Genomic DNA, 53,524 nt, shown 5'->3' with positions numbered 1-53,524 from the left:
GATTATATCACATAAATAGACGAATTAGGTCATTTATTTTGAATGAAAAAGAATTGTATCCTATCCTTAGTTTGATCTGCGATGTTTAATTGTATTTTCAAGTGTTAACTATTTTGGTTTGTTGTTGTTGTTTTTTTGTTTTTTGGTTTGTTTTTTTTTTATTATTATTATTGATAATAAATAATAACAATTTTATAATAAATCATACATATAGCATATTTGAAATATATGTGTCAATGTAGAAACCCTTAACATGTGTATATGGTACACATGTGTAAATTTTATCATGTAGTAGTAATGTTTAATTGTTAAAATTGTATATGCCCTCTGAGGGCCCTTGATTGATGAATAAATAAATATATTCACTGTTGACATATTAAAAATTTTGTTGGAAAACCTACAATTTCATTGTGCACTTTGTACATCTGTACTGGTGGGATGCATGCACGCTGCATGTATCTGCACCTACTAAAAACCAAATTTGGCCAACACACCTCATCATCACTTTCGTTCGCATTGTCAAGTTTATTGCTTTAATATGCATTCAAACTCACCCCTACGCAGAGTGCATTATCATTTTTTATAAACCACAGCGACAGAGAGAACTATCTTTCATTCGATCATTTTCTATATGTATTACTGTTAAAAAGTACGCCGCAATTATACCACCGTCTTCTATGGTCTGAGACAGATATTTCTTACATTTTTTCTTCAAATGCTCTAAGTGTACGGTGGTGAGTCCGGGTGTCGCTTTTTAAAAAGCCCCGGCGGGTTCTGGTTAGGGTGGAGCGGAGGGGAGGGAAACGTTTGACATTTGGGTGAAATGGCGTCACTTTTCAAATGGAATAAAATTATGAAAATGTTTTACTCGCCACATCCCCGTCACAATTTAGTGTAATGTGTTTAATGCTGTGCTGTAATTTTTACTATTAAACTTTTAAGACATTATCTATTATATTATCGTTGATTTTTTAAATTCCTTTTTGTAATATGATTGAAGTTCCCTGTGTATTTTTGTACAGGTTGTTTAAAAGACATCTATTTATTATACCAATCCAAAGAGATTTACGACTATTAACAAGTCATATCCCCCCAACTTCCGAGAGGGCACATTGTTCTCCATTTACCTGTACTTCCGACTGAAAACTGATGGTAGCTCTGTCGTGAACACTGTACTATCAAGTTAAAGAACAACACGCAAGGTTAGGTGTAGGGAATGAAACCTAATAGAAATGAACTAGAGTCAACAACGAACGCATTGACAGAGTCGGGTACATGTACAGTGTATGTTTGTCGTAAAATTACATGAAGCGCGTGTTCATCATTTTTTTTTTAAAGAATTTAAATTCTATCTGCAATGACAACGTTTCCATCGTTTCATCACAAAACACTTCAGTTTGTGACACTGCAAAAAGACCAGCCGTGGGTATCCGACGATAAAAATTAAGATGCTTTATATTAATTACAAAATTAATATTTCACTGGTTTGTTTGTATGTACATAAAAAGACTCGAGTCTTTGTTTACATAACACAGATTTAAGGCTAAAATATTGCTTTTATTCTTGCATTCAGAAGGTCAAAATTTTGATTGTCAACATTAAATGAGTTATATTTTTAATGTATAAACATCAGAAATGCAAAATATTTTTTTTTCAAAAATCGTAAACCAGTTCCTTTAAAAGGGGTGAATCCATTAATTTTGGTTTCAAAGGGGGTCCCACCCTCAAAATACGCTATTTTACCTTTATAGCAAATCCAGACACATCATCGCTTATATTTGGAGTGCAGAACAATTTGATCTATTCACGACATTCAGGTGGTTGCAGTGAGGATTTTTTCATCATCGTGCCAATGACTGCCGTGGCGCGTTCTTAAAAATAATGGCCAGCAATTGTCAACTTATTGGACACCTACAGGTAAACCCAATAACTTATTAGACATCTACAGGTAGGCTGGAAATAAGAGAAAAACATATAATAAAGAGATACAAATTTAATTTTAAATTCCCTGTACAAAGAATCAACACAGATATCGGAAAAATCACTGAAACACTTAAAAATGATATTTCCCTTTAGTAAAATTCTCTGCTTCAACTCGTAAGATTCACAATTTTTTAAATCCATTGGCCATTACTATATCGCATCAAAACTTAAATTTGAAAGACATATTTCCATACTGTATTTGAATTTCACTGGATTCAGAGGCACATACTGAAACTTCTTCACAACGCTTTTTTATGTTTTCTTTATTAGCATATCCTAATTCTGAATTATTATTTTCGCTTTCATGAATAATTTCATTTCACGAGATAGGTGTATTGGGTTCTTTTGGCTGGTGTTAATTATTTCCTCATCCTAATATTCGAAAACACAATGTTTTTCAGATTAAAATTTGGCTTCACAACTTTTTCACCCTCCATATCCAGAATATTTGCAATACTTTCACTAAAATCCTTAGATTTTGACTATGCAATGAAAATGCTCTCCCCATCAGAGGAAGACATGTTGATATGGCTCAGTACTATAGAAAGAGTGAATATAAAACCTGCAGTAGAAGACTACTTACCTGACACTGTCCAATAAGTGAACAAAAGAAACAGAATTTTACGCAAGACTGGCTATATTGTCAGATTATTCGAAATAGCTCTATTCATAATTATCATTCTCAATGGGTTTACCTGAGACTGTCCATTCTTAGAACAAAAGATGTAATGTTTTAAGTAGGATATAAGCCTCAAACTATCCATTCTGTGAGAGAAAGAATGGGCAGTTTTTGGCTTATATCCTTTACATAATTGAAGATATTTTCAATTATTTGAGTTTATGTTAATTTGGCGCTCCATAAATATTTATATAAAGGGTTTGGGGAAAAAAATCAATTTCTCCCAACAAAGTAATTCAAGAAAATAAAAAAAATCAATTTCTCCCAACAAAGTAATTCAAGAAATCAAAGATTTTGCCATTAATTTCTCCGGGGGTGGAAGAAATTATTGCTTCTTTTATCGATTAGTACATTTTTCTAAACAAGAGACCACGATTTACCTTAAATTTGAAAATTTATGGGGGGGGGGGGGGCTTATATCCGCCACTGAATGGAGCCGCTAATATCATTTCTTCAATAAAAGAAAGCAAAAGTGAGCAAGCTCACATACCCCACACTCCAACATTGCTTGGCAATTCCTCACATAATGAATGGTAATGTTATGTATAACTGCAAGAACAGGACAGACGGGCTCAAAATCCTGAGTTCGAAATTATTGAATCAGAATTTCCTGGGAATATGCACATCTACACAATGTGTCCTTATTAACTACAAAGTTTCACGGAATTCTGTTGAGCGGTCCCAGAGGAGATGCACTGACAAAAACAGGACAGACGGGCTAGAAATTCTAAGTTCCAAAGGGGCATAACTCCAAGAAAAATTATTGAATCAAAATTTTCTGGGAATAAGCACATTTACACAATGTGTCCTCAGGCGCGTAGCTACGTTTACGTCAAAACGCCCGGGCGTACACATAAAAAAAACCCAACTATTAAATGCTACAAATATAGGTGAAAAATAAGTGTCTGCAGTATCTGCGGTACATTAGTCTCCCTATTGGTACTAAATCCCTGGAGCTTCCGCCCCCTGGACCCCCTACCAGGACCCTGCCCTGGACCCGCTGGGGGAATTGAGCGGCCCCCAGACCCCTCGCCGTACAATAGGCGTACACATTAATGAACTCAGGCTACGCCACTGGTCCGTATTAACTACAAGGTTTAACGAAACTCTGTTGAGCGGTCTCAGAGGAGTTGTGCTGGCAAGAAAGGGACTGACAGACTGAAGGACGGGTCAAAAACATTATACCCTCCGCAACAATCAATTAATATTACACGAAGAACTGTGTCTACTGATACTATGAACGCGACGTAATATCGTGTAGCAACATCTACATTGTTTTATTTCAGTAAGTTGTGGGACACTGGACCTTGATGATATGAGACAAAGAAGACCAAGATACTGTTATTTCTTTTTTAATATATTCAGAGCATATATAAATAAATTAGTTATTAGACAAATTCCTGCATCAGAGAGACGGAATATCTAGAACTATCCAACTCAAATAATTCAATATAACAACATCTTTCTCTAACTTCATAAATGTTGTAAATCAGTAATATATCATTTCAGTCCTTACTTTCAAACAACCTAACATGGACTGAAAACTATCACATCTGGAGAAAAAAATCTCCATATTTTATATTTCAGTTTATATTTCAGTAACTGAGAGCCTGTGCAAAACTAAGTTGCTAAAAGCGAAATGCTCTCAGTCCGAATACAGGTATACTGTGCTCTATATCAGTCCTATAATTATTTCAAAATTTGTTTCTGAAAGGAATCTCTTCAATTCCAAAATTTACGAGTTCATAAATATTACAGGCACTGTCACTTGACTTACTATAAACCTTGGAACATAATATTCATGTTGAACAAAACTGCGGTCTCTAACTTTATGTAAGGTGTCTGCATCTAATTCAGTGTAATTTCAGTTTTAACATTAAACATGCAGTGTTTTTAAAAAAAAAAAACAGCCATGCATACGTGTAACAAAATCATCTCCATAAACACAGGTCCTGTGATTAGTTTCCATGCTTTTCTCGTAACATCATTAACAAAAATATTTTTTTAGTAAAAACAAAAACACATAAAACTTACAAAAAAACATTTGAAAACTTCAATGCATACTTCTCTACACATTTAAGTAAGAGCGGCACCATCTTATTTCATATCTTAATATCTCATACATCGTATTTGGCACAAAAAAATATCAAGAATTCAGAAATGCTGAAAATTCTAAAGAGGTACATTATACTTGTTAAAGGTCGCTGGCAAGAGTAATCTAAACCATTCTTAAACACGGGACTCAATATTAAGGTAACATTTGAAAGATGGCAGATTTACTTTTCAATATGGACATAAATAGTGGACTTTTTTAAGGGGGACACACTACTGTATAAAAGTAAGAAATGACATCTTCTTTGATTATCTTTGAAGTTTAACATGGTAACTAGAAAATGTTGGTGGCTGGAGAAAGCACTATTCCAGATCCGTGGCTGGAATAAGCACTATTCCAAATCCGTGGCTGGAGAAAGCACTAATTCCAGATCCGTGGCTGGAGAAAGCACTATTCCAGATCCGTATTCCAGATCCGTGGCTGGAGAAAGCACTATTCCAGATCCGTAGGAGAAAATGTCTCTAATTCACGCTGTCTCTGCATCAAATTCTGTCAAAAAAGCAAAGATCATACATTGTTTGAAATCCTTAATCAAATTGCTATATTCGTTATGTAAAATCATTTAATCTTAAAAGATCTAATTTCAGTGATTTTAGTAGCATGGACAAACCCATAAAGTGGATCATCATCACCATAAAATCAAAACACCACATACTGTACAATCATTTAAATTTGTGGGGGCCAAATTTCGTGGATTGCTGAATTTTTACGGGTTCATGGGGACATCATTTCGTGGATTTATATATTTGTAAGAAAGATAACTCTGGAATGTAATTATGATTCTTTATTCATGGATGTATTTGTGGGTGAGGGGTACCCACGAATTCCACGAAAATTGAGCCACCACGTATTCTATTGATTCCACAGTAAATGTTTTTATTTTTAAACTATGAAAACAACTGATATCACGAAACTTCTATAAAAATTCCCAATGTACATACATGTACATGAATCTATAACAACATGGCATGGCTAATAAAACAGCCTGAACTAAAATCCTCAGAAATTAAAGAATATTTCTGGACTCCATGGATGTGCATGTGCTTGGGAAATTACCTGTCTCATGGTAGACAACTGGTGTAGAATGGCATCCTGCCTTTGTGTTGGATGATCAGTGACTAGAGAAGGGTTCAGAATTGGGTCCTAAAAAAAAGAATACCAAAGACGTTATTGCTAAGCATTTAAGAATGTCATTCATGCTTTAGTCAGGCTGTCAAATCAATTACTAGAACACTGGCAATTTATTTTCTCACATTACATCCCCAATGATAGAGGGTTCTTTGACGCCACGAGAAATTAGTCAATCTTACTTTAAGGAGGTACTCTACATCATCATAATGGCTGACTTCCTTTTAAAACATGGAGGAAAATATAGATATCAACAATATTGGTCTATTCATTTCAAAAATCATCGCCTAGCTGAGTAGCTCAGTAAGTTATCACGTCGACTACTGATCGTGAGTTCGAGTCCAGCAGGGGTTTTAAATTTTTTTCAGATTGCTTTCTACTAAAACTGCATTTTTTGACTAAATGAAGTAAATTTGAAAGTTTTCAATTTCATATCCTCAATGTATATCTTCCACTTTTCATCCATATCGAATTTCTCTGATGTAGCATACATGTACCTCCTTAATGGTCAGATTGTCATCAATTACGACAAGCAAGCCTCAACCCTTGCCAAAATAACTAACCTCTTGGATAACATTTCTTTAATCCCACATGAATACCCACGATGGATTCTTACACTATCATGAGATAATCATTGTATATAATAGCGACAACTCTTTCATATATATATATTTACCTTCAATTAATACATGAATATTGAGGATAAAATACACTTTACACATCACCAAGACGGACTAAAGTTACTGATCATCTTTCCATCTAATACAAGGTCTTACAGGGCTTACTTTATTTCTCTGTCTTACAGGGATCATGTACAGGGCTTACTTTATTTCTCTGTCTTACAGGGATCATGTACAGGGCTTACTTTATTTCTCTGTCTTACAGGGGTCATGTACAGGGCTTACTTTATTTCTCTGTCTTACAGGGATCATTGATGTACAGGGCTTACTTTATTTCTCTGTCTTACATGGATCATGCATGTACAGGGCTTACTTTATTTCTCTGTCTTACAGGGATCATTGATGTACAGGACTTACTTTATTTCTCTGTCTTACAGGGATCATTGATGTACAGGACTTACTTTATTTCTGTCTTACAGGGATCATTAATGTACAGGGCTTACTTTATTTCTCTTTCTAACATGGATCATTGATGTACAGGGCTTACTTTACTTCTCTGTCTTACATGGATCATTGATGTACAGGGCTTACTTTATTTCTGTCTAACATGGATCATTGATGTAAAGGGCTTACTTTATTTCTCTGTTCGTTGGGCATCCTCATCCTGTCCTGGTAGTTATCTACCCTGTTGCCATAGTTACCCGGTTTCATGCCTTTGATATAAGCTTTCCTGGCATTGGCCACTTGTGTTGCCTCCCGTGACAGAGGCATGGGTGAGGAAGCCTTGGCGGGGTCGAGAATATCTACCGTCCTAAGAAAAGGCACAAAGTCTCCATTTCCCACCGGAATCTCTAGTGGGTCCCCATCATTATATTTATCAGTATTCACAACCCTGGTTCCAAACCTTGCAGAATCATAGTCTGTCGGTAGATAGTTTGAATTCCTGTCCAAGTTTCGATGGCGTAGTGCAGGAATAGGCGGTGATCGTACTCCAGACGGTGCCGGAGACACAGAATGATGGCTGACGGGCGACTTCCTGTTCAGTGGAGAATCTGCCCGATCTAGAGTCCTTGTAGCTGTTCGAGAATCGTTCCTATCAGGGGAGTGTGATCTAGCCCTCCTTACACTATATGCACTGTATTCCTTGACAGTATTCCTAGGGGTGCGGCCCCCGTCTGATATGGGGGAGTGGTCTCGTGAATGCCCTGGGGTCCTGTTCTGTCTCTCCGTGGGGATAATGTCACGGTTCTTTTCCACCATCTCCAGAAGCTGCTGTTCTCTGTGTTGTCTCCTGACTCGACTCTCCTCCTTCTTCTTCTCATACAATGGATCCTTCTCCGACTGTTTTACTGGCCTTTTCAGATTCTTATTTTGGTAATTCCACATTTTCTTCCCTTTTTTCTCCGGTTTTTTTTTCTTTGGATTTTCCACCTGTTCACGGTTTCTCTGGAGCTCTTCCTTGGAGGCACTCTTGACGCGGACTCGCTTCCCGTTGACAAACTTGTACATAATGCCCACATCTGTTGCTTCTCTCTTTGTCTCCCTGGGCAAATGCAGTTCTTCTACAAGAAAAACAAATATCTTACGGTCAATGAGCTTCAAATCAGTTGTTATTTACTTTGTCTAGATATTTCAATTTCATCAAGACACGACTCATTTTCAATTGCACATCAGCTTCATCATTCAGATTACATAGTTCTTGCACAGAAGTTTCATTATCAATATTTTTTAATTCAACAATCAAATATGCTGCTTATAACAATTAGCATTAATTAAAATTAATACCTCCTCTTTTTTTTTAAATTACACTTTCCAGCTTAATGGTTGTATAACAACACAAAGAAACTGCACAAAACTACTGTACCTCCATAGAGATTAGTTAATTCACTGAGATACATGATCTACACAAACTTTACTAAAGTCAATAAATTAGATAAAATAATTTCATATGGGTTTAGAGATTTTATTTGAATAATAACTAGATCTACTTTGTTTCTTCTTAGCAAGGTTTTTAATATACTTGTCTTAAATCTAAATATAGGTACATGTACGTGCATGACTTACTGTCTCTTTAAATCAAACATATTTAATTACTTTTGCAAAAGTTACAATATTTTCAGACGTCATTGAATTCTTGTAATAATTCTGAAAGAAGAACGTGCCCACTTAATACTGACAATTTTCATTGTACAGATGCACACACATATAACTCATACCACAACTTTTCTGATTTATTATAGGGATAATTTTTGGTGATGTTAATGTTGTAATTCATTTTGTCAATTTCAAACTTTGCCATCACGTGCTTTTTTTTTTTTTAGTTTGATAACAGGGGAGGTCACATGGTCTTCATAGAGTATGGCTGGTACCTTACATGATTTTATTCTAGGAATCCCAAGCTTGTAACTTAATTCCAAGCCCCAAAATTTTGTCGGTATTTCGGTACTTAAAAAACGTTTCACAATACGTTATGTTTTGTCAGCAAACCGCTATACACCGGAATATTGATATCATTGTACAGTCCTACCATACAGGGCTTTATATATCAGCCGCTTGTGCTGTCTTTACTCTCTGGATCTCCTTCGTTTGTTCTTTATTGTAACATAATAAATGACAATATTCACTCAATATTTGTATTGTGTTTTGTTGGATTTGCAGCTATAGATACTTAGCCAGATCACCGATATTACATAAACTGCACGCCCCAGTCCCTGAATGACACCCTTCCTTCGGGTGTGTATGCACATGCTGACTATAACACAGCTACAACACAACACTCCCCACCTATACAGTGGTTGTGAATGATGTGTAGGAAGACAAGACAGAATAAATTGTGTGTTAAAGCTCTAATACACACACAAACACACATTAAGCATCCACTGACAAGATGTTTACAATCTTTTAACGCTACACGATGCGTCACACATTTCCTATATGCATGTTGTTTACCTCGCATTTATTTTTAATGTTATACATTACACTTACCGATTATAAAATATTGAATTTACAATGAAAATAATTCAAAAAGAAAGGAAAGAAGACCAAAAGAAACAAAACTCCAAAACAGAAATTTAAAAGTTTTGGGATGGAAATGGGGGCAAAAATTGCTCCCCATATAAAGGAAAGAAACAACATGCAGTGAATTATCTATACACACCATCTCTATCAGTGTCCAACTGATCACCAACTTTCATACCAGTTTGAGTGCCAAACTCGGAGGTATGGCCCTGTTGTCTGTATTTATTGGGGGTCAGGACTCGATTTTCTGTGTACTGAGGTTCATGGTATGAGTCTTTCTGCGTGTACTGTGCTGTGGGTGGTACTATCCCGCGGGGAGATAAGTCTAAATCCAAACCAGGAACCTGGGAGGGAATAATGTGGTTTGCCTCTTTTCTTGGAGTTACCTTTGCTGTAAAGAAATTTAATATTTCAATTATTCATCTGTTAAATGAAAGACTTTTAGAATAATATATATGTAGCTTAAACAGTTCTTCATTTCATGACAATCATTAGTAGGCTTATAAATGTGATATCTGGATTTTTTTTTAAATAGTAAGCAATGCTGCAAAATGTTTTGTGAAAGTGCAATGCCTGTGTATAAATTCAATCCAAAATTGCAACAAGCAAGCAGTCATATATGATCACCTACTATAAATAGCTATTTCTTCTTCAAGAATTTTATTTTCATGTACGTTCATGAGGGCGTCTTGTCACAATGAATGTTCTTGTGAATAATTTCATACACAGGCAGCGATGAACAAAAGGACTACACATTCACATTTAGCATGAGGACTCGCTGTTAAATCAAATCAGTTAAGGTCAAAGAAATAAAGTCTCGCCAAATATTGGTGATTAATATAGCACGTACATGTAGATTTTTTGTTTACCCGTAATTTATGATGCAGGATATCTAGAAAGTCATACTGTGTTCAAAGCCATTTGTTACATAATGCCAATAAAGGACTTTAAAAGTTAACTGTGTACATGAAGTGTTGAAATTTTGATAACATGCCAACAGACATGGGGTGCTCCCAGTTCAGGCAGTGAATGGCAAACCATGCAATACATATATATACCTAAAGACTGTGTATTCCTCAAGGTGTCATAACCCTGGCGATTCGTAGGAACTTCTATAACAAAGCACGTCAATACATAATACTTAACCACACACAAATCAATTACATCACATACCACACAAAAATCAATTACATCACATACCAAACGGTGTATATTTCCAAATGCATGGTCCTTAATGGGACTTTATTTCCATGCAAAATATTGCATTTAAAAAGACTGATTCCTGTTTTCTGATACTTGTAATTGGATAAAATATATTAAGCTACTGTGACAATATTTCATAAATTTTGTGAAATTTAGAATGCAATAAAAATACAGACTTAAGTATTTCAAGAAATATATAGGTATAGAGATAAAAAGGATACTGCACCCCTTTTAAAGACCCCTTGTGCTGATATACTGCACATGTATTTAATTCAATTTAATCTAGATTGTCTTACATATATATGACTTTAAATGTTGTTTGCAAAGTAAAATGTTCCACGTTTGTTAACACTGAAACTCCATAACATATATATCCAAGTCATATATTGTGATGTTTGAAAGGGCATAATGAGTCATATATTGTGATGTTTGAAAGGGCATAATGAGTCATATATTGTGATGTTTGAAAGGGCATAATGAGTCATATATAGTAATGTTTGAAAGGGCATAATGAGTCATATATTGTGATGTTTGAAAGGGCGTAATGAGTCATATATTGTGATGTTTGAAAGGGAGTAATGAGTCATATATTGTGATGTTTGAAAGGGCATAATGAGTCATATATTGTGATGTTTGAAAGAGCATAATGAGTCATATATTGTGATGTTTGAAAGGGCATAATGAGTCATATATTGTAATGTTTGAAAGGGCATAATGAGTCATATATTGTGATGTTTGAAAGGGCATAATGAGTCATATATTGTGATGTTTGAAAGGGCATAATGAGTCATATATTGTGATGTTTGAAAGGGCATAATGAGACATATATTGTAATGTTTGAAAGGGCATAATGAGTCATATGTTGTGATGTTTGAAAGGGCATAATGAGTCATATATTGTGATGTTTGAAAGGGCATAATGAGTCATATATTGTGATGTTTGAAAGGGCATAATGAGTCATAATTATATTGTAATGTTTGAAAGGGCATAATGAGTCATATATTGTGATGTTTGAAAGGGCATAATGAGTCATATATTGTGATGTTTGAAAGGGCATAATGGGGTCAACACTAGTAAACTGCTGACCTCACACACAATGAAGAAGCGGAGCAATTTTTATGTTTATCAATATTATGAATGCATGGATGATCGATATTGCTCCCTTCACACAACTTTTATTGGAGCATATTTACATTTCCAATATTTTTGCCTTTGGTATCTTTACAAATTGTAATGACTGTCATTTCGCAGTTGTAAAGAATATGTCGTACATAGGAATCTTGATAAATATAGTATATCTATTTTAAGAGCTGGGAATTCCAACAAATGAAAGTAGAATGTAAACATAGAAAATAAATTTATATTTTGAAAATACATGAAGATATGAACCCTTGATGTCAGCATATTTTTCATGAAGTGTGCCATCATCAAGCATTGAGTGTCCTATTTCTTATACATAACAAAACACTGCTTCCATCTTCGTAGATATCAATTTTCAAATAGCATACATATTACTAAATTTTACAATTAAGATATTAGCAAATTATTTAAGGTAAAACTGAATCTTAATTTGAACCTTTAATTTTACACAATTTACGGGGGAACAAAATTGGGCTTGACGTGAAATATTCCTTTTTAATGGTATCAATCACAAGCTTTCCCTGTCACTAACTGACTAGTTTGTACAAGGAAAGAAATAAGTTTTTTAATGAACTGCCACAAATCACACCAGTATACCTTTCACAGAGCACGTTAGCACTTCATGATGTGAAGCAGTGCAGCCCTCATGTATTTTTAAAAATTAAAGTTTATTCATCATATTCTGCTTTCCTTTCCAATGGAATTCTCAGTCGTTGAAGTAGACCTATCTGTATCTATACATACACTGTCTACAACTGCACCGTATTCATGAGGAAATGAATTTATACAGATATCAAAGGCAAAACCATAGAAAATATAAATATCTAGTTATGAACTTCAAACTCACATTTATCAGGAATTATATCAACTAATGAAAAACACATGCACTTTACATGCAAAGAGGAAACCTTAACCCTGATAATAGAGGACTTTGAAGCTAGCTAACCGCTGTTAACCCATTATACATGCACTACAACACTGTAAACCAATTTTTATTCATGGATACTTTATTTCATGATTCACCTGTGGTAAATTGAGTAATTTTTGAGAGGCTATGATAAGAGATTTCAGGACCTGTTCGCAACAAGAAATATTCATGACGGTTAAGTTCTCGCGAATATCTCCAAATTTTCTCGCACATGAACAGAAGTTGGTTTACCGTAATCCCCCTGTGAGGACATAGTTTTACATTTCTTACTCTGAACAAATCCTTATCTTCTTACACATAAGAAAAATCTTTCTTCAATGAGACTTAGATAAAATTACTTTGTATTTTGATCATTATATGTGTGTAGTACATATCTTAATGTATTTTCCTACAACTAGTATTGACTATGTTATAAGTACTAATTGATGCGCTGTATACTAGCATCATTAGTACCTATGTTTGCATGCACTAGTATGATGACTCATCTATCCACTAAATGATAGATGTACAATGTACAACTTGCCCAATACTGGCAAAAAAGTGAATATTAAATAGATAATCATTGTACCCCAAAAATCTATATTTTCTACAAATGTGCAAAAAAAAGTCAGTATATGTACTTTGATAAAATATCATGCAGATACACAGACCAGATACCTCTCTCTGTATTCTCTTCACCGAGGACAGCTAGAACGAACACCAGGCAATACCAACTTTAATTTCAATAAATACTTAAATAGAAAAATTCTCTAATGAAAATGTATCCCCGTTAAGTAAGAGATTGCAATGTCGATGTAAAAAAGACATAGCGTAGTGCAAACAATGCTAAAGTTGCCGAGTCTGTAATTTGAGAAGTACTCGAACATAATGGATGAATCTGATTGGTCAGATTTGTTCTATTACCTGCCAGGTGAGCCTTGAGTTGAGTGGTGTCATGGCCGCCCTGTTCAAGATGCTGCATCCTCCTGGAATATTTCTCTCGTAGTGCCGTCTCATGAGCCTCGTCCATGGCGGCTTTCAAACGTTCCACGTCCTCCTGCCGCTTCATCTGTTACAGAATGACACTAGTATGAGTATTTTCAATTTTGTTATCAATAACAATGTCCGGTTACTTGTACCTACCTGCAATAAGCAAGACATGGTTTGTGCTAGTGCTCACCAATGCTATGAAAATTTCGCCTCCTAACCTATCCTGAACAAAACTTTAAACTATGTGTGAATTAAAAACTGTGCTAAACTAAGAAAAGTTTCATAACTGTCAAGATAGCTCAGGCCCATTTGAAATGAGGTGAAATCATTTTTCAATAAAGCAAAAATTATATCAGGCAAAAGTTTCCAGAAAGATTCTTCCTTTTATTAATGTTCAGTAGATGGCCAACCAGAAGTATACACCATTATAGAGGAACCCAGGAATTTGAAACGCATACACTGACGAGGTACACTTGTAAATTTTATTTTTCATCTATCTTTTGGATAATCACTCTTTTATGATTTATGTATATGAATTTTGTATTCTTTGTATGCCCTCTGGGCCCAAAATTGGAAGTAAATTACTTACTTACTTACTTCCTTACGCATGTCATGATTATAGATATAATGGCTAGTACCACACATCATGTCATTTCCAGACACCGAGAAAACGCCATGAAAATATTGTCTGAAAGCCTGACACAAATACAAAGCTAATGACACACACATCAGAACTGTTCAAATTTAGACTTTTGAGAAAATTACAACAAAAATAAGCAACAGAGGAAAGGAGAACCAGTTTATCCTCATACTGCTTATGGAGTGGGGTTGCTGTAAAATTTTCAACTTTTATAAACTGTTCATAGGGGTTATTCTCAAAACACAAAATCACCTCCCCCCAAACATGCTAATCATTCTCAAAACATAAAATTTCACCCCATGAAAATAAGCAATAATAATTTTCAGAACACAATATATAAGCTGATGTAATGACTAATGAAATAATGTCAGCTGACCTCTCTGACTTTCAGTTTGTTTTGGTCCATTTCAAACTGTCTCTGTAGCCGGTCACGCTCCGCCTGTAGTTTCCTCTCCTCCTCCGCATCTTCTGCCATCTTACGTTCACGCTCCAATTGCTTCTGTCTTTGTTTTTCTTGGACTTGTTCCATCACAGCTCTCTAAATGACAAACATCTTCTTTACTATTTATTACAAGATTTACAGCTCATTAACCAATATGAACACTCTCCAGTGAGAAGCTATGAACATGCATGCTAACCAATATGAACACTCTCCAGTGAAAAGCTATGAACATGCATGCTAACCAATATGAACACTCTCCAGTGAAAAGCTATGAACATGCGTGCTAACCAATATGAACACTCTCCAGTGAAAAGCTATGAACATGCTGCTTGAAATTGTTTTGATTTAGCACACTGGATAACCGGTGCTTTTCTGCAGCTGCAAATATTTGTGGTTTGTATCAAAACTCAGCAACAGAACAGGAGAACAAATTGGGAGTGAGGAGAGAAATATGAGAGAGCAGGGAGGACACACACACCCCCCCTCCCCATGAATCAATATTTTTATACCCTTATTTGTTTTGGGGACATCTCCTAGGTAGATCCTCAAAATAATGGTGATGATATCCTGCAGGAAAGATTTGAGACACACCAATAAAGTCAAAAAGAAACTTACGAAAACATGTGTCACACTTCAACAGTCACCATGAAGTTTTGCTGTTATATGTATATTATTACTACAGTAACTTGATCCCAAGAGTCGGATCACGTCGAGTTGACAGGCGCGGATCATCAGATCACACGAGACGCGAAGCGTCAAGTTTGATCTGATGATCCGCACCTGTCAACGAGACATGATCCAACTCTTTGGATCATCATAAATTTATTATATACCCCTTTCTGCATTTTAAATCCACATTTATAAGATGATAAATGTAATCCAAATTATCAAAAACACAGACATACCATGAAATTATGTTTTGTGTACGTAGTTTTGTTTTGTGACGCGGTCAATATTTTCCACAAATAACGTTGCGTTGATGCATTGTGACGGCATCAGTTTCAGAGGATACTGATACGGAATCAGAAAACCATAGTGTGGTGATCCGGAAAACCGGATCATACGCTGTGAAATCCACAGTATCAAAGAACAATACATTGATGGGTATATAATAAATCAGGGTATCAATGTTGCCTTCGATATCTTTACAAATTGTAATGATAGCCATTATCCTCATGAATGCACTGCAGTTGTGATCAATCATGCATGGAATGTACTGTAGTTGTGTACAATCCACACATGAATCTTGATAAATGTATTACCTCTATTTCAATGCCTGGTAACACCGACAGAAATGAAAGTAGAATGTAAATATGAACAATAACTTTCATTTTTGAAAATAAATAAGGGTATGAACTGGGATGTTTCATGTTGGCATATCAGTTGACACAAAAATGAAATGTATCTGAGCGAGGACGAATTAATCATATGAGCACTGTAGGAGGGGTTATTTTTTGCTGGTTCATTGGGCCAGCCGGAAAAAATGCCAAGCATTGTACCCTGGTATGGGACGTCTATGTGGATAATTAAACATCAATGTATACCACCCTTTATGGTTGAATTAGGAACACCAAAAAATTTCACATGAAAATGTTGCTATCTGCAGAAAAAACCAGTCATGCATGATCCAGATATTGGAAAAAGGTCTCTACTAGTTTACAGCATTAACTCATTCTTACTTACAATAACTTTATTAGTGATATATAGTAACTACCCACACCATCTGTATATCACGAATAGAGAAAAACAGACTATAGGAACTCTTCAATATCAGGAGATAAACAATTCCTTCATGGGAGTCCTCATTGGAACGGAAAATTCTTTTCATTTTGGGATTTTTATACCTAGACGGTAAGCAACCCAAAATCAATAGTCACTATGACAAAGAGTTAGTTTAACAGTCATTGACAAATCAATTCTTTGAAGCAAACAGCAGTGCCACCTAAGTGCACATTAATTGTTAGAACCGGTCAAAGCTGAAAGTAAAGTTCCAGACATGAATAATGAAGGACTGCTTCGAGATTCAGTGAAGGCATCTGTCCAAATATCCAGCTGAGCCGAATCTCTGCTGAGATTAGCTTACCTGATGCTCCAGTTGTCTCTGCCGTTTATCCTCTAACTCTTTCTTTGTGACGGGATCCAGGTGAACATTCTGGCCTCTAATGTGAGTCCTACAACATGCATCAGTCAATTTAAGCTTAATAAGAAATTACCATGTTGATTTTTCATAATTCAGTCACTAAATTCATTTTTTGTTTCAAATAATATTATATTTCTGCATTTATAACTGAAAGCTGTAGATTTTCAGCTTGTCATAAATACAACAATTACACAACAATTAAACGGGCTAGAGTGTCTGAAATCAGAACTGCCAATCTAGAAAGAAGGGACGTAATTACAAAGCAACGATTCATAAAGTTTAAATTCTAACTTATCGTCATCATTCTCCTGTGTCTGTGAGATGTTAACCGGCGCGCTGCTGATACGATTCGTCTCCGCGTCGATATCTTCTCGTCGAACTGTTTCTGGCTGTTGCTCCGGGAGTCGTGCGGGTCGATAGTCGTTAGTAAATTTATCCGCCCAGGTATTTGTTCCTGTTCTTGTGCTCTCTAAATCTTTGATCTGCTGTTCCCGCTTTTCTTCTCTTTGTCTTTCTGATGATGAATATTAGAATGTATACACATTATGTTATCATATGAGCTCAAATAAAAACTGTTGTGCGTTATTCTCACTTTTGATAATGTTTTAATGCAGCTTCAATATTCAAGAACAAGAGGTACTGTGAGCAATGCTCACTAAGAATACCCCCCGCTTACCCCAATCTCCCAAAGGGTGTTGGTAATAGGTATAAACTACCTCTTTTCTGAGTGTAAAAAACAAATGGCATGACAAACTGAACCATATTGCTACTTCGATGTCCAGTGCATGTGACCTTTGACCTTTTGACCCCAAAATCGATAGGGAACATCTTCATTCCATGGGTAGTCCATATGTATGATATGGTGACTGTAGGTGGAAAGGATAACGCTTTAGAGCCCGGAAACTATATTGCTACTACGATGTCCAATGCGCTTGACCTTTGACCTTTTGACCCCAAAATCGATAGGGAACATCTTCATCCCATGGGTAGTCCATATATATGATATGGTGACGGTAGGTGGAAAGGATAATGCTTTAGAGCCCGGAAACCATTGCGTCTACAGACGGACGGACGGACAACCCGATTCCAGTATACCCCCCCCCCCCCCCACAACTTGTTGCGGGGGGTATAAAAAATAAATTTCCTAATTATCGTACTGCAAACTGAAACAGGATTTTTTTTTTTAATCATCATACTACAGTTGGAGCACCCAACAGTCTATATCGGATCAAGAGAGACCCTTATGTCATTGAGCACTAGTGTTACTCACCGAGGTCCTTCAGCCACTGCTGACGTTCCTGTTGTTTGGTCATTTCATACATGTTGGCGTCTGGAGCTACTTGCTGAAAATGTTCATTAACATTTATTATTATCATTATCATAAGCATGATGGCAAAATTCCCGTGCTGTCTATGCATTAACTGACATTAAGAGATTTAATTCCTAGACTGAGTTTACCCCAAATATAAAAGAGCTTCTCATGGCTGCCGGAACATTGCGGTTTGATGTAGGTGCAGCAGGCTGTTGAGTGGCTTGGATTTCCTCCCTCTGGAACTTTTCTAACTCTTTTCGGCGTTTGCTCTTGGTAGTTCCTGAAGCATTCTGGGAACTATTTTGATTGACAGTTTCTGATTCTTCATCAATTGTATCGGGATAATCCTCCTGTTCGACAATACAAGAGACTATGCAATACATTATACTTACTAATATCAACAATTAATCGTGATAAATTTGAATTACCCATATCAATCAATATCTAATTTGAATATCTTACGTATAAACCTGTAACTCTAAACGATGAAGAACCTTACAGTGTATATAAATCATAATAAATTTGAATGAAATGTTTGCCATTTTGCATTGATATTATATCATTGATTCAGAAATTTCAATCCAACACATACAATCTGTCCAATGTAGACATTTTTGGGTCTATTACAATATTTATTTATATAGTTGGTCATATCTTTTTGGTAACAAAAAGTGAAATCAATTCTGTTGAATTTGTTCTGCCAAAAAAGACCAACATATAGTTAAAATCAATTTATCATGGAGAGAACATACGTATATACATATAACAGTGTGTTAATGATATATTATGCAAGAGCTCCGCAAAGTGGGGCATCCCCTTGCAATGTAGATGCTATATAATCAGTAAATTTTTTCAGTAAAGATCAAAATCTTTTTTGATGAAGTCCCATAGTGACCAAAATCAATCCAGCAAAAAATGTTACCTGTACAGTGTTTACAAGTTTTTTCTATGAAGTCTCAGTGACCTTGACCCCAAAATCAATACGGTCTTTTTCTCTTGACAACAAAGCTATGAAGTATCAAATCAATCAAGCAAACAATGAGGCCTGTACAGTGTCTACAAAGCTTTTTCTATTATGACCTGTAGTGACCTTGACTTTTGAACCCCCAAATCAATAGGGTTCTTCCTCTCTCGATAACAATACTACACACACATATATATGTACAAGTATAAATATCCAGTAAATATATATTTTTATGCTGGGTATTTATTTCTGCTAAGTTTGTGGTCACATAAAATTTACGTAATTTCATAACAGTGGATTTAAAATTTCATGTAAACCATGCAACTCAGCAGAATTTTATACCTGCAGACCAAACCAAAAATTATAATTCTCAAAATTATGATTTGGAGGAATGAAATATGTCTACAGTATATATATGTGTATCTGTGAGTGTAAATGAGTACACAAACTTAATATTGATCTACATGTTGTCCGTTTCATCTTGTGACAGTACAGCAGAACCTTAGAAGTGTTTTATTTTCCAAGCTATTTTGTTACAATCAGCAGGTCATCATAATAAACAATTAGGTCGCATTGAACATCCTATGTTTACTTTTTCTTCTACATATGCAGGTATGCATATTTCTATTTGATTCTATGTTATAAGAAGTTTACAATGATGAATTCTCACAAAGTTAAAACCAAAACAACAGCATACAAAAAAACAACCCCTAAACTTGACTCTGTGCAATTGTTCTACTCCTCTCCCCTTATAACTTTAATGGAATGTTCCAGTCCAGCAGGCCACTCCCCATAGGACTGCAAACTAGAAGTGTGAAAAAACAATTTACTTAACCATATGGATTAGGTAGCTCTGCATCTCGGTGCATCAGAGCATTACTAATCCCATTCCAGGGGAAGTTTTAAGTTCTGCTGGGCGATTTACATAAAGAACCGGTAAATTAAGTGCTTCCCACCTTTGAAGATAGAAAATTACAGGTATAAAGTCAGAACAGACAGGATTTTGATATCATAAGAAAGGGGTTTTGCATCTTGGGCATCATAATAATGAGGTAAATTTACATTGATTTCTTAAGTTTGAAAAAGCATCATATAAACTAAATAATCATATTAAACCAGCATCATATTAAAGGGGTTCTACTGTACCACTGTTATTGAACTGCATGTTTCCTCACGAAACTACAACTTTCATTATCAGTTCATCTCTTACAGACCTAGCTCTAATATTAACACCATTAGTAAATACTTTTGTTTCCCCCTGTACTTTCTCTGTTTTTTTTTAGGTCTCTTGACAGCTCGTTTTCATTAGAACAGTCCCTGCAAATGCAGAGTCCCTTTTCAGCTCAACACACAGAAACTGAGCTCTGGCTATCGAGATAATCATTTCACATATTAGATCCTGCTATTGTATTTTTTTCATTTATCTAAAGATACCTAATATTTCACAAGTGCATTCTTATCATTGATAGCCAGAGTTCATCTACAGTACTGTGCAAAAATGACACATAACGACTTCACTGAGTATGCAGTTTTATTTTTTTACTAATAACAAAAATTTTAAAAACTCTCTTCAAATACTGAGCTTTTACATGAACACAGACACATAAAGAGAACAAATAAAAATTTTTACAAGAAAAAAAAATTCTTTTCAAATATCAAAAAAACTGTTACAGAACTCTGGCTACCAAAATTCACCCACAAAATATTTATTTCAAACCAACGCATGATTAGAAAACTTGTTTTACCATCTTAAAAAATGAAACAGTCTTTTAAGACTCTTAAAATGCATTGATCAGATCATTCAGAAGAATTGTCAAAACTTAAGAGTGTCACACTCCTTTAACATGGCCAAAATTATGCTAGGACATGAAGAATTTTACAATTCTCAGAGCATATAAATATATATTATAAATATATATACTAGTAAAAAGCTCAATGCCACATACAACAAATATAAATATATATAAAAGAAACAAATATAATGCAAGTGATGAATATAAATAGGTGAATACATTTCATAAATAAAGATCAAATCACTGCTTTAAATGACTCAACATTGACTATAAATAATTGAGCAAACTGAAAAGCTGACAACCAAGAGTTATCTCCCTAAAAGTCAGGTCGCTTTACGAACCAGTCCAACCAATAGAGAAAATAAAACAAAGACACAGAACCCAGAACAAAATATCAATCAATTTAAATATTCACATGAGCAATGTACCAATACTTTAAAAGTGTATACACGAAGACTGACTCCACCAGACTGAGTACATAATGATTGTCAACAATTGTTATCTTGGATTTCAGTATCTATTTAAATATAAAAGCTAAGGTAAACTGTTCATCTCTCCAGAAAGGTGAGTGAGCGATATGTCAAATATACCAATTTATTTATCTTGATAGTTTTGTAATGTTAAAAGGGTGCACAATGATCTTCACAGAAAACAGAGAGCCATATTTCACAATATATTGTTCCCCATGAATTTTGATACCTCCCTAATAAAAAACACCTAACACTATAAATTCTATATTCTAGAGAGGAGTAAGCTTGCAGTAGTTACCACATATATAGTTCATTTACTACTACATCAAAAGATGTAGCAATCTCCAAAAGAAAGAGAGAAGCTAGACTTATATAAAAGCTTTTCACTACAAAGGGAAGGTACACCATTTCAAAGCTCTTTGATAAATTGATACTACTTTGTGCTTGTGTACAGCCATTGTTGCAGCTTTTTTACCTCGTTGAAAACCTAGTGTAATGATACAAACTTGTGAACTCAAAAAACTATCAATTAAATGTTTTATAAAACTCGTTGTCTTGTGTAATAATCATGAAATAACAATAAAATTTTATTTTTCATATTTTAAATTTTGTAACGAATTTTTACACAACCTATTTTAAAATTTGTCAATGTCATCTTCAAAAGAAATCTACTTTACTGTCTCATATCTATTTTTTCTTTGAAAATATTTTTGACAACCCGTGATATACTCAAAATTCTTCCCACAACTCCTGAGATCATCTCATGTCAATTAATGTATATCATTTTACGACCACTAGCACATTTAGATGAGATCATCTAATGTCAATCAATGTAAATCATTTTACGACCACTAGCACATTTAGACACCTGTCGAGCTCTGTAGTCCGCAGCCAGTTTTCCAGATTTTGTCCTCAGAGGGGCACCTGCTCCTGGTTTTCCCCAGGGAGAGTATCCCGCCTGTGAATCAACTACAAATACAAAAAATAATTTGTACTCCTTTGTCATGGTATTCTGTTTTAAGGTAGTGTAGGCACACATTTTTCCATTGTGTTACCCACTTTCACTCCTTCTGTTGTCATAAAACAAGAGGCCCATGGGCCTTAATAGTCACCCTAGTAATATTCAGCAACTCTTCAATAGACAACTCAATCAAACTACACAATCTTTTATTTTCAATGATAATAAATTATTCTCAGCTTTTCTCATTCAGAATTTCAATGTCCAAGAATAAAAGAGCATCTTAAACAAGAGGCCCATGGACCACAATGCTCACAGGGGTCTTTTGACCCTGTTGTTCATCAGATGAATTTTTTTTAAAAAATTCATATTCTTTAATTCAATGACAAATGTTGACCCCACATTATGATTCCAACCTAGCCCCATGGGATTATGACGGCCTTGCTGTTCTGGAGAAAAAGATATTTCAAAGCTATGTACACCTTATATATTGGATATTATCAAAGGAATAAAAGTATTTTTTAAATCAAACTTTTTGAAAATGATATATTTTAATTTGTTCGCATTAAAATGTCATCACGCTTATTTCTTATTAATTTATTCTCAAGAGTCGAATTTCAAAATATTTATAATCATGTGATGTTGCAAGCTGAATTTAGAAAGTAAACAATTAAGGTGACAGCGGAAAACTATCATTGATAGAAGACAGTCTGACAGGGTACAGAGTAAAGAGAAGCACTATGAGTCTTGTGAAGGGGAGTTAACTTCACGTGTAACAAAAAAATAATTTTTCATATCACTACATGTACATACTGTAATCGAAATCCTCTATCTCTGTCATGTTTTCAGTATGTTTCCCATGTGTTTTCATTCATCCAAATGTCAATCCTTCATAAATATGCATTAGAAAATCACCATTTCCCAGTTGTTAATGCCAATTCATAATTTGTCAAAATTGTTAGATATCATAAATATCTTAAATTGCTTATCATATTCTTAAAATTTTGATTTGATTTCGAAATTTAAAAAACTGTTTAATTTGGCATACATACCTTTAAAGTTGTATAGTCTGATGTTCACCTGTTACTTATTGATTTTAAGTGTACAGAATTTTTTTAATGCAGCGGAATTAGTTTTTAAAGTTATCACATGTAACTTTCCCTTAGTTACATGCTTGAAAACATTTGCAAGTAAAAAGGAAACAGTAAGAAGATTATTTAAAAAGTAAATACAGTGGGAACCCATAGATACATTTGCTGCTCGTGGCGGGAACCCCTGCACACACAGTACCTATCATATTCGTTGTAAATACATGTAGTAAAGCGTGGAGTTCAGTATATAGATTAAGTCTGCTATCTCAACTTTTTTTCATGTTCAAACGTATGATCTGTTCTTTTAGGACTGGTGTCATTCCTTGCCAATTTAAAGCCATATGCTATGCATCAATAAATAGCCCTATGCGCATGAGGGGGATCCCAACATGATGTACATAACTCGGACACAACTGTCTAAATTTAGGTTTTAAAGATCATAAAACAACAAAGATATTTAGGAATATTACTAAGGGGTATTTGATATTTTTATTCTCCTGAATAAAAACGTGAAACACTAATGGCATGGTACTGTGGTAACAAAATACACAGCTTTACAGATAAGGAAGTCTGAACTGAATACATGACTGTCACTTGATTTATCTTCTGAATATGCATTAGAAACAGCTGAGTGACCTTTCTTTGTAAACACCGACTTAAAACCAAATCATTCTGGTTAAAACAAGTGAAACAAGAGGTACTGTGAGCAATGCTCACTAAGAATACCCCCCGCTTACCCTAATCTCCCAAAGGGTGTTGGTAATAGGTATAAACTACCTCTTTTCTGAGTGTAAAAAACAAATGGCATGACAAACTGAACCATATTGCTACTTCGATGTCCAGTGCGCGTGACCTTTGACCTTTTGACCCCAAAATCGATAGGGAACATCTTCATCCAATGGGTAGTCCATATGTATGATATGGTGACTGTAGGTGGAAAGGATAACGCTTTAGAGCTCGGAAACCATATTGCTACTTCAATGTCCAGTGCGCTTGATTTTTGACCTTTTGACCCCAAAATCGATAGGGAACATCTTCATCCCATGGGTAGTCCATATATATGATATGGTGACGGTAGGTGGAAAGGATAATGCTTTAGAGCCCGGAAACCATTGCGTCTACAGACGGACAACCTGATTCCAGTATACCCCCCACACAACTTGTTGCGGGGGGTATAATAATGACATACAGCCTCATAAATACTTGCGTGTGATAATTTATAAATGTTTTTACAAAGTGGACAAAAAAATTGTCGAAAATTTGGACCATACAACTATAAAATCCCCCCCCCCCCCCCCCCCCCCCCCCCCCCGTTAATAAATTGGTTCTGACATCATTCCTCAGGCCTGCAGTGAGCATGACATTCACAATCTTAGTTTCTCATATCCCACAGGTGTTCCATTCCTAAATTTTCAATGAACAATTTAAGAAAATAGTTTCTTACCCCTTTCCTTTTCCCACTGCAGTTTCTTTTTCTCCGCCAGCGTCATGTTTGTTGGGGGCCTGGTACTAGAAGCTGTGGCGATGCTGGTACTACTCACTTTATCCTCCTGCTGATTGGTTGGTGAGGGTGACCTCTTCCGTGACCTGTGTCTTGACCTATCTGATGAGTCATCCCGTGATCGCTCCCTTGAATTTTGTCTCTCCCTGGATCGAGACTCCCTGCGATCATATGACGGTGACCTGTGCCTCCGTTCTCTTGATCGTGACCCCCTTCTGTAACCAGTCGGGGATCCCCTGTCTCTCCTTCTCTCCCTGGAGTTTTCTCTGCGATCTCTGGAATTGTCACGTCTCCTGTCCCATGACCCCTCCCTTGACCTTGGAGGGGAGTAACTAGGACTGCGTCGTCTGCTTTCGTTCTTTTTCTTTGCTATTAATTTCTCGGTCTCCTCCTTCACCATCTCCCTCCATTTGGATTTTCCTTCTTCCCCCTTTCTCCTTCAATGAAATTTTAAAATCAAGTTACACCTCAATTGTGACAATTTTTTATTTTACATTACTAAATCGTAATATTGTGAAAACCAATTGCATTCATTCAACATTTTTTCTTCCTTGAATTAAAAAAATCAATATTAATTGTACTTTATTGTTACAGCTTATTACGATTTCTATCTAAATCTCTAAATCACGATTTACAACACAGATACTACTTATGTCACTATTTGTAATGTAGATCAATGTACCTCCACCAATGCAATAAAAAAAATTGACAACAGTGAAACACAAAGCTCTGTATCACCCAAACCCAAACACCAGTGATTCAAGTAGGAAATGAAAAATAAAACATTTGGTGCTGAAATAAAGCAAGAAAAAGAAAAGAAACGCATGAAGTCAAAGCATGGTGATCAGATAAAATTTGCACGCATCAAAGAAAATTAAAAAGTGGTACAAAATCAACTGATAGCATCGAATGGTGAACTACTAGTGAAATTAAGGAGCTGCATAATGATGGAAGGAAACTATACAGAGAATGCACAGCAATACACAGGTGCAACAGCTAGGCAAACTACACAGCAGCATGTCAGGCATGGCACCATGCTGAGGAAACAGCCTTACTTTTCAGCCTCGGCAATAACCTTTTCTCGAGCAATCATTAACCGCCTCCGTTCTGCCACAGTCATGTGTTTCCAGGGCAGGGACACTGGGATACCTGCCAGCTCTCGGGGCGAGACGGCTTCCACATTATGGTCAGGTGACAGGTGGGAGGACGAATCAGGTTTCTTAGAGTCTCTATTATCATTGTCTTTAAACTTGGATTCCCGGAATCTGTCACTTTCCCTGCTTTTTTCCAACTGCTCTTCGGCTTTGCGACGCAGATCTGTAAGAATCCTGTCTGAGGAGTCTTCTTGTTTCTTTTTGCGATCATAATCAGGGTCGTAACTGGGATGTCGTTCCCGACCTTGATTCCGATCTCTGTCACGCGAACGTTTGTACCTTTCTCTAGAGTGGTCTCTGTCTCGCGAATCATCTCGAGATTTCCTATCTCGCCGATAGTTCCGTTCCTCTGACTGGTCACGCTCAAATCTTCTGTCTCTGTAAACATTTGTAAACATCTTTTATGAGAGAGAGAGGCACTCCTCTTCATGCAATACACCTATTACAAATGTATCAAGATAATAGGTATGTACCTTCTTCATTTATCTATTTTTCAGTTACATGTACTGCTTGATTGTTCACTTTTAGTGCCTATGGTGTATAGTTTTGTATTTTGTTTGTTGATTAATTGATTGTACATGTATATTGTTTAACGTCCCTCTCGAGAATTTTTCACTCATATGGAGACGTCACCATTGCCGGTGAAGGGCTGCAAAATTTAGGCCTATGCTCAACGCTTAAAGCCATTGAGCGGGGGAGGGATCTTTATCGTGCCATACCTGCTGTGACACGGGACCTCAGTTTTTGCAGTCTCATCCAAAGGACCACCCCATTGAGTCACCTCTTACGACAAGCAAGGGGTATTGAGGACCTATTCTAACCCGGATCCCGGGGGAGGGGGGTACTGAGGACCTATTCTAACCCGGATCCTGGGGGAGGGGGGTACTGAGGACCTATTCTAACCCGGATCCCGGGGGAGGGGGGTACTGAGGACCTATTCTAACCCGGATCCCGGGGGAGGGGGGTATTGAGTACCTATTCTAACCCGGATCCCGGGGGAGGGGGGAACTGAGGACCTATTCTAACCCGGATCCCGGGGGAGGGGGGTACTGAGGACCTATTCTAACCCGGATCCCCACGGGATGTATATTGTTTGTAGCTCTAATTACAAATATATGTAGTTATCAACAAGTACATGGATTTTCCAAATTTAGTGCTTTGAAATACATCTAGTAAATGTTAATATTACCATGATTTATGTAATAAAGCAAATTGGTAATGTTTATTTCTTATTATACATCATTGAGTAAGCACTTATTGGAAGATATAACACATGTATAATGCATGTATGTGATTCAGTTATTCAGATGCTTCATTTATCTGAACAATCTTGCTAGGAACCATAGTGTTCGGATTGACGAAGCTCCACTACATATCGTGCTTAGATTCAGTCATTCAAAGAAACTGAAATATGTTTAGCTTCAGAGACACAGGATAAATATTCTTAAATCAAGAATATTAACATTTCTTTTAAAAAATGCAATCATCACTGACAACATTCATTAAATCAGCATGTATGACAAGTTAGAGAAATCTTTTGTGATTCAGCATCACGGTTTATTACCGTTCTCTGGAGTCGTCTCGAGACTTTCTATATCGGTGATCTCGATCGTCTGAGGCATCTCGCTCAATTTTCTTCCCCCTGTGTGCAAAATTTGTCAACACAACAACTCAGTCAAGCTTATAACATTTAGTGTGCATAAAAACAGTTTATCATGTGAGAGAAAACTAAGTGTTCACATGACTTAGATTAATGTTTTCATCAAGCAAACGCAGATCATGCTAATTAACTGCATCATGCACTTAGACTGAAAAATCAACACAGTATCAATAGTTTGTGATGCAAGACCATGCAGATTCTGAATTTAGAGTGAATTTAGTGCAGCTGAGGTTTATATATCAAACATGTTCACTTGTTTGGTTGTTTTTTTCTTTTGTGAAAAACTTAATGTGACAATTCTTGATCCAGCAAGATTTGGTCTGAGACACTCAGAGAAATCATTGTAGAAATGAAGGCATGCAATCAGCACTGCAACACACTCAGTCAAGTCCTCACCTGTCTTTCCTGGACCGATTTGTGTCTCCGCCCATCAGGGCATAGATACTGTTGTCTTCCTTCTTGTGACGGTCTTTTCTGGACTTTGAATGACCGTTCTCTTTTTCTGATCGGTCTCTGTAGTGTTTTTCCGTTTCGTCGTCATGGCCATCTCTTCTACGCGGGGACTCTATGGTCACTTCATGGTACTTTGGATCTGTAAGAGAGGTGTAGGATCAAAGTCAGCTATAAAGGACTAGACATGATATGGTGCCAATTTGACCCTGTAAAAATGACTCAAAATTTTATAACAACAGTTTTACTTTATTTCAATGAGGAGTACATGTACATTTTTCTGATATGTGCTATTCATTTGCCTCAAATCCAAATCCGTTCATATTGACCATGAAAAGCTCAAAGGTGGTGTTCATTTCTTAAGTGTAAAAAACTTTTACATCAATTTTTTTTCCTTGACAAAAACAAGAAGCTTATTATTATCAAAATGCCCAGGTTAATTCATCCCAATTTTGTGTCACATCAATATCAATTGTTAACTACGCAAACCTCAGTGCATGTCCCTGTATAGATGGGTAGAATGAGACGAGCTTTCACATGAACCATTCATACATGTTATGTGCATTTCAATTAACATACCGATAGATATCTTGAGTTTATCTTCTTCTCCTGAGGCAACCTTCCCAACCGATGCCAAAATGGCATTCAGCTGATCTTGGGTCAAGGTCACAGTACCATTCTTGTCATCATCTTTTGCTTTCTTGCCCTTCCCAATTTTTTCCCGGTTCTTCTGAATAAAGTTTTTGACCGGTTTTTTCACTTTTTCTGGTTCCTGTGGCTTATCATCTGGTAAAGGTTTAAGGATGTTGTCCACCTCTGGTTCCACTCGGTCATAGTTTCTGGGGTGGTGACGAATCTCAAATGGCTGTTTTCTTGTTTTGTAGTCCACCTATAAGGACAAAAAGGCTTATTTCTGCAACATATCTACAATAGATTTTTGTATTTTTTAACAATTTCAACAAAAATTGTTAGCAAAATCCCTGATTGTTTAGTTTTGAATCCGACTTAATCTAGTGTCTGCTCAAATGCAGTAATTTTTGTCATAAAAAATTGAATCCATTTAAGAAACAAAAAAATTTCTGACTTAATCTACATGCAGTTACTGTAATGAATTAAGGCTCTGTTAATCATGCTTTGAACACGAATTCATTATGAATGACACTTATCATATAAATGTTTGTAGATGATGGTATGATGGCTTCCATGAATTTTACATACATAATTGTACATATTACTAATTCTAAATCAACTGAAAAATCAATGTTGAAATAATATAGGATAAATTAAATGTATCCAAAGCATAACATTTCACTGACAAGATGCATTAGCAGCATGCACTGTACAACTGCATACGTCAGAGAACAAACAAAACGAAATAAATATGCTGACATGCTTCTGATTAATTCCAAGATTCAATTCATTGGCATGCAAAAATACTGATTTTCATATAACTTGAAGCTTGCTGCATGCATGTGTAGTGTTGCAACACGAGTGGCTAACTATGGCTTGCTTAGAAAGTGTCAAGACAGAACAGGCTCACTGTGGGGCGCGGTCAAACTGAGCTACATCTAAAGGAAAGGTAGAGGAGAAAATCATTCTTTAAAATTTTTAAGATTAATGAGGGTTCATATAGAATTTAAAGGACATAATTTGTTTTTGGTTTTTTTGGGGTCAGATTGCCATTCTTGCTGGTTTGTATTAAATCTAGGTCAGTCATTTCAAAATTCAGAAAAAATTGTGGAAATCGAATTGTGTTATATTGAATTGTACGGCTAAAAACATATAATGTAATGAAATTAAATGTAAATTTTAATTACTACTGGTATTCGTAAACAAGAATTCAAATTAGTAATCAAACTGATCATGCTATGGTTAAATGGGTACAATTGCATCCGAGATTTAATGGAGGAGCGTGGGAAATGAATTTAAAAACCACTCACTAATTTTGTTGATTCCTAATAAATGATATTATAAAATATGTATCACGTTAACATTGGACAACTGCTAGAGTTACAAAGCATAATTTGACGGCATTGTCTCAATCTTTGTTTACATACTGCCAACCTGCAAACAACTGTAACCATCAAAACAAACAAATACTGGTACATGTTGTTTTCATCCACTCAAACAAGTTTCATTTTGAATACATGACAGCATGACCTGGGACACTTCACGCCAGCATGCTTCATGAAGCGTGTAAGCACTTCACGTAAAGTATGCAGGCGTGAAGAGTTAAAGTTCATACCCTCATGTATTTTCCAAAATGAAATTTATTTTCTATATTCTACTTTAATTTTTGTCAGAATTCTAAGCCGTTAAAATAGACGTACTATATCCAAGATTTATACCCGCATTGTTTACAACTGCATTGCATTCATGAAGAAATGGCTATTATTACAATTGATAAAGGCACAAATGTATATCAAAGACAAAAACACTGCAAATGTAAACGGCAAAAATATTGCAAATGTAAATACATAGAGATAACACTAAACTGGTCCCAAGAAGTAGTCTAAGAAGAAATTGATCTGAAAAGAGCATGCAATAGAAAGAAACGTAATCAGCTGTTTACAAAACCTGAATTAACCTACACTGGGTGCTGAATGTGATCGAAGTGTTAAATCCTGAAATTAAAGAGCACATTCATAGCATGTGGGAAAGTTTGACTCCATACCCAAGCAAGCACAATGACACATATACACTAGGCACGTCTTTACATCACACACAATTCAACATTTTACAAAAATCTGCAATTTGTGTGTCCTTGTGCATAAGCTTTTCTAAATACTGTAGAAGAATATTTTTAAACACGGTACTTATTTCCGCCAAGTCTGCGGTCACATAAACTCCACGTAATATCATACCAGTGAACTTAAAGTGTATATTTATAAGCTAATTTCATGTAGAAGCCACATGTAACTCGGTGTATTTTCATACCCGTGGACCAAACCAAAAATGATAATCCGTGAAATTATTGGTGCTGGTAACTTCATGAGACACCTCGTATGAAATAATACAAAGCAATATGAGTGTTGGCCAGTGTCCCATACATTTTATACACTACAGAAACTACAGTACTGACCAAAACCAGCCTTACACAAAAGTGTACACAGGGCTCAAAACCAGCCTTACACAAAAGTGTACACAGGGCTCAAAACCAGTCTTACACAAAAGTGTACACAGGGCTCAAAACCAGCCTTACACAAAAGTGTACACAGGGCTCAAAACCAGCCTTACACAAAGTGTACACAGGGCTCAAAACCAGCCTTACACAAAAGTGTACACAGGGCTCAAATCTAGCCTTACACAAAGTGTACACAGGGCTCAAAACCAGCCTTACACAAATAGTGTACAAAGGGCTCAAATTTAGCCTTACACAAAAGTGTACACAGGGCTCAAATCTAGCCTTACACAAAAGTGTACACAGGGCTCAAAACCAGCCTTACACAAATAGTGTACACAGGGCTCAAATCTAGCCTTACACAGTGTACACAGGGCTCAAAACCAGCCTTATCAGTGATTTTTTTTGTTTTTCAAACTACCACCCCTCCTTCTGAATTGGGAAAAATTAGCAACATTTTCCTCAAATTGGGAAAAATAATTCATAGTAAATTAAAATGGTAAAGATGCATAAAATAATCAAATAATTTTTTTGTTTAAGGTTTATTTCAGATCTGATTTAAAATAATAAAATAAATCATTATTTAACATTAAATATGTATTGGAAGTCACACCTTGTATATAAATTATTTACTTTTTCTAAGAAATACTTATTGTCTAATTTCATAAAGAAAATAATAAATTATTAATTCACCAGCATTTGTACCCATAATCTTGTAAATATTATATTAATAATCAAGTTTCCAGAATGTCTCTCCTGTTTTGTATTTTTCGGATTTTAGTAAAACCCTATACTGTTGGCCACTTCCTGTTATTAGCCTGACCCTACATATAATGGCGGTCAAACTAAATTGTAAACAATATGGCTTAATGTGCATCTGGAAGCTATATACTTCGCTGCATATCTGCTTATATGGATGCCTCTATTGTTTTACATATTCTTTACAAAACCTTTTACATGTGCAGTGGTTTGGAGAATAAAACTGAAGAAAAAAAACGTATTTACTGTCAGAAATATACCGTAACCTTTTTTTTTAAATGGCCTAATTTCCCTACATTTGAAATTGGGAAAAACATATATATATAATTGGGAAAAAATAGCTAATTTTAGTGAGGGGAATCAGCCGAATATTGGTGGCATTTTAGCCCCAAAAAAATCACTGCTTACACAAAAGTGTACAAAGGGCTCAAATCTAGCCTTACACAAAAGTGTACACAGGGCTCAAAACCAGCCTTACACAAAAGTGTACACAGGGCTCAAAACCAGCCTTACACAAAAGTGTACACAGGGCTCAAAACCAGCCTTACACAAAAGTGTACACAGGGCTCAAAACCAGCCTTACACAAAAGTGTACACAGGGCTCAAAACCAGCCTTACACAAAAGTGGACACAGGGCTCAAAACCAGCCTTACACAAAAGTGTACACAGGGCTCAAAACCAGCCTTACACAAAAGTGGACACAGGGCTCAAAACCAGCCTTACACAAAAGTGTACACAGGGTTAAATCCAAAACAATGGGTTTCCTCCGTGTCTCTATATGGATTAACTTTTGAGAAGACCCCTGGGTTACAGTTTGAGTCAGATTTGTTAATTCACACCAGGGCTGCATTCAAGATAATAACAGCTAGCCTAGGGGCTAGGTATGGTGGTTAGTTTGTGCCAATTTACAATTTTAGTTCTCGTCTTTTTATTTTGAGGCGAAAAGACAACAATATGATGTTAGCAATTTTTCGTCCCAAAATATCGAATAAAATGATAATTAAATACATTTCACCACAAAATAATGAAAAGACGACAAATTGTAATATGGCACAAATCAGCCACCATACTAGGGACTAGCCGCTGCAATCTTGAATGCAGAATAGAAGTTGACGAGACATCAACTGGGAGAGCTGTTAACCTTGTGTATTTCTATTTATACACAAACATTTATTTCCACAGCAAAATTTTTATGACAGCAAAACAATAAACAGAAATCTTGAATTTTCATGAAACGTACAAATTGCAGCACAAAATTTTTCATTACTTAACTTAGTCAATTATTCATACGGAAATCATCTGACAGTTAAAATTCCTTCCATTCAAAACATCATTTAAGGATGTACTCTCGTGGTAATTTTACCGTAAGTGAAATTGTTTTAAAAGCATACAAATATCATCTGAATATTTCTTGCAATGTTATGTTTACCACAAAATTTTTCTTATGAAACCACCTTTATTTTTGCATTTTTGCATTAATCACAAATCTTTACTCAATGGAAAAACATTACCCAAAATCTGAAATCCTGTATTATTTTTTTTACAAGGTCATCTAGATACTTGGTTAAAACATTCATGATATCTGTGTGGATTTGCTATTTTAGATTTCTAAACAAACAACTATGATAAATGTTATAAACTCTTTGAACGATTTGAACATTTCAAGAAAATATTGTTTTACAAATATTAAACCATTTGCAAATAGTTTTACAAAATTTTATAACATAATCGCTTGGGTATCCTATGTCCCTAAATATTATGATATGAATTAAAGTTATATACGCAATGAAAAGAAGCACTCTTTATCAATAAAAGCCTGTGTGATACATAATGTAATTAATTCCTACTATTTATTGATTAACTCAACCTCAAGGGTTAGCTTTCAAAGGGAGGGAATGCAAGGCCCACTTTATGCATCCATTGTTGCATTCTCTGTCCGAGTCCGCTCTGGGTCAGCAATACGACCGATACAGAACAAACTTGGAAAGCGAACCCAGGGGTTTGCTTTGGGTCAGTTTTCTGTAAGGTTGAGTCCGGTCAATACTGTATAAAACTAATAATATCTAAAGCATTTAAATAATCTTTGTTTGAGACTACATACTATTAATCTAATAAAAGATTTGTTTACCTTCTTCAATGGTTTTCTTTGTTGTTCTGAAAACAAAGAAAAATCAGAAAACGTCATTCTGCATGTTCACATAATATGACATCATGTTAGTATGTGGATAATATTCTAGTCTGAATTTTTAACATTCACATAAGGAACTTCAACAAAGGTCTACATGTAGTATCATGAGTTTATATTCAACACATAACCAGATCATATATGGCAATCAAGCACATGAAAGAGAGAGAGTTGGTACATACCATTTGTCCAAAATATTCCCGGCTTGCCATTCTGAGCTTTAAAATTTAACAACCTATACAAAAATAAAATAGATATGATTAAATTATAACTACCTTCAATACACATATTTGCAAAAGGAAAGACTGTAGCTAGTGATGATGCCACTTTGGTGGATTAAATCAGAAGTCTCATGTTGCCATAGCTACGTTGTACGAAATGAAGAGAAGTAATGTTAACTTGTACCATGGTTTAAATGAAGAGAAGTAATGTTAACTTGTACCATGGTTTAAGAAATGTAACCACACAAACAGCACTGTGACATTTCGTCAGTTAAGTGAGGTTATATAACATAATAGTAATCTGTCGTAACATAGAGGGGTAAAATATCATGACCAAGTCTAAGATTCTACAAGAAAAGTCCCCCCCCCCCCCTACTACAACTACAGGTAGTTGAAAGACCTTGAGAAGATCCACCAATAATGAGCCAATATGTACACACAAAATGCAGTGTCATAGTCCTGTTACATAATGGTTCAGAGAGTATGTAAAAATGTTAACAAAATTATTCTCCTTGTGAAGTGTAATGTTAAAGGTTAATACCAGGAACTAGCTGCACTGCTTTGTCAGAACTTACATAACAATGATACATGTAACTTCTTTGTTAACTGCTTGTTCTTTAACATGCCCTTAGAGACTCTCTCACCGATATTGAAATGTCATCAGCTGTAGCTGAAGTGTCACAAATTTAGACCTATATATTATGCATTTCATTAAGAATCAGTGGGCGCTCAGGGCCTTAGCAGTGAGGGTTCTAAATTGTGCCAACGCCTGTTGCACCATGGGACATTGATTCTCAAGGTCTCATCCGAAAAGCCTGCCACTCACGTGTAGATCCTCTGCAGAATGTTTCCCAAAGTAGCAGTCGCTGCAGGGTCTATTTTTACATCATATTTTTGATGAGGAAAGGTACAGGCAGGGCTTGAACGCTCTTAACCACTAAGCTACTGTCACCAGTGTAGACATCTCGCCCCTAACAAATTTACCCATACAATAGAAGTATACATAACTTTCAATTATTCAAAACGTTTCAATTTATATCGCTCATAAATAATTATATCCAAGGAATCTCTGTCCAGTTTGTTGAGTATGTGAGCTGATTGACTACAATGGATAACAGTAATGCTTAGATTATCATGTTTTCCATTGTAATTAATCACCTTACTACCCAACAAACTAGACAATGATTCCTTAAATTTTGAATTTCAAATAAAAATATATTATTGACATATCAATAGTACTGCCTAATAAAAATACACATGGTATTCCACATTAATTCTCATAGTCCCTGCCAACAGATGTCCTTCATTATATGTAAAGTGAGAAATTACAACCAATTGTGTATATGGGGAAATTAACACATTGGAGCTTCAAAGGGTTATCACAGAAAAAACAGTTGAAAATGTAGATATCAAGCCATCAACTCAACCTAAATATGAGTAAGGTGTACAACAGCTTTGGAGTTTAGAGCTATCCCTCTTTAAGCCTGCCCAAATGAGAATAAGTAAAGTTATAAAATAACACTTTAGAAAATATACACAACATAGTATTTTTGACTGTATATGTTTGAACTGCTAAATTAGATTTGGTGAGGTGTTGTTTTTTTTTTGGGGGGGGGGGGGGGGGGGGGGGGGGCTTCCATTGTATACCTGTACTAGCAGTTCTACAGGTTAATTTTCTGTAGATTTTAATTACAATTAACTAATGCAAGTCTTCAATTATGTACAAATGTAAGAGTCAAACATATCTCTCTGCTGGGTATCAAACCTGGGACCTCTGGTTCGACAATCCATTGTTCTGCTGATCACTCTACAGGGTTAAGCTTTAGGTCGATCTGTAGAGTACATACTTCACAGTTACATGTTGGGACGTGGGTACTCTCTGGGGGGGCAAAAGTGGTCATCTTTGCCCCACGGTTGCTGGCACTCTGGGAGAGTAGAGACGTGTCTGGAGGAGGACAATACATGGTAGTGTTAGATACATGGCCTTCCCACTAGCGCTCTGGTTAACCCTTTAATAGCTCAATCAGTAGAGCACTGGACTGTTGTACCAGAGGCCCTAGGTTCGATCCTACACAGAGGCCTATACTTTACTGTAACATCTGTATGCTCACTAAACTTTACTGTTACAGCTGTATTCCCACTAGAGCTGGAGCCGGCGATCCAACGTGATTGCACCCCCCCCCCCCCCCCCCCCCCCTAATAACGGAATACCATGGCAAAACCTCGCCTTTTATTTGAAACCAAGTACATTGTAATTACGTGCTTTGTGTAAAGGTAGGGTTGTATACATAACGATTATACCCCGTCGACAGCTCTACATGTCTTGTCATGAGCTGACACTTAAATTACGATATTCATCACTGCACTGTTCTAAGTTTGACAAGAACTCAAATGGCTGTTGAAAAACTAGATTTTCAAGAGATTATCGTATATTTACCCGTAATTCATATTGAGTTTATGTTGAATACAGTTCCATGTTGTTACATTGTTTTTATCACTCTGGTATCTTTACTCCGGCTCCAAAACATCTCGTTAGTTTATTTTGTCGCCAGGAATTTCATGTAAACTGACATGCGCAGACTCGTTATTCGCGCTTCGAATATTCTCGGGTTATTCTCGCCCATGTCCGTGAATATCCGGTGTATTACGGAAATCTACGAAGTATATGAAGGCGGATCTATGTGTAGTCTTTATAATATTATATCTACGTATGAAATTAATCAAGAAGATTGTAGCCTTTTTCAGAAAAAATATACATTTTCTCTTTTTGTCTCGTTCTTATTTTGTTAAGGGAATAAACAAATGAAACACAAAAGTACTACATGAGACAAGATTGATAAATTATTAAAGTTTAAAGGCAACTTCCTGCACCGAGTGTTTTGAATCTCGTGCTTTATGAGTTGTTTGTTTTCAAAAACAAAGAGTTGTCCTGTAGACCTAATTTTGATTCAATTGAAAGAGAGTTAGTTTTTCAACTGCATAGGATTACCATTAACCTAAACAATTTAAACAATGGATTAGTCGGGGTATTTAAAAAACGATGAAAGAAAAAAATAGAAGACTTAATTGTACTTTTAACAAGGTTTTGACATGAACTGGTTTAGACATCATTTCATTAAATTCACTGCAATGATAATAAATGAAGCTGCGGACAATGATTCCGATGACTGATGGACCTGATGAATATGCAGAGGATTAACAGTGTCGTTTTCTTATCTTTTATATGGTTGTCGAAAGCCAGAAGTGAGTATATCATTAGTTACGATTATTGGACTGGTTATGTTAACACTGAGAGGGATAATACGGAAATATATGGGGTCTATGGCACGCCAAATTCACAAAAATGAGCTAAACATATAGTTTCACAGTTGATAAACTAGGTTTATCGATTGTAAACTATAGTTTAAGGACCGTAAACTATAGTTAACGATGTTAATCTATATTTCACATCTGTAAACCATAGTTAACAGATAATCTATGTTTCACAAGCGCAAACTATAATTAACAATGAAAACAATCATTAGCGATTGCAAAACATAATTTATCTGATACATACGGTTTCACGATTGTAAACTACGGTTTACAAGTCTGATAAATATAGTATCACAATTTGTGAAACTAGGATTAACAATTGTGAACTATAGTTTACGAATGTAAATTATAGTTTACAAATGTGAATCTGTATTTATCAGCAAAATCTATTGTTAACGTTTATTTAAAGACAGATAAACTTGGATTAGCATTTGTAAACTATAGTTTGCAACCGTTAAATATAGTTTTACGGATGAAAACTATAGTTAACGAATCGTTAACTATAGTTTCCAGTTCGTAAACTATAGTTTACAGTCGATAAACCTAGTTTATCAACTGTGAAACTATGTTTAGCTCATTTTGTGAATTTGGCGTGTCATAAATATAGTTTATGAGTAAAAATGGCAGTTAGTTTACGATCAAAAACTATAGTTAACGAATGTTAAACATAGTTTATCTGATAAATATAGTACCACAATTTGTGAAACTAGGATTAACAATTGTGAACTATAGTTACGAATGTAAATTATAGTTTACAAATGTGAATCTGTATTTATCAGCAAAATCTATTGTTAAAGTTTATTTAAAGACAGATAAACTTGGATTAGCATTTGTAAACTATAGTTTACAAAACCGTTAAATATAGTTTTACGGATGAAAATTATAGTTAACGAATCGTTAACTATAGTTTACGGTCCGCAAACTATAGTTACAGTCGATAAACCTAGTTTATCAACTGTGAAACTATGTTTAGCTCATTTTTGTGAATTTGGCGTGTCATAGGGGTCCTTAAATGAATTGGGCGAGGCGTAAGTCAATATTTATAATATATTTCCGTATTACCCATCTAAGTATGGACTAGACATAACGAATTTATCCTGTCGATGATTTTATGTACTGTATACATTAATTAAGGCATACTGACATTATTCACGGTATCTCTGTGATGAACTACATAGATATACATGTACATGTAGTTGTAACGTTTCTAATTGAAACACTTGTTTTTATCCCGTTGAAAATTGTTGGTTTCCATTGTTGTACATTTGATAAAGTATATCAAAAACACGGAGCACCAAATCCACATAAACTCATATAAATGAAGTTATCTTCCAAACAATCATTTGAGTCCATATGCTAATTTGGCGCTCCATCCTAGAATATACCACGCATATATTACAGTCATAGCATATTGAGTCAGATGACCTTGAAATTCTGTTAGAGTAAAATATTTTTTTTTTTTTAAATACTTGAAACTTTAAACTTGTTTTACACTCAGAAACTAGTAGTAGAGGGGAACATGCCCTTTCTGGGCCGGGTTACTAAGTCACGTGTAGGGTTTACATATGTCCGGACCCCATGCTCACCGGAACTCTAGGACTCAGGAACCCAAAGATCCAGTTTTGGTGGTGGTGTGGTGGTGGTGGTGGTGATGATGGTGGTGGTCAAGTGTCCGTGTTTGTCCTGTGCTTTCTGTTCTAGTTTTTTTTTTTTTAGATTGGTCACTGTTCGTTATGTTCTTCTTTTTGGTGGTGGTGGCGGTGGTGATGGTGGTGGTGGTGGTCAAGTGTCCGTGTTTGTCCTGTGCTTTTTGTTCTAGTTTTTTTTTTTTTAGATTGGTCACTGTTCGTTATCTTCTTTTTTCACAGTGATGTATATTTTCAGAATTCATGTGTATCTCATATGCTGTTGTCTTTATTCTATCTCAACAGCAGAGAAGATCTGTACAGTCGGGGAGCCCCTGCAGAACGTCCGCTGTGACTATGTATCCAAAAACTGTCCGGCGCCTTACCGGTGTCACGGTGGGTCAATACTGGGCGAGAAGAATGGACATTGTTGTAAAGGTATATAAGCCCTTCCTCTGTGCAGCATACAAATCATCTTCACTTGCCAAGGGTGACGATACACGGTGTAAGAGGAACACGGTGTAAGAGAACACGGTGTAAGAAGAACACAGTGTAAGAAGAACACGGTGTAAGAGGAACACGGTGTAAGAGGAACGTAAAAAGAACACGGTGTAAGGGAACGTAAAAAGAACACCGTGTAAGAGGAACGTAAAAAGAACACCGTGTAAGAGGAACGTAAGAGGAACACGGTGTAAAAAGAACACGGTGTAAGAGGAACACCGTGTAAGAGGAACACCGTGTATCTTCACCCTTGGTTAGCGAAGATGCATATAAATGTTTATGTTTTCCTTGCGTAACTTTCTTCCACAAAAGCTCCACCTCTCGATGATAAGAATAATTGTGATGTCATAATCGAACGATATGCAATTCCATTACGGTAAATTAATTGTACTAAATTTCAAATAATATAGGAAAATAGGCGAGGGCATTCTTTCATATTGAGGAATATGTTAATGATAACTAATACATGTAATTAGAAAACAAAATACTGTTGATGTGTGATATAAATATGTTTTATTGGTCTTGAACAAGTGTATTTTTGATATAATTAAAGCATTGTCCATCTAGTCATAATCAATTCCCTCCACGGTCCTTTTCATCAAACGCTATCGATTGCCTGCTTAAAGTCAACAAACGCACAAAAGAGTTATTTTTTTTCATAAGGGTATCTGAAAGGAATTGCAATCAGTTTCTGAGTTCTAGGTTCCTTCTGAAGACTTTACCTTTTTGTATTAAGACTATCTTTGTTCTGGGTTGATTTATATCTACTACTACTTGTTTAGGTAAATGAAACTTCCTTCTTCGGGTGATACACTCTTTATCAAACAAAGTTTTTTTTAACACCTTTTATTATTTCCACCACATTTTTTACATTGAATTTTTTTTTTTACCTGTTCGGTTATTTTTAGTCGCTTCGTTACAAATGAGAATGAAATTGGATTGCATACATCCGAGCATCGTCGCTAACCACGGTTACTGGGTCTGGTAGCACCTCACATCGTCGCTAGCCACGGTTACTGGGTCCGGTAGCAGCTCACATCGTCGCTAGCCACGGTTACTGGGTCCGGTAATACCTTACATCGTCGCTAGTCACAGTTACTGGGTCCGGTAGCACCTCACACATCGTCGCTAGCCACGGTTACTGGGTCCGGTAGCACCTCACATCGTCGCTAGTCACGGTCACTGGGTCCGGTAGTATACCGTTCCTACCCTACCTCATTGACGAAGTTTAAACGGAGACAATGGGCGTGGCTTGCGACGATGACATCATAGTAAAAATTATGTAAAGGAAAATAAATATCAAATCAAATCATTATTTCAAAAATACGTGCACTGGCTATCACCTAATCAAGGGGGCCGCAGTGTTTACAAGTGGTAACACATTTATTTTTATCTTTATATCAATCTCCAAAGAATTATCTGAAGCATGATGTTTTCAGCAATATCATATCAAAAATACCAGAGGCCTTAAAAAGCTGAATTGATGCACAACTGTTTAAAAAATGATTTTTGATGATAACATATTAATTAATCTCTATGTATCATGGTTTGAAATAACTTGAAAAACCATTGTAAAATTCACTGGACATATCATTGTTTTTTATTATACCCGCACTTTCTAAAGAAAGTTCGGGTATATTGTTTTTATCCCGGTCCGTCCGTCCATCCGTCCGTCCGTCTGTCCCGGTTGTTGTCACTAAAACTGTGTCCACATTTACAGCGCAATCCAAATGATATTCTAGGAGCTGAATAGCAAAGTCCTGTAGATGTGCAATAAGGTTTCAGAATGTTCATATTGGCCCCAGGGGGCAAATAGGGCCTGAAAAATGACATTTTCTAACATAAAGCTTGTCACTTAAACTCCATCTACATCTGTAGGAGCAGTCACATGATATTCTAGGAGCTGAATAGTAATGTCCTGTAGATGTGCAATAAGGTTTTGGAATTTTCATATTGGCCCTAGGGGGCAAATAAGGGCCGAAAAATGACGTTTTCTATCACAAAGCTTGTCACTTAAACTCCATCTACATCTTTAGGAATAGTCACATGATATTTAGGGAGCTGAATAGTAATGTCCTGTAGATGTGCAATAAGGTTTTGGAATTTTCATATCGGCCCTAGGGGGCAAATAGGGGCTGAAAAATTACGTTTTCTATCACAAAGCTTGTCACTTTAACTCCATCTACATCTTTAGGAATAGTCACATGATATTCAAGGAGCTGAATAGTAATGTTCTGTAGATGTGCAATAAGGTTTCGGAATTTTCATATTGGCCCCAGGGGGCAAATAGGGGCCGAAAAATGACGTTTTCTATCATAAAGCTCCATCTACATCTTTAGGAGTAGTCACATGATATTCTAGAATTGTTGACCTTGAATGACCTTGAAAGTGGGTCAAGGTCAAAGGTCAAGATCACTTTCTCTTCCACAAAGTCTTAGGTGGTTGACCTTTTAAAATGGGGTCAAGGTCAAAAGTCAAGGTCACTCTTCAAGATGTGGGTCTCCACAAGCGACGCAACATTGAATATGTACGTCATTCCAAAGGAAGTCTATATCCCCTTCCTTCACAGGATTCAGCATGATAGCTGTCTGCACCAAGTACTTGCGAGACACAGATAGATGACTGACACTCTACGCATAACTTGGAAAACAGTCTCCATGGGAAAGCCCTGTCAATGTCAGGGAGGACTGCATAAACCAACCAAGTGCCAATTTACATATCTGCCCAATGTTCAACAGTAGGACACTGGGGTACTGATCTTTAAGTAATACACAAAACTGACACTCTACACAAACTGATAACACACCCCCCCCCCCCCACCCCCCAAAGAAAATTAAATCTTAAAACAAATACACATACATGATACACAGAAATAGTTAAACATGTACATTTCATCTTCTGTAATATTGTAAACCAATAAATGAATAAAAAATAATTCAAAAAAAAAAAAAAAAAAGAAATGATAAATAAAATAAATGAACAAGCCAGACTTGCCTGATCAGGAATGATGCAATATCCTCGGTTCAGACTCTATACTCAGGAAACAATTTCTTTGTGCCTTTGCTCAGCCTCTCAAATCCAAGTGAACTCACTGAAATGACATCCACGTCCACACATGTACACAAATCATCCAACGAGGAAATGCGCAGCTTCCCCTCCTGTCGTCCGTTTACTGCATCCTCAAAAGTGAAAGTAGAAATCCCCGCCAACCAACTTTCTCACATGTCACTGTTTCGGATCCTATAAAAAGCCACTTTATCAATATACAATGATCACCATCATGCATTCAAACACAAATAAACATCATTGATATAATTCAAACTCCATTATTTCTTCTCTTTATATCATCTAGTATTTAACCCTGGTCACATTACCTTCGTAAATATTTTGCTCACAAAAACGTCAGCTGGGTCAAATGATCCTAGTTATATTTAGAGAGGGGAAAAGTGGAATATGACGATGTCTGATCATCAACTTTTATCACATTTGTTTGAGAATGTAATTCACTAAAAATTAAACTTGTCGTAAAAATTACACACTGAAGTATCTACGACGAGTTGCAGAAAACCTGGATTTTCGAGTTACTGACGGATTCTATCTCTTGTGAAGTATATCTTGTACAGAAGCGGATGTAGGAATTTTTTAAGTGGAGGGGAGGGGGTCCAGCACTTGATCGTTTAGATACTTTTCACAACGTCTATCCGCTATCTATTTCTGATATCGCAAAGAAATGAGAGAGAGAGAGAGAGAGAGAGAGAGAGAGAGAGAGAGAGAGAGAGAGAGAGAGAGAGAGAGAGAGAGAGAGAGAGAGAGAGAGAGAGAGAGAGAGAGAGAGAGAGAGGTTACTCCCAGTAGGCTGGGGGCGGCCTGGGCCCCCAGAAGCTGTAGGGTAAATGGTGTAACTCCTGCATTCTGAACATTTCCTGGCACTTCCTTTTCACTTTCAAATTGTCTACTTCTTAAACAAATTTTTTTATGTTACATATATACAAATTTACTTTTTAAGAATTCTTTTTAAAAGCGATACTTGCATCTGACGAAAATATCGTAAATATATTATCAGTGTGTTGTCTTATTTATCCTAGAGTTGAATGATAATTATAATAGTGGTGATAAATTTGAATGAAGCAATTAGTAGTACATATACATGTAAGTATCTACCGTTCATATCATTTGCGATTACAGTCACTTGCCCTTTAAAACCATCCCAATGCGAAGTAATATGAGCCCCGTCGGTTTTATTGACAACGCAATTTCTTTCTTTTGAAATGGGAAAGAAGTTCGAGTTATTGACTCTCTCTCTCTCTCTCTCTCTCTCTCTCTCTCTCTCTCTCTCTCTCTGGTTGGCAGTCGAAACGGTATGTAGTGAAAATATAAGTTTAAACGATGAATTCAGTCATGTTTTGAAGATTTGGTATATCAAGGTTTGGCTTTAATCGTTAAAAATAAATATACGTGTATCACCCAGTGCTAGTTAATATTTTATTCAACTTGTACATTAAAAATAATTGCCTACAAATATTAGCAGTATCATATTTAAAAAAAAAAAAACACTACAAAGATGTCCCACAGAAAGGGGGGGGGGGGTTCCAATCCCCGGATTCCCCTCTGGATCCGCCATTTGGACAGAGAGTACATTTAAAGGCAAACACTTACGTGCGGGTATTACTGTCTCATGACAGCATCTAGTTTAAAGATAGATCACATCATGCCATACTCTATCAAAAACTTTGGAAATATAATAAAATACCGTACCTCATTTACCATCATCGACATTTTTAAGAATGCTGTGAAAGTTTTTAGAACTTCTTTCTTATCTTTTTTTTTTATTATTTTATTTTTTTTTTTTTTATTGGTGCATTTACATACAGAGTTACTTATATTCGTTTTAAATGAAATCAAACATTCGCGTGCTTTTTCACATTGTTAGCTGAATGGCGGACTTTTCTAGATTCGACCAATCTTAGACTCGTTTTGTAGATCCACGTACCCTACTGTGCCGTCCTTGCATCAAAGTCCATGGCGTATATTACAACGGCAGTCACGGGAGCAGCAGTTTCCAGGCCAGTGTCGCCTTCAGATGGGAAAACAAGGAATGCAGTGAGTCTGCGCTGATATTAAACTGGAATCCTTTTATCAGGATAACAGCAATAGGATACGAGAATGATGTCATCATTGATCGGCTTTTGAACTGCAAATCAAATGAGGTATCTCAGATTCCGTTAAGATTTCTGCTGTGTCCATTAGACAATTTAGTGATATTCTAGGATGTTATTAACTTTTTCCCGAAGTTGTATCTTAGGATATATCTCTGATTCCAAGCACAAGTACGCTGAAGTTGAAATAAAAATATTCTGGAGTTCCTCATTGACAATATCTTTGTAGTCTTTGGTGGTCAGGTCTTCCGACAGTCTGTTGGAATTCTCATGGGCACGAATTGTGCTCCTTTGTTAGCTGACCTATTTCATATTCATGTGAAGCAGAATTTATTCAAAACTTCTACGTGAGAAGAAAAAATCTCTTCAATTCGACATCTAGATATATCGACAACGTATTATCTATTAACAATAATAATTTCCATTCATGCAAGGTGAAGATAACGAACAGTGATCAATCTCATAACTCCTACAAGCAATACAAAATAGATAGTTGGGCAAACACGGACCCCTGGACACACCAGAGGTGGGATCAGGTGCCTAGGAGGAGTAAGCATCCCCTGTTGACCGGTCACACCCGCCGTGAGCCCTATATCCTGATCAGGTAAACGGAGTTATCTGCAGTCAAAATCAGTGTGCCAAGAACGGCTTAACAATCGGTATGAAACACGTCAGACAGCATTTGACCCAATGTGAGGTTGTATTGACGAACTAGATCGTTATAACGACCATAGAATTCATATGTTGATTCGATATATCCGAATGAACTCGAAAGAAAAGGCGCCACGAAGTCGTCTACTTCTGCTTCATACTTAGATGTTTGATTGAAAGTAGATATTAATGGCAAACTAACTAAACTTTATAACAAACGGGAAGATTTCAGCTTCATCATCCTCAACTTCCCATATTTATGTAGCAATATTCCATTTATCACCTGCATATGATTCGATACATAGGAGCTTGTTCTGCGTATGGTCAGTTTTTGAATCGAAGCAGGCTACTGGCAAACACGTTGGTGGTGCAAGGGTTTCAACAGTCTCTTTTAAAATTAGCATTTCGCAAATTCTATGGTCGTTAACAATACAACCTCACATTGGGTCAAATACTGTCCGACGTGTTTCATACCGATTGTTAGGCCGTTCTTGGCACACCGATTTTGACTACGGATAACTCCGTTTACCTGATCAGGATATAAGGTTCACGGCGGGTGTGACCGGTCGACAGGGGATGCTTACTTCTAGGCATATGATCCCACCTCTGGTGTGTCCAGGGGTCCATGTTTGCCCAACTCTCTATTTTGTATTACTTATAGGAGTTATGAGATTGATTACTGTTCGTTATCTTCACCTTTCAGCTTCTTAGGGAAAGTTTCGTGAACATGCCTGCTCAGGTTACGACCTATAGCTGCGGCCGAAATTTTTTTGTTTTGGAATCGTGGGCAAATCGTAGAAAGAGCGCACGGCTGATCACCAAAATCGTGAGTGATCGCAAGAGCAAAATCAGTTGCAGCTAGATCGATGATCATGTTCAAAAGTTCGAACTTGTGATTTAAAGTTGCAGTCAGGTCTTGCATGGTCGTAGCACCAATCGCGCATGGACGCACCACCAATTGTGTAGATTGTGGGTAAAAAAAAAAAAAGTGGGTCGATTGGTCTCAACTGGATTTTTGCAACTGACGATTGGTGGGGCCACCTCTCGTACAACCTCACGATCAGTAGTGCGACTACTTACGACCAAACCAGACTGGTTACATGACCTTACTATTGGTGGTGCCACCAGTCTACCTCGCAGTCTAGAAATTCTGGAGTGGCTTAGGGAGTTTTAATCATTTTCTTCTACGACGCTGGTATATTGCTATGACGGTACCAGTGCAGCTGGTGGTGATTCGACTACAGATGCCGCAACAACAACAACTGCGTGTTGTCACTGTAACTTTATTTCTCCGAGCACGTGTTTGGCCGGTACTGGAAAAACATCTGCTGCCGAAGTTTCCAAATCATTGTGTACTTTCTCTGATTCTAGCTGTCTTCTTATGACTCTTTTCTTTCATGGGAGGCAAATGAGTTTGACAGTGTTTACTATTCAACAGCTAGATGACGACTGATGCTGTCACACGACTGCTGTGATCGACCACCACACGACTGCTGTGATCGACCACCACACGACTGCTGTGATCGACCACCACACGACTGCTGTGATCGACCACCACACGACTGTTGTGATCGACCACCACACGACTGCTGTGATCGACCACCACACGACTGCTGTGATCGACCACCACACGACTGCTGTGATCGACCACCACACGACTGCTGTGATCGACCACCACACGACTGCTGTGATCGATCGCGCAAGCTGCCGCAGGTGACTTCGATTGATCGGTCAAACACTTATCGTCACCACTTCCGGCCCGATACCCATGACTGATCTAGCGATATATCTTTTCCAATCGTAGGTGATCGCGCGACCATGCGCACCACCAGTCGTACGGTCATCTGCCACCTATCGTACGATGATCTTTCACCAAATCGCAGTATACAATCACGGGTGGAGATCGCAGCAAACATTGCCGACTGGTCGTACCTCGGTTTTGTCATCGATCGCACGATTCAGAGAACGTGCGACCCCGTGTGACTGGGGCTTTAGTTATTTTATTGGATGAATGAGATTTTGTATTGTTTTCTATAATTGTAGAAACCATGTAGAAAACTTTTCATGATGAACGTGCCATTGCAAAATTATTATGTAGTGGTAAGTAAAGAATGATAATTGGAAAATCCGAAATATAAAAAAACAACAAACTTTGTACATAGATATACAAAAACGTTCTATTCATTTCCTCTTGATCTTTCAGTATCGAGCTGAATTGCCAACTTCTGCATATGCTTGCCCATATAATGGTATAATCTACATTTTCTTTTTATCTAATTAATCTTTTCGTGTACATGTGTATATATTTTTTGTATCATATTTGAAGAAAAGGTTGTCGTATATATGAAATTTTGAAAGTTTTAAACTGTGCGATGTTCAGTTGTTAAATATGCTGAAATAGATCAAATTTTCGTTTTGGAGAAAAATAAAAAACGATCATGTACAGTGTATATAAAAATAAAACCAGCATGAAAAAAATTTAAACGGTATACATCACAAGATATAGAATATAGAGAACAAGATAACTGAATATATCGCAACGAAATACATGCCATATATAGGATGAACATTTCCTGCAAATTCTGTTTTAAGAATTTTTGTACGCATTGTATACAAAAGCAATTTTTACATTCCATCTTAATTTTACTTTCTAGAAATCGCCAACGTATCACTGACGTCATCTCCATCGTTACCATCACCATCGCGCCCACCACAACTGCCATCTCCACCACGACCACTGTCGCCCACCGTGGCAGTGATAATAGCGAGTCTGATGTGTCTAACTGTCGTTGTTACCGTTGTGGTATTCTGGAAGCGGAACCGCATGAAATTCATATTATCCGGAGGAGTCTGTTGCAGGCAACAGAACAATACCGAGACAGCTCTCGTTCTCATCAACAGTATGGGTACGTGTGCAAATACTGACCAATGAATAGTTAACAATGCTTTAAAATCACTTGATTTTTTGGAGGGGGGGGGGGTGTTTGCGTGTTTGTAAAAATTATCTCTGATTGTACGGGATATTGTTGAGTAAAAATTAAAATTCCACGAAAATGAGTGATTTCACATCATTATCGAGACTTTTCTAAACTGTAAGCGTAAACTGCTATAAAGAATAATCAGTTCACGAATATACCGACAAAGTGCTCGAAAACACAATAGATAAATTGTCAAGGGGAAACACTTTTTCAATTCAATAGACTCTATAGGCAATATCAATATACACCTTTAGAACGTTACTGTAGATTTCTTATTTTACGCGAGTACTTAATTTAGCGAAACGACTGGTATGCGTCAAATTTGAATTCGCTTGTGATCTGTTGATTAAGAGTTCTTGCGTGTATTTTATGCACGGAACTCTGGGTAGAGAATGGTATTTTATGAACAGAAAAATAAAGACGATTAATTGTATTTCGCGAGTGATACCTCCCGCGAAATTACGCGGTGATAAATTCCTCCCGTATAATTAGGAATCTTCAGTAATAGAATCTATATTGTATGTATATAAGTATATGGTATATGCGATGTATATAATTATACGGTTTGTACGGCTGACACAGTATGATCATTAAAAGAGTTTTTCTACCCAGATGACGAAGACACTGTTATGACCGTGGCTATGCCTGAAGTCGGTTCGTCACTGTTGAATGACCTTTGGGACAGAACTGGGTTGAGGTTTCTCACCGTACACCAATTCCAGACAGAAATATTCCAGAACGCAAGTGAATGGATGGACGATGTAGAATCGAGATACAGCAGAATTCTAATCCTATTGACTGCTGACCTTGTGAATGATAGTGAAGACACTTCTAATCCGTTAAACACGATTTCAAGGTCACTCTTTGTGAGGTTACACAGATCTGTTCGCAGCAGGAGGCGAAAAATGTTTTACGTTTATTTGGAGTCAGCTTCCTCCATTAGCAAATATTTTCACGCCACTACCGGGAATCAATATGATTTGTTTCAAAGAGATGTCCTTTGCAAAGATTTCAGTCGTCTTGCCTCTGATTTGAAGAGAAAGTGATTCAGAATCAGTTTTAGCTCGCCTGAGCCAAAGGCTTAGGGAAGTTAGCTCCTGAACTTTGGAGCACAACTGCGCAGGATGTACAACTAAGTATTTACTAGTTCAATACTGATCCCATTGGTGCAAACATATTTCACATCTATTACTGAAATCTATTCAGTTGAAAATTTTTGTATCAATTCAAATTTTGAAAAGGGTTTGCCATGGACTATATTTCGTGGAGGAAGGATTGATTAATCAAATAGTTGTAAATCTGCATGCAATCAGAGTTTCTGTTTCATTCAATATATCTTCTATTTCTAAACTCCTATACAGTGGCGGATTTAAAGGGGGCAGCAAATTTAGGTAAATCTTGGTATCTTGTTTAGAAAAATGTACGTTTAAAGAAGCAGTAATCTCCTCCACTCCCGGAGAAATAAATGACGAAATCTTCTGATTTCTTGAATTACTTAATTGGGAGAACTTAATTTTTTCCAAAAACCTGTAAAATTTGCATCATTTTACTAAATTCACTTTATTAAAAATGATAGAAAATAGTACAAATGACTTAAACAGGAGATATATTCCAAGCCCTATAAAATCTGTAAAATCCAGGAGCTTTCGGGGGCTTCGCCCCCTGGGCCCCCACCAGGATTTTGCCTTGGACCCACAGACCCCCTGTCTAATAAAGTGGCGCCCCCTAACCGCAATTCCTGGATCCGCCACTGCTATATGTGTATTTCAGTTTTATAATTCATTATACAAGTAGTTGAGACTTGAAACTAGATGAAATGTAATTTATTAATTTTGTTGATGTATTTTTCCAAACAGAACATCGATTCTTTAAAAAGTTTGAATTAACTTACTCGAAATTTTGTATAAAATTTCAGTGTTTTCGCCAATAATTTAAAAATTTGATCTCCGTCCCCCAGTTTTTTTAAAGTCCCATTTAAAATTTTAAGACAAGACCTTGACATTTTTTTTTGTATATCAAGTGAAAAAAGGTCACGACTTGTATTAATTTTTTTTTTTAAAAATCTGTATTGTTAGAAGACATGATTATGCATCTATATTTTATGTATTGATTGATTTGTGTTGTTTTTGTTGTGTTGACACCAAAAGATAAATCCAGTTTAATTGAATAAATCTTGAGCAAATTTTAAGAGCAAAAAGGTCATGTTTAGAACACTGTAGCTCAATAACAAGCATCGCGACCCCCGTTTTTCTTTTTAATTTCCTAATTTTCCTTCACTGTAGAAATCAAAAATACGCTTCCCATAAAATTGACATTACTCTAAATCTCAGGAGCGAACAGAGCTTTAGTCTTGCGTTTGTTGTCGTCGTTATAACTTTTCACATTTTCATCCCCCTCTTCAGAACCATTGACCCAATCAAACGTTGTACAAATCATCAGTGGGTAAAGGGGATTCAAGTTTGTTCAAACGAAGGACCATGTCCCCTTTAAAGTTCAGAGGATAAAGAAAAAGCAAAAATAGGATGGGGTCACAAGCTCTTGACATTATAAATATGTATAATTAGAATAATTGTCTTTCTGTAAACAAACTGAATAGTTTGTTCACAGGAAGACAATATTCTTATTATACATCTAAAAAACACACATCGAGAGCTTGTGGATGGGGTCATATCAAACTTTCCTTCTCAAGAACCACTAGGCCAGAAAAGTTTAAATGAAGGCTTCCTGATTTAGTGCAGACTCAAGTATGTTCAAATCATGGCCCCTGGGGCCAGAATAGGGAATCAATGTTTTACATATGGTATGCATATATAATTATATAGATATGTGCAGTGCAGAAGTGTGAACTCTGTCAGTATTACCAGTAGTACTTCTAAATAATTGTTATTTATTTTCATTGTTATAATTAATTGCCTGTTAACATGTACATCCCCCCCCCCCCCCCGAGGGCCCTTGATTGGTGAATAAACTAATATCATATAAATAACTTTATTTTCTATGATAGAATATCAGCAAAAATCAGACGGAGTAAATGTAGACGGATACGAAAGATGAGAGAAAATATATACATAATTATTTATCATGTTGTTAATTTAAATCTTGTCTGTAATCAGTATTTCATATATAATTATAGATATGTGCAGTGCAGAAGTGTGAACTCTGTCAGTATTACCAGTAGTACTTCTAAATGATTGTTATTTATTTTCATTGTTATAATTAATTGCCTGTTAACATGTACATGCCCCCCGAGGGCCCTTGATCGGTGAATAAACTATATTATTATATTATTATTATTATACAGTAAAAAGTCTATAAAATTTCTTATAAACATATAGGCCATGAATAGCCATGTTTATAGGCAAGCATTCTCAAACAGTGCATATTCAAATTTGGTGAAACCAATGACCTCGGAGTAGGGTGGGACCACGATAGGGTACTAAATCAATGACCTCGGGGTAAGGTGGAGCCACAATAGAGTACTAAATCAATTACCTCAGGGTAGCGTGGGCCACGATAGGGTACTAAATCAATGACCTCAGGGTAGGGTGGAGCCACAATAGGGTACTAAATCAATGACATCAGGGTAGGGTGGGGCCACAATAGGGTATTAAATCAATAACCTGGGGGTAGGGTGGGACCACAATAGGGTACTAAAGTTTTGTAACATGGGTATATGTAGGAAATTTATTCCTTCCTCTCAAGAACAGCAAGGTCATGACTAGTCATATCAATATGCAAGCATCCTTAGGTAGTGCAGATCGAGTTCAAATTATGGCAATAGGGGAACAAAGTTTTGTGTGGGAATTTACAGGGATCGTTTGAAGACAAATACGCGTACACACAAATATATATAGGTACTATCTAGTACAGAGTGTGCTATATATGTATATTTGTTATCTCTGTACATTTATAATGTAAGCGTGCATATTTTAGCCTTGGTCACATATAAGTCATTTTACCTACCAGGCCGTTTAAGTTAGATTGAACACTAAAATGCGCCTCTTGATGTGAAATAGCCTAGCTGTTTGTTGATATAATTTGTTACTATAGATATTTTATATCCACATTAAATATATTTAATCTTGAAAAATACAAATTATTACTTTTTTTTAAAATACAAATTAACTACCAGGCCTATGCAATATGTACGTGCTTTCAATGTTTTAGTCTTTACTTTATAGCCGGTGATTTTCTACACCCAATTTAGGTCCAATTACCAGTTCCTTTCCCTCTTTTATTGATTTCTCCCAATTGACGTTGCTACCCCCTCTCAATTTGCATAGTGTTTGTTAAATTGTATTTTTTATGTACAACTTTAAATGTACATTAAATTAAGACCTAGCATATGAACATTTAGAGAAAATTACTGAGTGTCAATTAAGAAGGAGAATGTTACAAATGTAGAACTGTGCAGTGTTACTTTCATAGCAAATTGATTTAAGTAAATAATGCTATACATAGGTAATTTACATATCAAATAAGGTTAATTACAATGTTATTGACTTTTTTCCAATTTAATGAAAATGTTGATTTTTCCCAGGCCCTTTAAGAAGAAGTAGAAAAATCACTGATAGCTATACATATTACATAATCAATGGTTAACGAATATCTGAAAAGTTCGAGAACTAAGACAGTCTGATATTCATAAGAAATAAATTT

At 36.2% G+C, this 53,524-nt stretch overlaps 2 protein-coding genes across 27 annotated transcripts; one reads left to right on the top strand and one right to left on the bottom strand.

Moving 5' to 3' along the window:
- Positions 1 to 3,998: 3,998 nt before the first annotated feature.
- Positions 3,999 to 37,239, bottom strand: LOC125653301 (zinc finger CCCH domain-containing protein 13-like). Of its 26 annotated transcripts, none has more exons than XM_048882689.2 (24): positions 37,080 to 37,239; positions 34,604 to 34,656; positions 34,365 to 34,390; positions 30,948 to 30,980; positions 30,297 to 30,311; positions 28,936 to 29,245; positions 28,303 to 28,498; positions 27,811 to 27,888; positions 26,148 to 26,624; positions 25,036 to 25,529; positions 22,411 to 22,511; positions 22,018 to 22,029; positions 18,462 to 18,665; positions 18,274 to 18,346; positions 17,295 to 17,517; positions 16,947 to 17,034; positions 14,798 to 14,959; positions 13,716 to 13,860; positions 13,470 to 13,499; positions 10,600 to 10,653; positions 9,681 to 9,932; positions 7,157 to 8,085; positions 5,832 to 5,918; positions 3,999 to 5,264 (listed from the first exon to the last, which is right to left on the bottom strand). In XM_048882689.2, exons 1-24 carry the CDS (start codon positions 37,088 to 37,090, stop codon positions 5,208 to 5,210), a joined length of 4,110 nt encoding a protein of 1,369 aa, XP_048738646.2. In that variant the 5' UTR covers positions 37,091 to 37,239; the 3' UTR covers positions 3,999 to 5,207. The 26 variants fall into 26 exon arrangements, with proteins under 26 accessions (XP_048738646.2, XP_048738651.2, XP_048738653.2 ...); XM_048882694.2 differs by having other exon boundaries at positions 9,720 to 9,932; XM_048882696.2 differs by lacking the exon at positions 10,600 to 10,653.
- Positions 37,240 to 37,687: 448 nt separating this feature from the next.
- LOC125653304 (uncharacterized) lies at positions 37,688 to 51,800 on the top strand. Its single transcript, XM_048882705.2, has 7 exons — positions 37,688 to 37,885; positions 39,886 to 40,017; positions 45,061 to 45,287; positions 47,931 to 47,987; positions 48,091 to 48,136; positions 48,542 to 48,793; positions 49,478 to 51,800. The coding sequence occupies exons 1-7, from the start codon at positions 37,813 to 37,815 to the stop codon at positions 49,909 to 49,911; spliced, it is 1,221 nt and encodes a 406-aa protein (XP_048738662.2). The 5' UTR covers positions 37,688 to 37,812; the 3' UTR covers positions 49,912 to 51,800.
- The last annotated feature ends 1,724 nt before the right edge of the window (positions 51,801 to 53,524 follow it).

This window comes from Ostrea edulis, chromosome 7 (genome assembly GCF_947568905.1).
Source record: "Ostrea edulis chromosome 7, xbOstEdul1.1, whole genome shotgun sequence".
Classification (NCBI taxonomy): domain Eukaryota; kingdom Metazoa; phylum Mollusca; class Bivalvia; order Ostreida; family Ostreidae; genus Ostrea; species Ostrea edulis.
Note: the sequence above shows the minus strand (reverse complement) of the source record. Positions and strands in the feature narration are given on the sequence as shown.

Excerpts from the sequence above, each read along its gene's own strand:
- LOC125653301 (XM_048882689.2), bottom strand. Across the intron at positions 34,391-34,603 it reads GGGAATATTTTGGACAAATG|AACAACAAAGAAAACCATTG; the intron begins GTATGTACCAAC and ends CTTTGTTTTCAG. Across the intron at positions 13,861-14,797 it reads ACAAACTGAAAGTCAGAGAG|ATGAAGCGGCAGGAGGACGT; the intron begins GTCAGCTGACAT and ends ATTCTGTAACAG.
- LOC125653304 (XM_048882705.2), top strand. The coding sequence starts at position 37,813 with ATGGACCTGATGAATATGCAGAGGATTAACAGTGTCGTTTTCTTATCT. Across the intron at positions 37,886-39,885 it reads ATGGTTGTCGAAAGCCAGAA|CAGAGAAGATCTGTACAGTC; the intron begins GTGAGTATATCA and ends CTATCTCAACAG. Across the intron at positions 48,794-49,477 it reads CGTTCTCATCAACAGTATGG|ATGACGAAGACACTGTTATG; the intron begins GTACGTGTGCAA and ends TTTTCTACCCAG.